The sequence below is a fragment of the Marmota monax genome, unplaced genomic scaffold (assembly GCF_021218885.2).
Source record: "Marmota monax isolate L192 unplaced genomic scaffold, Marmota_monax_Labrador192_F-V1.1 WCK01_AAM20220418_F8-fsc00047, whole genome shotgun sequence".
Taxonomy (NCBI): Eukaryota; Metazoa; Chordata; class Mammalia; order Rodentia; family Sciuridae; genus Marmota; species Marmota monax.
In genome coordinates this window covers 3,890,919-3,963,007 of record NW_026692072.1, presented here as the reverse complement: position 1 = coordinate 3,963,007, position 72,089 = coordinate 3,890,919, and the positions used below count along the sequence as shown (strand labels likewise).

Sequence of the window (72,089 nt, the reverse complement as noted above, 5' to 3'; positions counted from 1 at the left end):
GGTAATGTTTTAAAACTGTATACCATTTGACAAGAAATAAACAACAAGAAAAGGACTTTTAACTTGCAAGGATATTTGGTTCAATCTACACATATGTATGATCCTCACAGGAAAACAAAACAAAACAAAACCTTTAGTGGGAACAAGATGGAGACTGGGAAACTTCCTTTCTAGATCTCTAAACCATCTCCATATACTGGTGAAATTATTTTATTTTTATCTTTAGCCTTTTAAAAATCAGAAACCTCAGGCTGGTGTTGTGGCTCAGTGGTAGAGAGCCCTCTTATCATGCATGAGGCCCTGGGTTCGATCCTTAGCACCTCATAAACATAAAACAAAAATATTGTGTCCACCTAAAACTAAAAAATAAATATTAAAAAAATAGAACTCTCATATTACAAAATGTTCCTTGTTGCCTAAGATCTTTAATGTGTCATGGCTACATCCACTGATATTTGTTCTGCCCCGCACTCCCCCAAATGACCTTGAATTATTCATTTCAGTCACTGCATCATGATTTTATGAAGTATAAGAACTTTTTTTCTATATGCTAAGGTGGTAATGAAAACAAGATTTTGTGTCACAAAGACTTGAGTTTCTATCCTCCATAGAAGTTTGACCTTAGGCAAGTCACATGCTCAATCTCTATTTCCTCACTGCTAAAATGTAGATAATAGTGCCTGTATTTCATGGCTGTTTTACAGTTAAATGAAGTGCTTGACAACTATTAGTCTCCTCCTCTTCTTCCTTCCTCAGTATCTTCATCAAGGTTATTTTATGTCATACTACAGAAACTCGCCGCAAACAAGTTTAAGCATAAAAGGAAAGTTATTGGAAAGTCATTCGGCAAACTCAGAAATCCAAGTAAAGATGATCAGACAAGCCTGAAGACAGTCAAGAGAGTCCCAGTTAGCCATCAGGAACTCAAGCAAAGAATTTTCCACTTATTCCCTCCACCAAGTAGGTTCCCAACAGGCTTTTATCTAACTCCTGAATTTTTCTTTTATTTGTAGATTTGACTTATCATTAATGTGCATGTGTCTGGTTCAAATTTTATAATTAATTTCCTTATAAATCTATACATTGACTCCAATTTCACATTCTTAGGGAGAGAACCTGATTGGACCCCATTGGATCAGTTGCCTGGCATTGATCCTGTCGGCCACCACAGGAATGTAATTTCACTTGAAGCATTTGAAATACTACAAGTCTATCCCAGTGTTCATCAATGCAAAATGATGAGTCGAAAGAAGAAACTGTGTTTGATACTACATTTTATAAACAAGTGGTCACCATCTTTTATTTTTATATTCTCTATTTCACTGAATATAGAACTAGAAACATAATGAACATGTTTTTCTAGTCCTATTAGACAAAACTAGAAGTCAATGAATATTGATTGAGTACCTATAGTTCATGCATTGCCATTTAATCTGTAGAAAATGCTCATGTAGTATGAACATTCTAATATTTTTGCATATGTAAATATTGCAATACAGAATGACTAAGTGACTTACTCACAGTCAGGGTACTCTAAAAATTGATATTATACAGGCCTCCTATCTCACCCGCAAAATATATGTAACCATCTCCTAACACGGGTCCTGACAAAAGAGGGATAGATTTAAGAAATCCTAGTTTTCTTTAGCTCTACATTCACTGTAGTAGTTAAGTATATTAAAAAGTGAAGTAGCCTGGATTGGGTGATTTTAAACTAGTGAATTAACCTCTCTGTTTTTCAATTTCAACATTTGTGAAAAGGAAATAGTAATTTCTCATGGAAATGTGATAATTCAATGACATTATCAAGCAGATGACACAAAGCCAACAATTATGGAACATCTGCTCTGTGACAGATATGGCTTAATTGTTTTACTGGTTAACACTCTGAACACTCACAGTGACTATATGTTACCAATTCTACATACACAAGGAAAATAAAGCAATTCTCACAGAGTTAGAAAGTTATGGGGCCAGAATGCAAATCTAGATAATCTTTTTCTCGAAAACTGGGAGCTCTTAATTATAGCACTATACAGACAGCCAATAAACAGGCAGCAGTAAGGCCTCAATAACATTAGATGATCTGAGTTGTTCATTTCATCCACACCATTAATGATCTTTCACCAGATAATTCTACAATGCAGAATATAGCACTACAATGTGAATTGTTATTTTACAACTATATTTTATAAAGTGTACCTTGGTCACCATTACTTTTTTTTAGGGGGGTTACTGAGAATTGAACCCAGGAGTACATGCTATCACCACTGAACTACATCCCCAGCTCTCTTTATTTTTTATTTTGAGACAGGGTGTCACTAAGATGCTGAGGCTGGCCTTAAACTTGCAATCCTCATGCTCGGTCTTCCCAGTCATTGGAATTACCGACATGTATGAGTGTGCAAGGTTCTTTTCATTTGTTTTTAATCACAGATGCCTGTCCCAACTGTCTTATGATGATACAAGAGTGTGAGTGCAAACAGCCATGATTTCTGGATGCACCATGGTTGATTTCATATTTAAGAACTTGGTCAGTGTTCACTGCAGACGGACCCACTTACTGTCTCCATGGGACTCAACTTTGACGTCTATTAATTGGAATACCCAGGGGTAGGAGCTGGGAAATTCAACAAATTCCCCAGAATAATTTTGTCCACAACAAAATTCGACACTCATTATCCTAGAGTTAAGAATTATAAGGTCAGAAAAATTACCTCCCCAATGAGATGGCAGGAAAATTAGACCAGAGATGCTGATAATGGTCTCCCCCATTCATTAGCCCACCATGAGGTGGAGCTACCTGGCCTTCCTATTATCCATGTAGCAAAGTCAGTCACTCTGGATCAGGCAGCTTAGAAGAAAGACAGCCCAGGCACAATAATTACGCATTTCGATTGTCTTTTAGGGTGACAGCCCCTTCATTGTTTCCTCAATCAAATAATAGAAAACTTAGGCTAGGGAGTATTAACGAGTGCTTCTAAGTCAGTCACAAGATTTGCAGATTTAATTTGATGTGATTTATAAATTGCTACTGATATTGATTCCGTTGTTGCTGACGAACCCTGCTGCTATCGAGAGCAGCTGCCTTCTGTAGTTGAGGTGTTCCTGCATCCATTAATGGATGTCTTGGGCACTGACACAATTTCATAACAGATGTCATTTACCTAGACTGACACTGCATATGGAAATCCCTGCTGTTTTCCCCTTTGCACACCATGGAGAGGAAGCTGTTTCCTTTCTTCACTCAAAGTTGTATTTCTGTCAGGTAATGATTCAGAACGCAATAGTTACCTTTTTAAAAAATTCCACCAGGAGACATTTCTCAGTATGGCAAAAATAACCGTCTTTGTATCACATTTCTTAGGAAGCAAAGAAACTTGGTATACTAACAAGAAGCGGGAGAGGGTTTGAACACAAATACTTAGAATCTTGAGGTGCTAATCCTATACAGGTTTATCATTTCATTGCATGGGAGTCATTGTGAGGAAAGCTGTTCCACTTCGTTTAGTGTAGTATCTATTTTAACTCTTTCTCTTAATTATAACACCAAAACTTTTAGGATATGCCAGCCATCTATCAGCATTTTTCTGAGACAATTTTTAAGTGAAAAAAAAAGGTGTATCATATTTATATGTGATGATAATAAAGTACTTGTAAAAGACTTTGTTATTTTAAAATGTTAAAATTAGTGTCTTTAGTCAAGCAAATATAATATACATATTCTGATATTCCTCAGGCCTTTTTAAAAACTTTGTCCTCAGGTGCCAAGAATTGATTTATAATGTTGTTAGTTCACCTGGGAATAATTCCTCCAATCTAATATTAAATTTGATCTAGATGGGCTCCAACTTGACATGCTGGGTGGAATGTGTTCTATTATATATTTTTAAGGAAAAAAAAAAACATTGTGAGAAAATAAGACAGCTTATTATTATCGTTAATAGGTAACACTCACTCCGCGATGGGTGCTTTCTATGGAACAGATATTATCATTATCCCCTGAGGTAGTGATTAGTGCTATTAACAAAATGTTACCTGCTATTCACTTCCTGGGCAATCGGCATGATTACACTCCCCAGGTCCAAGGTCCTTTGAAATTAGGTGTGTCTGTCAGTCTGAATCCTGAGTGGCTACAATGAGCAGAGCTCCCTGGAGACCCACCTTGGACCTGACAGGAAACTTTTGCTTTGTTCAGCCCCTGAGTTGTGGGCATTGTGTTACCAGCACACAACCTGCACATCCTCATGGACATATCCCAATTCTCTATTAAAAGGACAACCAACATTTTAGGACAGTAAAAGTCTCTGAACCTAGAGAGCTTCCTCCAGTTTTCATTTCAGGCCTCTATTTTCCATTTCTTTTCAGAACACAGTTTCATACTGCCCTCTTTATTTAAAATATGCAAAAATTCCTACTCACCTCCTTAATTTCAAGGCATAATTTTCTCAACTCCTCCAAATACCTCCTTTGGCTTAAGTCTTTCATGTTGCAGGGGAATTATCACCTTAAAATGGGGACAGGTTGGGAGGAAGGTAAAAGTTTCAAAGGAACTCTACTGAGAGACAAATTGCAATGACCAATGACAGGACCTATCTTCAATCCTGTGAAGCCTCTTCATTTTACTACCTGGCTGGGGAGACTGAGTAGGCTCACTGCCCTCAGATACTACAGTCAATTTTTTATTATTTATCAAAGTTTTAACTTCAAGCGAAATCACTTTAAATGCCCCTCAAGGACTCCTTAACTAACAACTCAGTCATTATAGTCATCGAAATTTAAAAGAGAACACAATAAGTTGTCCCTGGCATTTTGCTTAGAATTAAAAACCTAAATTTTACCAATTTTTATGCTTCTTGATCTTGGGCAATTTAGATAATCACTGTGTATCAGATTCGTCATATGCAAAATGGGGATAATAATAAAGCACACCTTTTAGGATCATTTAAATATTAAATCATTTAATACATCTAAACAGCTTAGTACCGTTAGTTCCTGAGAATATCCTAAAAGCACAATAAAAGTTTTATGGCTAATTGCCCAACGTGTAGTATACTGTGCAGGTGGTCATGGAGCAGTAAAGAATAGCCTGTGCTCTCAGGATGCTCACAGAGGAGGACAATGGTACAGATCATTGTAATTCAGTAATTTTTATAACAGCTATGGATACAAATGTATGAGTATAAAGGGAAAATTATCTAATTTTGGCTGAAGGAGCCACAGGAGGAAAGACTAGCAGAATCAGAAAACTGAACAAAGTTTAATAGGTGGACAAGAAAATTCCCATCAGGAGGAACAAGCCAAGGCATGGAGATGTGAGAATGGGCTTCAAGTGAAAGGAAAGGGAAATAGGAGAAGAAGCTGAGAAATTAGCCACCAGGAGTCTAACTTGTGTCCAAATGCTTCTGTACTATGTTTTTCTTTTTTGGTTTTCATTACATACTAAAGTATTTTTGCAAGAATGCAAAGAATAAAACCAGGTACTTTTAGACAATAATGCTTACTTGCCCACTGAGATGCTCAGAGGTTAGGACTCAAGAAAAGAGGAAAAATGAAGATAGGTCAAAACCTTAAGTTATGCTTTTACCATATTTTAATTTTAGCTTATGACGCCTGCATGTGTTTTGCAATGTTTTTGTGCTATTTGTACAAATATTACTTAAGAATTCTCTTCATCCTTTTTTAAATCGTATTTTCTCCTGTCTTAAGTAATAACATCAGTGAACTTGAAGAGCATATGCTGGTTATAGTTTCCTAACATATAGCAAAACAAATACAAGTAATAACTTTAAAATTATTCCATTGCCACTAAAATTACATGTGCCACATTTCAAAGAAAGGTGTTCTTAACTTGTACTGTGTGAAGACACTGTTTAGAGGATAATAATGTGTCGACCAGCCTAGCAGAGTCTATTTAGAATGCTTTTCAGAATCAGTAGATTTTTTTTTTCCTTTGTGGTGTCAGTGACTGAACCCAGGGCCTGAGCATGCCAGGTAAGTGTTCTACCATGGAGCCACTTTCCCAGCCCCTAGAACCAATAGATTCTAAAACATCACTAAGCACACTGAAGAAATCAGAGCAAAGAAAGGAAGGAAGAGGGAGGGAGGGAGGGAAAGTCCAATTGACTTGTACTTCATCTAAACTTGTGCTTATTGACGTGAGGAACTGGGGGATTTACCTGCAATTTGGTAGAGTGAGAGGGGAGAAAGAGACAGGGCATGTGCCAGTTCAGAGAGTGTTGAACTGGATTAATAGGGGAGAAAATCATACCTAGTTGGGGATGTCAGAGAACCAGTGCCTTAGGGCACTGCCATTTCAGTTGGATGTTAAAGGGCAGTGTGGATTTAAATAAAAAATTAGGAAGACTCCATTTATCACCGCAGGAAGCTGAATTTCTGTTTGTCTATGCAAGAAATGTCTTGGCATTAGACAAACCCAACTTCCAAAACATTAGATATCTTTTATTTGCACTTCCCCGGTGCATGTTCTCTCTTTCTGTACCCACTATGCCCTGTGCCCTGTACAGCTGACCTATATGGCTGCCAAATGGGCTAGCTTGGCCTTTGATATCCATTTGGGCTTGGCCATTGGTTGCATCTGTTAAGTGATTAGGAAGTGGGAAGAGGCTAATTCCTGATTCCTACTCTGTCCTGCATTCTTCTATGGAGGTCTGAGCTCATGAAAGGCAGCCTTCTTCATATGATTACCCTCTCCTGAGAACTAATTTTTCTTTCTCTGGTTCTTTCAGGTAGGTGAGGTAACTATTGATAGCCTCAAGATTTCGCTAAGCTCCTCTAGTTTATTTTCAAATTATCCTCATTGACTCTCTGGAAGAACACACTTCTTTTATTCTGGGACTGTGACCAACACAATAAACACTCCCAAATTTGATATTATAAATTTATATAAAGTATCATGTACCCAGAAAGAAATACATTATTTGAATGACATAGGTTTTAGAGGAGGGGAGGAAATACTTATTTCATTTTGGAGCTGATCTATCTCAAATCTCTACACACGCTTTTCTTTCAGCACATGGGAGGTACTATAACGTGGAGATTACAAGCATAATCTCTTGCAGCTACTGCCTACATACAAATTCTTTCCCTGCTACTTGCTAACCCTATGCTTTGAACAGAATTTCTTAAATTCCTTGTGCCTCTGTTTTGCCATCTTTAAAATTGGGCCAATTATTAGTTCCATGGGGTTTTTGAGAGGATGATTGCACCGTGTCAGAAATGATACCAAATAACTATGTAAACATTAATCAACATTATTAGCGTTAGATAAAATACTGCCTTGATACATTTTTTTTTTAATATAGGGATGTCTTAACCTTTGTTAACTACTCAACTCTATAATACAAAACCAAGTGTGCAGTTTGGTCTATGCATGAATGTATCCCAAACTGAGCTACAATGCAAAAGAGTTCAGGTATAATCTTGCAGTCAGGAAAGTGAAAGGAAAACTCTGTCCTTTGAAATCCTCTTCTTCCCAGTACTGATTATCTCCATGTCCCATCCCAGGACACTTACACATGGACAATGGTCCTAGACCATAATTGTCCTATGGTATTAGTGTTACATTTGATCACTTTCTTATTTCAGAGGAATATTCTATTTGCAAAAAATTTAATCTTCACACTTGCGTTGTCTCAAAGTTAACTTTAAGTACTACTTTAATTAATTTGTTTAAGATGTCTGCAGTCTTCTCTCAGCCTCTCTCATTTTGTGATTAACAGTCAGTACATTTAATTTATCTGGACTTAAAAGTTCTAGACAAGATTTACACTTTGCATCTGGTCCCTCTTCTCCACCACAATTAGCATTTTAGATTCTTGACCTTTTTTAATATGGAACTTTTCTTTTAGCATATTCATCTCACTTTGGAGAATCAACTCCTATAATTGAAACCCCACCAACAAAAAGATATTCATATTGAAGAAAAGCATGGGAGCCATTACAAGCCTGAGTCAGACAGCCCATCTGTGCTTTAGCCTCTGCCTAGGAATTTCTACTTATCCCTATTATGTCCTAGATGATGGAACTAAGAGAACTTTCTACTTTAAACTTTTTTTTTTTTTGACACCATATGAAATATGGCAGAAGGGGGTCCAAGATTCTGGTCCACAGTTTAAGCAGCAGACCACCATCCACAATAACCAGAAGAAAAATTTTAGATGACTCAAGAAAGGCCCAAGAAAGACCCTTCATCGCATGTGTGAACACAGTTAAAATGGGTCCCTTGTGAAACAGAAAGCAGCCCTTGCCAGACACAGGATCTGAGAGTGCCTTCATCTTGGACTGCCAGGGCTCCAGAACTGTGAGAAAGAAAGGTCTGCTGTTCATAAGCTACTCAGTTTAGGGAATGTTTTATTGCAGCCTAAATGGACTAAAATGATGGTACTTCATAAGCCAGCAGCCATCCTGAAAATGGAATGTCATCCCGTATAGACTCAAGGATGGCATTTTACTAAGTAGTCAGAGAATGTCAAGGAAACAAAACAATTCAAGATGACAGGGCCAATATGTAATCATTGGCCAATATAGATAATATTTAAGTTAAGAACAACTTTACTAAGCTCAGAGGAATTACATAGTAAAGTTAATCACGAATCCTCATTCCAGGGGTTGTAAATTCTCCACTTTAAACCTCTTATTGTGTTTTGCTCTGGGTCAGTAATTCAGGTTGTTTTTTTGGCATTAACTCTTCTATCTTCAGATTCTGAGAGACAGAATAAACTTCCCACCAAATAGAATAAATATTTTCTTTTTCAAATCCAGTAAGAATACATTTCCCATGAAAGGGAAAAATATAAAACTACAAATCCCTTTTTAAGGAAAGACCTACAGAAATGTCACCCCATCTTTCCAAAATGAATGTGCTCCGTACCATTGCTTTTAATAAACTCAAGGAGAAATTTCACACTGTATATCTATTAGAGAGCACATCCTTCTCAATTTTTTCAACATGGGTGCTGCCGTTTTTCTATGACCCACATCAAAACAGCTCTATTTTCCATATCTGCTTTCTGTCTTTTCTCGTCTTTATTCTGTGGTAGACTCACTCACTGACAATTTTGATGAGGGTTCTTACTGCACAGAAATGTCTTTGTACCATTGTTTTCAAAGGCTTTTATAACTCAAACCATCTGCTCTTTTCCCTCCCTCTTCCTGTTGTGTAAAACAATTTTGAAATACAGTGAGGGAAAGAAATGCAATCCGAAACTGCTGTCCTGTGTCGTGCCACGCATTAATTTTCAAGCTGCTTTGCTAGGCAGCATTCATATCTCCAGTAAAATGGCAAAGTGTTGGTGCCTTTAGGGCCTGACTTTGCTTTTTTCTTAATCATAAGTAATTAGAGAAACTGCCACATGTTGTTTTGGATACGGTTTAAGTTCAGAAATGCTTTGAAAGGGTATATATACAGCCAGATTAAAGATATCCGAAGGCAAATTAGTATCTTCAAAAGCTCAAATGGGTTGATTTGTTACTTCAATCCACTTTACAACACCTGGCTCTGCATAAAATTGAAGACTCAGCCTAAGAAAAAAAATATGCAATGAGGCACCAAAAAGGAAATCATGGTTCGGTCTCAGTCTCTGCTGTGCAATTAACCTGTTCCACAGGGAGAGAGCTGCCTGTGGAATGAGGTACACCATCAAGGACCCTTTGGAAAATCTCCCTCCCCTTTCCACCTCACCCAAAGGGCCCCTGTAGAAATTATTCCTCGGGGTCTTGAAAATATTGCCGTCACTGACACTCCACTTTGACATTATAAACATCTTCCCGAGATGATACTTTTGCAGGGTTAACTTCCATTTAATTGCCTAAACATGTCTGGTATCCAAGAGGGAAACTGTGCTGAGAAACAGACTAAACAGGTTTCTAGGTTGAAGGATCAGGGATTGGAAGATAAAGGACAGCAGAGTGAGCTGAAGGGCTTACTGTGAGTCACCAAAACCCTAAGGTAGATGCTTAGGATCTCAGTGAGGGATGGGAATTTAAAATGACCCAGTTACCACCTCCATTCTTTATCCATAAACCTCCTCGCTTACAATGTTTTCCAAATGCAATTTACGATGGTGAACCTACTGACAGCGCTTCTTTTCCCCCCTCCCTACCTAGCACTAATCACTGCTACATTCCACGTACCTATCAAGAGAAGACTTTTGGGACTTTTCAGGATTGAAAGATGCCTTTGCTGCCCTCCCGAGTAAGCACAGAACACTGCCCAGGGGCTCCAGTCACCATCCTATCTGGGTCAAGAAGATATTTATAAATGGCTAGAGGGAGGAGAACCAAGGAGCAAAAAGGGGGTTGAGGTGATAGGTGGAAAATTAGGGGCACCAAAAAGGAAATCTTGTATTCTTGGCTATACCAGCCCTTGACAAATGTTCCTGACCCAGACCAAGGTAGGATCCCACAACTGTGCTACCAGGACTACAGAAGCTGTGACATTATAGATTATTCCTGGTGAGGCATTAATGAAGGAAACTGTGTGCCTCTGGTCTTCAAGAAGAGGATTCTTGATAACTGCCACTCTGACTGCAGTGAGATGAAATCTTAGAGTAGTTTTGTTTGGGGCGAGGATGTGGGAGAAAGGGCACACTCCTACATTGCTGGTGGGACTGCAAATCGGTGCGACCAATCTGGAAAGCAGTGTGGAGATTCCTGAGAAAACTTGGAATGGAACCACCATTTGACCCAGCTATCCCACTCCTCAGTCTAAAGGGCTTAGAAACAGGGAAACAGTCACTTCAATGTTTATAGCAGCACAATCCACAATTGCTAAACTGTGGAACCAACCTAGATGCCCTTCAATAGGTGAATGGATTAAAGTAACTGCAATACATATACACAATGGAATATTATTCAACATTAAAAGAGAATAAAATTATGGCATTTGCAGGTAAACGGATGGAGTTGGATAACATCCTGCTAAGCGAAATATGCCGATCCCCAAAAAACAGGGGCCGAATATTTTTTTCTGATAAGTGGATACTAATCCACACGGGTGTGGGGAGGATACTATGGGATGAGTGGAAGAACTTTGGATGGGGCAAAAGGGAGGTGGGGAGGTGAAAAAGGGAGTAGGAAAGATGGTGGAATGAGACGGACATCATGACCCTAGATACATGTATGATTGTATGAATGGTATGACTCGACTTCATGTACAACCAGAGTAAACCTCTGCTTCATTTGTGTACAATGAATGGAAGAGCTTGCTACTATGATGTATAACTGATTAGAACTAATAAAATGATGTATAACTGATTAGAACTAATAAAAGAAAAAAAAGAGAATTCAACATGTCTACAAAGCTACATTGTGATGTAATTTGTCATTCATCTTTGAAATAAATAGGATAATACCATGGGCTTCATTCTAAAAACAGTTGTTAAAAACCAAATGTTTCCTCAACTATACAATTCCAATCTCTGAATCATAAAAAGAATCAAATGTCAAGACACTTTGTGATTCTAAAATTGCACAGAACTTCCATGACCCCACTAACAATAATAGTACATGTGGTAATGATCCAGGATATATGCACGCTGCCACAGAAAATCTGCCAGTGTCCATGCTGGTGAATTCTGAGTTTCCTAAGTAACCAGTAATTTCATGAAAAAATAAGAATATTCCCATCAAAAGCAGATCACTCAAGTGTGAAGTAAACTAAGAGAAAATGTCTTGAAGCAACTTCCAGCCACCAACCTATAGCTCAGGGCTAGGGAGCAAAAAGAGCAGGAGTGGAGGGTTGCACCATCTTTCTAAAGTTATTCATGAACGTCAACCCTCAGCTTTTCCATTTGTGAAATGTGGGAGATGAACTCTACAAAGGGCTTTTAATCCTATCTGTGACTCCTCTGGTTTCTGTAAAGTCACTCCAAGAGTCACGGCAGAGTGGTGAGGAGAAAGCAGCAAGGTGAGATGGCAATCTCACACCCCATGGCCACTCCTGTTCTGCTGCCCTCTCAGGGAAAGGTCTCTCCAGCCACTGAGCAACCTCCCTGAGACCCAGCACTCACTGCCGGTGTCCTTCCCAAATTGGACCTACGCTGTCTTTACAACAAAGGGAACTTTAAGCCTATAGTACTATGGCCCTGAGTTCCTTTCCAAAATATTCTCATATTTTTAAGATGCTGTCTTCTCTCATAGTATTCTCATGCCAGGAATGACTTCTTCTGCAATTTCTAATTTGAAGTATTTTCCCTATCTCTAGTTCCCCACCCCTTCCCATGCTTTCCCACACTTTTCCTCTACTCATGTAATCCATGGAGTACTGTGGTGTGTGTGTGTGTGGAAAAAGAGAATCTTTATTTCATAAATTCATTTCTGAGACAAACACTATTTTATTGTCTATATTTACACATGCATATATGCTCAAATAAATATGTATTGGATAGGAAAGCACTTTTACAAAATGTTTTAGAGCCAAAAACTGTGTTCTGTTGAGAAATCACCTCGATTGGGTTTTTCTGAAGATTCTTTCTATCTGTCAGTCTTTGGAATGCACGTGAAAGCTAGCTCCCTATGAACTCAAGGACACACCAGAATGACAGTCGCCTCGAAGAGATGAACTGACGTGGCACTTGTTGGTGATGATTTTTGATGGTGGTCCTTGGGTAAAAACAAGCAACAGAAAATTTGCTCTCATCCCTGGAGGTACTTCTAAGGGGTCATATAGCTAGAAGATCATCGTAAATTATCCTGGCTCTACTCAGGCCCACCACTTCTCACCTGAAATGCCTAACCGCAAAAGCATTCCCTGCTCTCAATGATCTCGTGGAGTCCCCAGGGGATGCTGCAGATGTGGTCATGATGAATCTGTGCCATCTGGGCACTGTGCTGTTTTGCTAGCTCCACTGGAAGTCTGCTGTGTGCACTGGGCCCCTCGGAGCAAAGAGCTGTGGCTTTCTTGTTGGTCCTGCTGAGTTAGCAGAGGCAGCTAATTGCTTGGGAAAGCAAAGCTGTACCTAGGGGGATTCCTGGGGCTACCCAGGTCTAAATGGCACTCTCTTTCTTTCACTTCTCACAAAATCCTTTATGACACCAATGTCTTTGATTTCTACTTTTATATTTTTCCTTAGAAAGACTGAACATTAATTTCTAGGACCAAGTAAGGAGAACAAGGTAGGTCGGTCCTTCCATCCTCTTCGTCACTAAACAACAATCGACAAAACACAACAACAACAACAACTCAAAGGAACATCTTCCCTTAAACCAATTTTAAAAAGTTATGAAGTAAATAACTACACAATACAAAAATGTATGCTTATCTACCCATGCTAACAGATAAACATAACAGAATGTCAACAATATAATAGGAAATCCTAATTCTGAATTCCAGATTTGACAAGTGGGGACTCCCATCTACAGACTTTACCTCCATCTGTATGATTTACACACATTCTCAATTTTTGTGGTTGGATTTGTTTTACTCTTTCTGTTGAAAAATCATTTTATTTCAGATACCCTCATGTAACACCCAAAATGATCCTGTAAGGTTGGTAATATTTTCCTGATACAGTTTTCTTTTGAAATTGACTCTGAGAGTAAACTTAACTTGATTTTGCCAATTTCAGTAGTAAACAAAGAGTAGATCTCTCCAATGAGCATGCAGGGGAGTCTGACACTTCCACAGAAGTAAATTCTCTTGTCTTTATACCATCTCTGCACTGTAACTTCCAAATCCAAAATAAGAAGGAAGAGGACATGAGCTATGAATTTTTTCCCACTCTGCTTGACCTGATTTTGACTCTGGCAAGAGGAAGGGGAAAAACTGTTATTTGTATGTGTGATGAATAATGTAAGTGACAAGAACAGAATTAGAAATAGAGAGACTGATGAAACTATTGATTACCTCCTCTGCTTAAACTAACACGTGAGATAGTTGAAACCACATTCAGATAATTAAGTCGAAAATCTGATCCACACCCAAAGGGATACAGATGGATAAAGAAAGTGATAGAATGCACTGCAGTAACCTGTTCAGCAGAGGTTACCCAATCTGTCGAAATTCTCCTAGGAGGTAGCTGAAGAACTGGCCACCAACAAGGCCAAGTGCATTTATATTATGAGAATCTTTTTCTGAATTAGTTCCTGAGTTCAGGTAAGTATGTTTTATTAGAATAAATTATAGGGGTAGACATATTCTATTACAACCACCTCAGAAACTAGAGTCACCAAATCAAATAATCCTAGATAAGAAAAGATTAAAAAAAAAAAAAAACTGATTCCATCCAAAGGAGCAATTAAAAAAAAAATCTGCTGAAGACAGGAATACTACTAGCAGACTAGCTGGGATGAAAAATAAAGCCAGGTTGTCTCTAGAGCAGGGTAGAGCTCCAGATAAGGAAATGACTGCTAGAGGAGAGAGACTGGACCAAACTGGCTGCCAAGGTAGGAAGTATTCTGAGACAGTGGGAGGGAAGAAATCTGGGTTTGCACATCTGAGGTGTCCTGCATTACATCTACCCTTTTCTCCTTCCCACGTCCTCTGCATTTATCACACTGTCAGTAAGTTCATCTCTTCAAAACAACAACTTTAACTTTCTCCTCATGTCTCTGAAATTCGTCCTCACCCTCTCTCCTGTGAGTTCTCTGTTGGTAATTTCCCCATTCAAAGTTAAATGTCAAGAGCCAGGTGCTTTGGTGCACACCTATAATCCCAGAGGCTCTGGAGGCTGAGACAGAAGGATCACGAGTTCAAAGCCAGCCTCAGCTATAAGCAGAGAATTAAGCAACTCAGTGAGACCATTTCTCTAAATAAAATACAAAACAGGGCTGGATATGTGGCTCAGTGGCTGAGTACCCCTGAGTTCAATCCCCAGTACCCATGCCCTTCCAAAAAACAAAGTTAAATGTCAAATCAAATAGTTTGTGAACTCTCTTGTCCTTCCTTAACTCTAACCCCACCTTACACCCCCACCAGTTAGATACCCCTGCATGTATCATGTTGAAAATAAATCTATATCTGATTTCCTACTTATCAACGACTCAGGGCACTTTTCCCTGCTAATTAAATTTGTTCCAATGTCTTTGGTTTAAAAATAAGTAAGAGAAAAGGACAACCGGTAGCTCAGATTTCTTCTCCATTCTAGACAATTTATCCTCATGTTAACTCCAGTTTATGACAAAAAGGGAAAATGTAATAAATTCCATCTTCCCTCAGAAATCTTCTTCATTCCTTATGGCATATCTTATTTAGCATAAATTCTTTCAAATCATTCCATCCTCTTACTTTCAGTGACAAAATTAAATTTTATTGCAAAACATTAGATACCCAAAACATTTAGTATTGCTATGATTGAGTAGCACTCATTCATGTAACAAATATTCATAGAACAGTGTTAGGCAGTATTTGCAGTGTCCAAAACTAGGACCTTTCCCTGTAGGAGCTTAATTTTTTCTTTAGTTACCCCAACTGTGGTAACTAAAGAATAAAGTCCAGAGAAGTGAAAGTTTGAAAATAAATAGCAAAACAATTTTGCATACTCTTGATGTCTTAATTTACTTACATTTCTCTGATTTTTTTATTCTGCAAATGTTGTTTTAAGAATTGGAAAATATATTAATGTATTTAATTTAAAAATGCTACATTTGTCTGTATGCCTGAAAAAGCCCAAACATCCAAGGCCGACTGTAGTCCTACTAGTGGTGGTTGTCGTGATAACAATACCGCTTATACTGTCTCTATTTGCTGTGTTCTGAAAGTTTGTATCCCTGTAAAATTTGTATCCCTGTAAAATCTAATCTCCAAGTAATAGTGCAGCTTTGGGAAGTGATTAGGTTAAGAGGGCAGAGCCCATATGAATGAGATTAGTGCCCTTAAAAGCAGGCCTGAGGGAGCTTGAGTGCCCCTTTCACCATGTGAGGGTGCAGGAAGAAAGCATCACTTATGAACCAGACAGAGAGCCCTGAAGAGACACCTGCCAGCCTTGATCTTGGCCTGCACAGCACCAGAACAATGAGAAATAGATTTCTATTGTTTACAAACCACTCAGTGAATAGTACTGTGTTGTACCAGCCTGAATGGACTAAGACATTATTATTCTAGTCATGCACTGAAACTCATTTTCTGGATAATGAAGTTAAATTGAATCAAGCAACTAGTAAGAGTGCTTGTCATCCTGGATTATGTTTTTAGGCACAGTTTACTGTGAAAAGTGGTTTTTCAGGTAATCACTGACAACACGAACGAGGAATTGTCAAGCTCTGAATAGGACACACTTGCACACTGTCACTTGGCCCACACAACCGGACTTTGTCATCAAATAGCCTCATCCATAGAAAAAAGCAAGTGCACATTTCACTCTGCCTGACCCTGCCCCATGCCTTCTTGTTATAGAGAGCAGGAATGAGTTTTCCTCAGGTTTGTAAAAGGGACATTAACTTTTAGATCTCTACAACATTTACCATCAGGCTCCTTCTGCTTCTCTGTTTCTACTTCTAGTTGATCCTCTATTTCAATTCCTCTTAAAATCTAGAGCCTCTGCTAAATTGTGCTGGAATTTATACTGCCTTTTCACCGTGACTCAAGTTTTCTCAATTTCACTTTTGGATTATTATACTTGTTTCCCAAATAGTCTCTCTCCGTGTCCGTATTCATCACCTACTCCGAAACTAAAATGGTCCATTTTAAATTGCAAAATGAGTTTTGTCACTATCTGCTTGAAACTTTGAAGTCCACATGATGAAGTGGAAGACCTTACCATAATGTATAAAACTGACCAGGGTATTGTCCTGACCCCCCTCGTAAGGCACGTTCTTTTCCACATCTATATAAAGTCAGCTGTAGATGGGTCAGAATCACTGCTCTTCTGCTTGCCTGGAGATCTCTGCACAGTTGAGCTGTCTGCCTGGAACTTTAGCTGTTCTTTTACTCACCCGAGGTCTATATGGTGAACAACTTACACACCTCATCTCATCTAAAGTGCAACTCTACCACTGAAGAAACTATACCTTTATAATCAGTGCATTATATGCATAACAGTGGAGTTTATTGTGATATATTCATATGTATAAATAACATAATTTGCTCTGATCTATTACCCCATATTTCTGGTTTTCTTCCTCGACTCCCTCCTTTTTTTTTTTTTTTTACCATCATCTTCTCTTCTGGTCTTCCTTCTATTTATTGACATATATTTTTTTCATTAGTGCATTGTAATTATAATCAAAGTCTGATTCATTGTGGTCCTCTTACACATACATAAATGCATATAGTATGATTGCCCATTCTTTTCTCTTTTCTCCTCTCCCCATCGATTGCCTAAATCTCCTTCCTGATCTCCGTCTAATTTCATGAGATTCCCTTTTTTAGTCTTTATTTTCCCTCTGTAGCTTTCACATATGAGAGAAAACATTTGAGCCTTGACTTTCTGAGTCTGGCTTAATTATATTGATGTTCTTCAGTTCCATCTTTTCCCTACAAATAACATGATTTCCTTCTCCTTTCTAACTTTGTAGAACTTCATTGTGTTTATATACCATTGTAGAAGCTTCTTGTGTCCTCTTAGGCTATGCAGGTCTTGGTACCAAATGACACCAAGTCACAGACACTTAGCACAAAACTATTTTGTGCTCATGTCTGTGTCTTTCACAGATCAATCATGGGTGAGCTATAGCTCAGATTCTGTGTCTAAAGGAGCACCCCTGTTTCACTGATACTAGTCTCATGCAAGAGTGAGCCTAGAGACAGTGGGACCATATGATGACCTATAAAGCTTCTGCTGAGAAGTGGAACATGTCACCATCACTCATATTTTTTAATATAAAGCCAATCACATAGCATAGCAGGACATGGTGGGGAGTATGATTCTCCTGCAAGGAAGGGCTGGTAGGGAGGAACCTGGCAAGATGAAAGAGCAAATATTCTGCCAATACCTCTCTAACTCATGTTTTTCATTCAATATCATTATATACAATATATATTATATATAATATATAATATATATATGAAAATACTTTCACATTGAAATTGTGTAAGTATATATACGCACACATATATGCACAACGGCTATCATATCACTAAACATTTACATATCACTTCTAGAGAATATGATGTGTGTGTGTGTGTATACACACACACACACACACACACACACACACACACACACATATATATATATATATAGAGAGAGAGAGAGAGAGAGAGAGAGAGAGAGAGAATATCTCCCAGAATATATGCTGTACATATGAAAGTATTTACTGCAATTGCCATTTTTATGAGGAGGCGTTCAATAAGTGTTTCTTGAATTGATGTAACGCTAAAGAACGTTAGATTCAGAGATGCTTATTAACTTGCTTAAGGGCACAGGATTTCCTATATTCAGGGCCAGGATTATAATTCAAATGTTTTACCATATAGTTCATTGCTCTGTATGAGGGATAAGAAGAATGATTTTTTAAAAAATTTTACCAAAAATTCATGCCACATCAAAAGTTGATATTATAACGTTAAAATTTTGAAACATTATGCTTCTTATTAGTACATAATAGCAAAATTACAGAATATAAAATAGTAACAATACAATTTATATAATAAAAAATAGAAAAACACAAATACAAAATTCCATATATTTCAGAAACAGGTTGCATGAAGCCTTTGTATCTAGTATTATTCCTTGATTTTATTAGCAGAAAGTAAAACATAATCTGCATAGAAAGAAGGAATTTGTCTTTCCTGCATATACAGTGCTCCGAGTAGATGTTAAATAAATACTGTCTGTTAAATGAATGAATCAATTAGGAAGGGGGGTGATTTGTGATATCACTGACTCTTATGTACCTCACTTAATTCTAGAAGGGAACAATACAGGATTCTTGCTAGTGGAATTATATAAGCTATTATATCTTAGAGTACTTAATGGGATTCCATAAATAGCTTTATGAAAGCATGTTATATATTCAAACAAGTTTGTAAAATAGTACATAAGGCAAAATCATACCTCTTAAAAATTTGCAATGCAAATTTTAATTTTAAAGGATTTTTTTTAAAGCCTTTCTTTCAATGGAGAAACCTATCTAAATATCTGTGCAACAGCAGTTCTCAAGCTTATGTAACTGTGGAATCCCTCACTCATGCCTGGTAAACATTTTTCAAATGTAATACTCTTTGGGAAATACTGACGATCCAAAGCTAGTTTGTTAAAAGAAGGACTGTTTTTTTCTTTTAGTGGCTTCCGTGCTTTCAAAACTCTCCACGAGACTGTATTTATGTCTACTATTTTGGGTTTCTAGGTGACATTATCAAGAGAGATGATTCCTCTTCTCCAGATGTCTTCCTGCTTCTTTCACCTGCCAATGCCTGTACTGTCATTGGTAGACCCAAAAGGAATCTTGAACTGATTATAGCATCATATTTTATGTATCTGTATCTTATTGATTTAATAAATAACAAAAATATTCCATGTGTTAAGTATTGTTTTAGATGCTTGGGATATAATAGTTAAAGAAATAAAAAAAAAAACAGGGATACATGACTTATGAATTATAAATTTTAATAAAAGGGAGACCAATATTAAAAAAAAAATACTTGTTGTTACGGGCCAGGCTATATGGGCAATGACCAAGCAAACTCTATTTTACCTTGAGACTCCATATCATGTAAGAAATGCTTCTTCCATGGGAAAGCCCCGCCTCTTTACCCATTAATAATTGCCTAGCATAATATACTTAGCAACACAAAATAACAATTCTTATACAATGTAAAATTATTGTCTTTGGTTTCCATTTTTCTTGGGCAATGTACCCTGTCAGAGATTGTCTAGATGTTAGGAAACATTCTCTAACTTGTACTCAACTAGGGTCATTTTGACCCACTTCCCTCTGCTTGCCTGCCGCGGGCGATGCCTACCTGGAAAGTCCTGTGGGAAATACGAATGTACCCATTGCATTGTTTCACTAACTGCTAGATTCAGCTTCTGTATCCCTGTTTGCTTGCAGCTACATCAACCCAGTTGTGGCTTTTGCAGTTTTTTCCTTTAAATATACTAAAATGTTGAGACTCGAGGCTATTTCTTGCACAGACAGTTATGGGACCTGCGGGCAGCAGTCACGAGCCAGCTGGCTAAATAAATACTCTTCAATTTGGACAAAACTGGGACTTGGTGTGTTTTCTGAGCGACGTGCCCAACAATATTGTCAGATGGTAAATTGGAAAAGTGGAATAAGGGAAATAAAACATAGAAAGGGGGACAGAAAATGTCGTGGTGATGCAATTACAATTTTAAATATAGCACAAGGAAGAACTTCACTAGCGTGAAGATATCTAAGCAAAAAAACTTAAACAAGGTAAGAAATAATGGTCCTGAGACCATCTGGGGAAAATTTTTTTTCAAGTCCCGAGAACAGTACTGCAAGCCTCTTGCCTACTTGAAGACCACAAAGGATGCCTGTGTGGCTAGAGTGGACCATCCAGGAGGAACATGGAACAAGGGGAGGTCAGAGAGGTAGCACAGGTCCAGGGCATGCAGTCCCTGTAGGCCAGGGAAGAACTATTTACTGTTTAAAATAAGAAACCAAGAGAGATTTTGAGCATAGAGACAGATGAACTGACTTGAAGTTTACAAAAATCATCCCTAATGCTGTGTTGACTGCAAAAGCAAATGGCAGAGTTAGGAAAACCAATTGTTCCTATTAATATTAAACCATTTGAGAGATGGAAGTAACCCAGACAGGAATTGTCATGGTTAAGAAGGTAAGGAAGGTGCTTTCATTGTGGATATTAAGGTAGACCCAGAGGATTGATTTTTAGACTTATTATGGGGCACAAGAGAAAGATATTTTAACGGATGCTTCAAAGATTTTGGCCTGAGAAACTAGACAGTTGCTATTTACTGACATGAGTGGGCAATCAAGAACCTGGTTTTGAACATATTAAGTATGAGATGGCAATTAGATACTAAATGGAGCCATTGAGTGGAAATCTAATTACTATTCAAACCTGGAGTTTAATTTAGGTGTTCAACTGAAAATACCGATTTTAGAATTGAAAGCAAACAGATGCTATTTAAAGATGTAATACAGTGGGAAATGGAATAACATGGAGAGCACAGAATCATAATGAAGATCTGGCAACAGATACAAAAAGCAGGAGTACTGAGGAAGAAGGAAAAAGGTAATGGGGCAGCCCAAATCCCGGGAAGAAGGTGTGTGAAGAGGAAATGGAAGGATTGACCTTGTGGAATGCTGCTGAGAGATCTGGGATGTGTTGTCAGACTCAGTAACTGAGAATCCACTGGCTCTGTTGACAACAGAAGTTGCAATGAAATGCTAGTGGTACAAACTTGATTGGAGTGGATCCAAGAGAGGAAAGAAGACTAGGAATTGGAAACATTAACCACATTGTTTTATTCTAAAAGACAACAGGTAAGTGGAGCAGTACCTGGAAGGCTATGTATATTCAAGGAAATTTGTGTGTGTGTGTGTGTGTGTGTTTATTGAGAAGGGACAGAGGGAGGAGATATCATGACATCATTCTAATAGACTATTTCTTGTTAGTACCACAAATGTAAAAAGAAACTGGTCAATATATTTCCAAGGTTTCCCTCTTTGACAAGCTGCTTCGTTAATACAGGTGCAGGCACAGTCCTACTTGCCTATTATACATTATAGTGGGATTCATTATGCTATATCCATACCATATCCACAATGAAAGTAGGACTTTCATTAGGGCTGGAATTTTCCAGGTAAACATGAAGAAAGATGAGAGTGATGGGCTGTAATGGTGACAATTAACCACAGAGTGTAAACTAGTTTAAAAAGAAGGATGTTTGGGGAGAGGGAAGTGAAAGTTGATAGCAATAATGGATTGTAAATCCTTGCTCAGTTAAAGAAATGTTGGAATTAGGGCTTTTGAGGGAGTGGAGAGACAGGAAATGGTGGTCGGTGGTGTTTGATGTATGTTTGAAATTAAAATAGCAAGGGAAGTGAAGTTTTATCAAGGATAAATGAATGGATATAGTTGGGTTAACACAAGATAATTATAGTAAAGAAAGTTAAAGAACCAATGAGCCACAGCATGGAAAGATAATCTACCAAACTGTTGAAATAATGTGAATTCGTACTGGAACACTATTGGAGGGAGTATTAGCAAGCTTGGAATTGAATTCTCTAAGAAATGAACATGAGTACTCCAAGATCTACAGACAATTACAGCAAACAACATAGTTGTTAGCCATATTTAAGGATACAAGACTATGAGATTCAAAACTAGAGGACTTGAGGAGGAGGAAGAGTAACAGACACGAAAGAACAATGAAGACCCAAGGGTCATACATTGATTGCAGATATGGGGACTGTGTCAGACTAATCATCACATCATGAAAGAGCTACAAGAGAAATGGTATCCAGGACCAACAGATTCCAGTTAGAGCAAGAAAGCACAGGAAGCAGTCACCAGAGAGTTCCATGATATAAAAGGGGTAAATTCTATGGAATGAAATTTACCAAATTGCTGTGTCCATATATTAATATCACCCAATGACTCCCACTTATACATGAATATTATTATAATGAACCAAATAAAATATTAATCATAAAAATAATTAGGATGGAAATAAGAGCCCAAGTGACTCAGGGAGACGGAAGAGCAAACAGAAAGAGAAGGTACTAAAGAATGAGATTGATCAAATTATGTAATGTGCATGTTTGGATATGGCATAATGAATCCTACTATAACATATAATGACTGTTACTGTTAGATTTTAAGTGTGCCCCCCAAACTCAAGTGTGAAACAATGCAGGAAGGTTGGGAGGTGAAATGATTAGATTATGAAGCCTTAAAACTAATCAATGTGTTGATCACCTGATAAAGATTAGCTGGGTAGTAAATATGAGCAGGTATGGTATGGCTAGAGGAGATGGGTCACTGAGAGCATGACTTTTAGTTATATAGTTTATCAATCATAAGGGCTCTCTCTCTCTCTCTCTCTCTCTCTCTCTCTCTCTCTCTCTCCCTCTCTCTCTCCTTCTTGTGCCATGTTCTCGGATACTTTCCTCTGATACATTCTTCTGCCATGATGTTCTGCCTCATCTCAGGCCCTGAGGAATGAAGTCAGCTAACTATGAACTGAGACCTCTGAAACCATGAGACCCCAGATAAAAATTTCCTCCTCTAAAATTGTTCTTGTCAGGTCTTTTTGTTGTTGCAATGAGAAAGCTGACCAAAACAATCATAATGCACATTGATTTGCCCTCGGAGTCATGCAATATGTATAAAATTTTATTTAAACGTATTGTTCTTTTATTATTATACCCTTAGAAATAAATACCTATAAAGTAGCATTTAGGTTGAATTTCTGGAGTCACAAGAAGGTAAAATAGAATGTCCTGGGAAAGGAATGTAAAAAATGTGGAACTATTCTACCAATCAAATGTAAAAGCTCATCTGGGATTTACAGACATGTTTTCTAAAAATATACAAAAAAGTCAACAAAAAAAATCTGAGTTTGAACATTTCCCCTTTCATTTAGGACTCTGAATCTTTCTTCTTTGCCTTTATTCTTAACTTCTAGTCCCAGGGCAACTTGGTTACCACCTCTACACTAATATTCCTACATTGTGCTACTATCATGAGACACATTGTATTAAATGACAAAAAGGTCTGGTCTTTTGTGAAATGTTAATTAGCTGAAACCCTCCATCAGAACTCCAAAGGCAGGTAGAAACTTTCCAAGTGAAAATGATCTCATTGAATATGCTTTTTAATTAATGTTCCATTAACTGTCTGACAATAACTTGAAAGCTAAGTGAACGGATCTAAATGTAATTAAACATTTATTAAGTGGCCTGCATCCTTATTACAATTATAGCCTATTTCTCCTTCACAATGGTTGAGGCAGAAAAGGGAGACGGAAAAAAGAATATAAAGCTGCAGTTGTCTCCATCATCTCCCTCTCATCTCCCTCGAACGGCACTTCTTTAATTAACAGAGAGTTAAAATAGTGCAAGGTCAGTTTATTGGATTTTTAAAGCACAGAGCCTGGAGAATGCTTGTTCATTATAATGGCACTTATTAAACTGCCTTAACTACTTTCACTTTGGTAGCAAAGACTCAGAGGGAGACTGACTTAGGCACAGCCCCAGTGAGCCAAGGAGCAGCTCTGCATTTCCAAATGGAAAATCTGCTCAGGAAATCAACCTGGTAACAGTTTCTTACTAAGACCATGCAGCCTCGTCATAATTCAAATCTACAGTTTTGAACTGCTCAGTTTTTGCTTTACTGATCCCGACTTCCTGAATGGTGATAATACCTTGTGACAGAAACACAGAGGGGTCTGGAGTTTGAGGCATGATACTATTATGGGATATTTCAAGAGTTAGAATGAGAGTCATGCTCAACTGCATGGTACCAGATGTGTTTCACCCTCAGATATTAGCATTTCTTTCTCTTTGGGCACAAACTTTCATTTTCTGATTATTCATTCTCTCTTTTTTTTAATTTTTTTGGGGGAGGGCTACTGCAAGTGTCAGATATACTTACATGCAACTATGGAGCTCCATGTTATTTTGGCTCATCCACTGAGAATATGATTACACTCATAACTATGGATTTGAAATCGTACATTCCAAAATTGCTCTATTTCTAGGGTTATAAGCATAATCTACATCTTAAATATTGCTGTGAAAATTGACCTGCCATCTGATTCAAGGAATTTTGGCAGTTTTCACTAATGAGGATCAGAATATAAGAGAAACAAAATGACATATCTTATTTTGAGTCCTCTTATAGACTAAGCCCTTTTTATTTTATTTGTTTTCACAATTTAAGTCACTGATTACATTATTAAGAATGCGGCTGTTGATATTTATGATGGGTTTGTTGCTGTCAAGGCTTTAAATTGTGAAAGAAGGGTCTGTATAAATCTTGACTTTCCATTTAAAAGGGGAAAAAAATGCACATAAAATGAAAACTCAAATGCTGTTAGAAAAATCCTAAGAAATGAGACAGAAGTTTCAGCCTTACATTATCGTGGCAACCCCTCGCTCTGCTCCATCTCTCTCTCTTAATGACCACTCAACCAGTGTTCTCTGGACTTAGTTATGAGCTACTCTTGCTTCTTTTAGTGTTAGCAATTCGCTAAGTAAAGGAAAACTCAGGAAGCATGTGACATGGAAGAGGTGGTTGCATTATGAGACCTGTATACCAAGGTTGAAAGCTTAGCTATTGTGATCAGCACTAATAAGCAGGGTGCTGAGAGTGAAAGCTTAACAGACCAGAGCAGAAAAGTACCAGTCAATGAGGATGACTTGCTATTCATAGGCTCCTAACTCTTAAGTTTGTCCCTACTTTAGGTTTTTCTACTGAATTTCTCAAGTATTTAACAATCTGCTTGATAGACCACTCATATGTCCCACAAATACTTTTGACCTTAACATGTTCAGAAGTATAGTGAATCATAAATACCTAAAAGTTAATCTTCTAACATCTCCTACTTGAATAAATAAAAAAAAATCTACCCAGTTGCTCACATAGAAGACTGGGAGATATTTTTTAAACTCCTAGGCACCTTCCTATCCATATTCAATTTTGTAAAATTGATGCAAATATATATATCTCAAACTGATATGGTTCTCTCCACTGCCACCACTGTAGTCTAAACCACCTTCATCTCTCCTCTGGACCACTGCTTCAATTCTAAGCCGTGGAACTGACAATTGGGGAGGAATTACAATAGGAATTAACTGCAAGACACCCTGCTTTTCCAAACAGAGATAAATAAGTAAATAATATACAAATAATTTTAAAGGACATGCATGGACAAAAACACACAACATTTACATAGATCATGTGGATCAATAGAAATACCAAGTGGGAGCAAGCCGTGAGCCATGTACATACTGGCCTCTACACTCAAAATCAGGCAGAGGCACCTGGGAGTTTAATTCATAAGACAGAAGATATTAGGTACTCCATATGAGACAGGGAACCTGTTAAATATATACAAATAACTACAACAGGCATCACATTAATGACAGAACATGGCCTTCCTCATAGACAATGATGTTTACTAACAACACGTTAACATTAATTTTAGCTTTAGTAGTGAAATTAAAGAAGTAGAGACAAAAAATAAAAAGCATAAAGATTAAAAGGGAGAACTAAAGCTTCCACCAGTTATCATAGATGATATGAATATGTGCATAGAAAAAGAAAATGCAAATTGTTTAGAGAAAACATACTGGAATTGAAAATAAATTAAGCAAGGCTACTGAATCTATGGTCAATATGAAACTTTTCATTTTGTTCTCATATACTAATGACAAACAATTAGAAAACTCAAACTGGCATAGGATATAATTAAAACAACACTAATACCATAAACTCCATGGGAATAAATTGAATTAATAGTAACCAAACAGCACCACAAAACATTGCTAAAAGCAGTTAAAAAGATCTAAATAAATGGACACATGTACAATATCCATGAACTAAAGTACTAAACATGTTAAAGTTACCAACTTCCCAAAATCAATTTATGAGATAATAGCAATCCAAATTAAAAATTGCCAAATTTCTGTGGAAAACGTTGAAATGATTCTAAAACCTATTTGGAATGAAAAAGTCTATGAACAGTCAAGATATTATTGAAACAGAGAACAAATTGAAGATTATGCATTGCCCAGTATAAATTATTCTGCAAATTAAAATCAAAACAGCATATTTATTCAAATATGGATAAAAAAACAAATAGACATTTAAGAAACAGACCTGTGTATCTATATGAAAATGTAAAGAAAAAGGATCTTATTGTATGAGTTGGAATACTACTAATCAATGAAAATACATAATCAACTACATACAAAATATCGATCAAAAGAATCAATTGCACAAAAATAACATATAAATCATGATACTATTTATACAACATATGAAACAAATAAAATTTTAAACACTAGGCAGTGGTACATAAATACATTATAAAAATATAAAGAAAAAAGGCATATAATTACCTCTAGAAAGGATTGAGAGGGTTTTGCTCAAGAAGAGGTCTTATGTTTTGAAAAAGACACAAAATGTTGAACATAAAGGGAAAGATAAATATATTTGCCTTAAAATAATTTTTATATTAATAATAAAAGATAATTCACAAGGAGGTACATTTAAGAAAATAATTTGTATCCTAAGAATGTAAAGTAAGTCCCACAAATCAATAATAAAATGACAGAAAACTCAAAAAAGCTGAACAGGAATTTGATGAGAGGATTCCCAAATACCTTAAAGGCACAGAAAAATATGGTGAGCCTTTTTAGATATCAGTGAAGGGAAACTAAATCCAAAATGAGATTCATATATGTGTTGATTAGATAATCTAACAATAGAAACTATGATTATACTATTAGAATGCAGGCGAGCAGGACTCTCATCTATTCCTCTTGGCTATGGAAGTTGAAACAGCTGCTTGGAACACTGTCATTTTTTACTTTGGTTCCACATAACCAAAGCTTTTGATCAATTACACATCTAGGTGTATTCACTTTAGAAATGCACGTGTGTGCGCGCACACACACACACATACACACACCAAAAGTCATATAGAATAATGTTCAAAACACTCTTTTTTTGGGGGGTTGGGGGTGGGAAGATACTGGGGATTGAACTCAGGGGCACTCAACCATTGAGCCACATCCCAGCCTTGTTTTGCATTTTATTTAGAGACAGGGTCTCACTGAGTTGATTAGCACCTGAGGCTGGCTTTGAACTCACAATTTTTCTGTCTCAGCCTCCCAAGCTGCTGGGATTACAGGCATTTGCCAACATACCCGGTGACATTCTTAATCATAGTAGTCCCCAAACTAGTAACAATATAAATGTTCTTTGACTAGTAAGAGAAAAGTAAATCATGTGTGTGGTCACAGGATAGAATAGAATACCACAACAACATCGAGTGAACTGCAGTTACATGCTATGTCATGTATAATTCCTCCTAAATACAAAGGGCCTTGAGATGGTCAGTTATTGGTCATCCATTCCATTTATGGATCAGAAACATGATTTTTAAAAATGTAAAATAAAATAGGAGGCAATTGCCGCAGTCTGGCTGGGCACACATGCCGCAGTCTGGCTGGGCACACAGTCACGAGCCACCACACAGCTTGTAGATTCAAACAGCAACTCTTTATTCCAGAACTCACACCGGCACTCTACAAACACGTTCTGGGGAAATCCACGTTCTCTGCCCAAATCCAGGTTCTCTGCCCAAATCCACCTCCACTGGGCTTCTATCTCCAAAATATACTGTCTAAATCCCGTGAGAACTCAAGGGGAACTCAGGCAGCAGGATACGCCCTATTCCCAGCAGGAATAATCTTAAACCTTAAACCTGGAACCTAAACAGGGAACACCCTAATCCGCCTTGGTCCTTGAGCAAGGTCACCTACATTCAATGTCACTGCAACATGGGGTACGCTGGCAAGGAAATTGTCATACCTACTTGGCTAATGGCTCCCAGCAGGCAATGAATAAAACAAAAGTGAGTCTATTCCCAAGCTGTTTTAATTCTTTATATATACCTGTGTACACATATACATGAGCAGAGTAACAAGGGACTCTGTACTTTTCAACATACGTGGGGAAAAAAGGAGCACTACAAATTGAGCTCATATTTCTATTGAATAGTATCTTTAATTCAGTTTCTAGAGAAATAGGAAGTATAAACCTTCCTGAAACTGTCTACATATGGAAATATAAATATATACTTAAAATACCTATATATGTTAAAATAACATAATGATAATTTGAATTATTTTAACAAATAATATGAAACCCAGGAAAGGAGAAAAAGTAAGTATAACTGAGTGTGAAAGCATGAAATATGCAAGATATATGCTTATGATTAATTATCCTTTATATCCTTTAAGTCTAGGCCTGAAAATTTTTCAAGAAACACATGAATGGGTGCTGACAATTTTGTAACAAGCAAAGGTGAACAAGAAACTCAAAGGCGATGCAGAAATAGCAGCATTTCTGTCAATTGATTTGAAAATAGCAACAGCTTGAAAATGAGTTCACAGGTTATCAGAAGTTATCACTTCTAACACGAATTCTGAGCTAAAGGTTTCAGTGAGCTTTCAAACATTCTCTACAAAACTGAATGCTGGAGTTAAGTTATGAAAAATAAAGTGAGTTAGACAACTCATTTCACTGGTAACGATAACCTTGGCGTAGCACAATGGTTCATGACATTACAGGCCATGTACAATCCAGTTAGTGTTTTCACTAGCTGGAAATCATGCCAGCATCTGCAAAGGAAATGTAAATGAAGGCTGGAAAGTTTTCCTTACCATGCATGGTTCATTCAGATAGTGAATATTTTTCTTACAAATTAAGCTACCTTTACCTACCTTTCTTTTTATACAGGAAAAAACTCCCAATTCTCAGATTTCTAGGGAATGATAGTTAGTCTCTCCATTGCATTTGAGAATGCTCCCCAAATGACTCAATCCCATTCAGGAGATCAAGAGATCATCAGGATAGGGAGAGATCAGAGCCTGCCTATCATTCATTAGAGAATGTCTGGAGGTATTTGCTCGATGACATGGATTACAGACCAAGGTTTGTCATTTATTAGCTATACGTGGTTGCACAGGACTCCACCTAAGCTCAATGAGTTCAAGCCTAACAAATATGACACACAGAAATGAGACATGATGCACATGATAATGTCTATTGAGCTAGACAAAACTCTTTAATGGATCATATTCTGGTCATCTTCATTTTCCCTTCATTTTTTTTAAAAAAAGTGTGCTACATAGGAACATTGTACTGAAATATGTAACTCAATTGTTTATAATTACCAAATACTTTCAGATACATTGTATCTTTGGATTAATTCTCAAACAATGAAGGCATGAAAGTATGAGAAGTTCATTTTAAATGCATCGTATGTAAGAGAAAAGAGTAAATTTAAAACGCAAAATGATTTATTGAAACAAAACACCTGGAACCTCTACAACAAAGTAGATTAAGAATATATGTTACTTCTATTCCTGCTAAACACTCAAAATGAAGATAAAGAGTGCTAACAATAGAATTACTCAGTCTATAGCAATATTAGGAATGAGAAAGGGGAGTTTGTCAGGCCAAGGATTCCAGATTGTTCCTGGGAGGTCTAAAGTATACAGCAGAGGAGTTTCAGTCTACAGCAAAGGAAAACCTTCCATTAAACTCGGGAGTCACTCATTCTATTATCAGAAAAAGGATTCTCAAATCTCAAAGTTACAGGTTGACAGAATGTGAATAGGGGTTATGTAGAAATCAAGAAGGGGAACTGGTTCTGGTTCTTTTTTTTTTTTTTTTTTTTTAACAAGAGAGATGCTTAAATTACTGTCGCACCTCTTCTGAATTTTGAGGATAGCAGAATGTTTATCCTCAGGTCAAACTTGAGGACAGATCTCTAAAGAAATGGAAAGAAAAACTAAAATCTGCCTTGGAAGAACTAAAGCTACTGGTGTGGATATTGTCACGGAATAATGCTCTTCTTAATTATGAGTGAGTGTTATTGAAATGTAGTCTTATTTCCAAGTTCCCACTAATAAGCTGACTGAGAAGTGCAGCAATCACACTAAAAATGTCCACTGCTAAAGCAGGTCTAGACCAGCAGTCACCCCAACGGCCACCCACATACACTATAGTATTGTTTCAAAGTACAAACCTGATTCTTGAAATAAAAATGAACCAAAAGACAATGATGATTAAAAAAGAAGAAGAAGAAGAAGAACAGTTATGCTTAACAAATGATAATTTGGAGTTCATAATGGAACATAAAATTAGTATTTTGAGAAAGAATTTCAATAAGAATACACGCTTTTTATGTAAATAAGTAGTTTATATAATTCTACTTCTGGGAAGAATGTGGGGGGTTTGAACTTTCACTATAAATGGCTAGAAACTAAATAAAATATATGAAATTATATTTTACAGATTTTTGGATATCATGCACAGCAAAACAGTGATCACTGCAAAAAGGAAAATGAATGGAAACTTAACCTTGCCTGAGTGTTGTACCTGGAGATAACTTCTTGACCAAGACACCAGTAGGTTGCACAGCAGAGTATGGTGAGCTCCCTTAGAAAAGGTCCAGACAGAACACAGTTCAGAGTGGATCAGTTTTCTAGGGTTTGAAGAATGAAGCTGCAAAGAAAAATAGAAATAGACTGATAATGAACTCCATAAATCTGCAGACAATCACACTGAAACTTTATCTGAATACTTAGTTCTATAGAGCAAAAGCAAAAGCTGTAAATTGAACAAATTTCATAGAGGTCTAGGAGACAGTCAGAATCTTAACCAAAAAATGTGTTAGGAATTAAAATCTATTTAAATATTAACACTAAAAGAGATTGTGGAGTCCCAGAAGTATGAGGGTTGGATGTGTCCTACAGTAAAGACCACATTCAGCTTGCCCTAACAAATTTTATAAACAAGCTTTTAGGCACAACCAGAACCAAACTATAGCTCTCACAAACTTCTTTTAAAAGAAGAAAAGAGAGTCCAAACATTCAAAAATGTTACAGTCGAAACATCCCATGCACAACAAAAATTTACTAAATCTGTGAAATTCATAAGCAGGAAAAAAATAAGTGAACATAAAAAGAACCATAAATGACAGATGAAGTAAAAATATTTGACAATCACTTCAAGAAACAGGCTTCAGGATTTCAATAAATACATGAAGGTAAAATCATAGACATGGAAGATACAAATAAAGTAACAAATGAGAATAGTAACTGAAAAAAAATAGTGTCTAAAGTGAAAAAAATACAATGAATACAATTAAACAGCAGATTAGACACCATCAAGGAAAATATTAGTAAGATTTAAAATGGCAGTAGGAATCTAAGATGAAGCACACAAAATTTTTTTTAAATTTTAACAGAGAATTAGTCAATTGTATTACAATACAGTGTGATTAAATATCAGGTAGCAGAAACTTATTTGAAGACATACGATCCACCTTATTCCAAATGTGATAAAAAACTATAAATTCCATTATGTGAGAACATCAACAACGTCGGGGCAGGGGGGACTCCAAAGAATACAGAATTAAACTGTTGAAAAATAACAATTTTCAAAAGACCAAAGCAAACAGGAAAAAGAAAAAGAAGACAATTCAGAGCCAATAAAAGAAAAGAACAATGAAAACAGACTTGTCATCATAAAAGAAAACATTTGCCAGAAGGCATTGGAACAAAACCTTTAACCAGTGAAAATATCTTTCAAAAAACAGGTCAAGAGAAAAAAGCATTCAGAAAAACAGTCTAAGAAGATGTATCACCAGCAGACCCACACTTCAACTTGTAAGGAAAAATTTTCAAGCATAAGAAACTGATACAGATGGGGAAAGGCATCTATAGAAAGGAATGGATAATGCCATAAATGTTGACTATGTCAGTAAGCATTAAAGACCATTTCATTAAAAAAAATTCTTTAAAAGTGAATTATTGAAAGTGAAAACAATAACATTATAATTAGGCATTTAACACATTTTTGGACATAAAATTCATAATGTAAAAAGACGAAAGGTGGGAGGAAGGATGTGGCAATAAGTGGCAGAGTTCTTACATTACACAGGAAGCCCTACTAACTGAAATAAGATAAAGTTAAAAATGCACATACAACTAAAAATCCTTGGAAATGTAGATAAGACACAGAGGACAGCTAAAAGTGAGAAGACACACTAGCTTTTAATAGGGAATAACAGGGCAGTGAGTCCCCTGGGTTTTTATTTTTGCCTTTTTTAAGGAAGAGTTCTAAAACCCCCTCTGAGTGACGTCAGACAAGGCTGTGGGAAGCCAGAAGGTTCAACCCTGCTGGATTGACACAATCTCCAGAAGAGTCAGCATCTCTGCTCTCCCCCAGTGGCAACTAGGAGTCCTCCTAAAGTTATTGACCTTCGTTTTGTCCCGTAGCACACATTTAAAAGCATCAATTATATTGCCCCCTGTATGAATCCAACTGCCATCTATAGCATTATGTCTTAAAAACATTATATAACCAAATATATACTGGTAAATAGTGTTTAATTTTTGTAATCAAATTTTCTTTTTGATTGACATATTTGTACTTCTAATACATATATAGAATGTGTAATGACTAAATCAAAGTGATTAGCATTTCTAGCTCCCCCAGTACTAGTATATCTATGTATTGGGAGCTTTCAAATTCTTCTTCTGTAGTTATTTTGAAACATATAATTAATTGCAATAGACTATATATAGTTCACCTATTATGCTATGGAACATTACAATTAAGCTTTGGTATCCATTATTTGGCATCTTAAGCTTGCTCTCCCCTAGCTTCCTAGACTCTAAAAACCCCTATTCAACTCTCTGTTACTGTGATCATTTTCCCTAGCTTCCACAAATTATTGAGAACCTGCAGTATGTATCTCTGTGCCTGGCTAATTTCATCTAGTACAAAACCCTCCAGTTTCAGTCATGTTGCTACAAATGACAGGATTCCATCATTTTATATGGGTGAATAATATTCCACTTGGCATGTATACATTTTTATCTACTCATTAATTGACAGACATCTCAGTTGATTCTATACCATTTCTATTTTAACTAATGCTGCAATAAACATGAACATGCAAGTATCTCTTTGATATAATAATTTAATTTCAGGTACTATGAGGTCTCAAGCTTCATTCATTTTGATCAGGATTGCTTTAGTTTTCTGAGTCTTTGGTTCTTCGTAAGAATTTTGTGATTTTTTTCATAGTTCTTTGAAGAATGTTTATTCATATTTTGATGAGGATTACATTGGGTAAGGCATAAAATACCTCTTCTTATTTATATTTCACAAGGTTAGCATTTTAAATTTTGACATATTGTGAAAGTTGAAGGTAAGATGGTAGAAGATGGAGAAACAAAAGTGGAAGAAAATTGGTGGAAAAGTGGAATAAATTTTTTGCTATTAAAATTGTCAAAGTATCTGATAAAACAAAACTAAATAAGAGGAATAACTATATGGAAATTTGGCAAAGAAAGAATAGAAAAGATATAAAGAAGTCTATACTAACTTATCTTTCCCCAAGTCATAAATAAATAAATAACTACTTACAAATATATTACCTAGAGCTGTGGAAGTACCAACAGAACAAATAATTGCTTTAAATTACCTCTGGAAACACACCCTAGATTTGAGATAGAGAAAAAAATTTTTTTTGTTATGCTTCTATGGTATAGGGAGTAATCTACCTCTCTATCTGTGGAAGACCACAACTTAGCAGTTAATAGAGGCTACTCCTTAGACTAAGATAAGGTTTTTCCTTAAACAAAAGAAAGGAGCATGGTTTTCCAGTATCTAATAGTAGTAAGGCAAGATTAAAACCAAAACTTGCAACAGATTATGCAACTCTAGTACTTTTCTTTAAGTTTATATTATTGCTGATTTTCTCCTTATTTGATTGATAGTCTATGACACTGATTTTTTTTTTTTGGGGGGGGGGAAATCAGTAGCAACTTACTACTTTCAAATGACAGATAAATGAATGGAAAGCCCTATAAAATTCACATTCATGTGTCAAAAGAAGCAGCCTTCACATTGCAGACTATTTCTACATAGAGATGTGTATATGTGCATGTAGGAACAGGTATTTACACAGTTCTAGAAATAGTCTGGTTACACATTTAGAAACTTGAAGTCTGCATTTACTTTTCAAGACTTGATTCAATTATAAGTGATGCCAATTTAATTTTATAAAGAGTGAAAAATGTAATAAATATTATCAGATACTTAGTTGTTGGATGTTGCAGAGGAAAAAAAACAATATCCATATGGTTCATGGCATATTTTATGTTTCTTGCTGTTGGTTTTCAACTATATAACCAAAGTTTTTTGCATATAGACTTGGTAATCAATTAAACTCAGATATATTCCAGTCGGGCTTGCTTTGTGTCAATACAATTAATTTTTTTTCTGTTTCCTAACTGAGCATTTTTCCTTGAGCCAAATCACCATCATCAATAGTGTCCATGAGGCTTTCATTATATTGACATAAGAAAGAGAAATCAAGCAGCAGAGTGGGCAGCGGGCACACAGAAGCTGTGATTCAACTCTTCCATTGTCCAATTTAAATGCAGCACTTTCTGAGTAAATAGCATGTTGTCTGGGGCTTCCATTACTGTACGTTTGAGAGTGACGGATGATTTAACAAGCTGGTTTGTGTTCAACAGCTCACAGAGTGAAATGTGCTATGTTTTGCGGTGAGTGGTCGAAGGGTTTAGAATTCATCTCACTTGAAAATACTTTGTGACCAGTTGTCCGGTTAGTTTTCTTGTAGGCACTTTTTGTTGAACTAATCTCCTATATTTTGTTCACACCATGCATAATCAGTCATGCTGATTCCTACAGCTGCTGTAACAAAACCCCACTAACTTGGAAGCTTAAAATGACAGGAATCTATTAATCTATACTTTCACAGTTCTGGAGACTAGAAATCAAAAAAACAGGGTTTCATCAGGGCCCTATTCTCTATGCAGGGTCTAGGGGAAAATCTGTTTCATGTACCTCCCTTGGCTTTGATATTTCCAAAAATCCTTGAAAATCCTTGGCCTTCAACTGCTTCATTCCAATTTCTGCCTCTGTCATTTCATAGCCAACTTCTCTCTCTAGCTTTCTGTCTTTGTGTCTCTTTTATTCTTCAAAGGGCAGCAATCCTATTGGATTAAGGGTCTACCCTATTCCTGTATGATTCAAATTTAATTAAATGTATCTTTATCAATCCTGTTATAATTAAAGCCACATTCTGAGAGACTGAGAGATGACTTTAACATGTCTTTTGAGGAACAATATGTAGCCTATAACAGATATCCAGGAAGAGTATATCTGATAATATCCCACCAAGACCACCATAAAATAATTCCAGCTTGTCTACATTTTCCTCAAAGTCATCCAGATAAGCTACACTTTACATATCCATGAGATGATTTAGAAAAACATATGTATGTGTGGCTATATGAAAATACATGTACCATCAGTGTTCGAGGATTATTACCGATAATTGTATTATTACTGATAATTATATTATATTATTACCGATAATTATATTTGCTGTTCTACGTATGATATAGTTCCATCATCTTCTAGGAAAATATGGGTCACCCTGTTTTGTGGTTATAATGAGGGTACAAATATTATTGCCTAGACTTTGATTTATTATTTTTTCCTTCTTTCCTAGCTCATGGTCCCTACCACCAAAGTCTCTCTATTAAGAGGTCCTCAAGGGGGTTCAATCATACTTAGCTGCCGCTTCAAAGTCAGCCATTTGCAAACCATGTGGGAAGAAGCCCTTTCCCTTCCATCACTACCACTTACTTCCATGAGAATGTTGCTCTTCTCTGTGAGGCTGTCACTCCTATGGCACTGACTGTCATGGCATATTGACAAAGCTGGTCATACTGAGCCTTCTGGGTGAAACGTGGCAGAGTGAGCAGTTTGCAGTACTTCTCCACTCACAACCTGTGACCCCCACAGTAAATGCCTCTGACAGTTCTGCTTAGTCCACGATGATTCTCCTTCCTTTGTGAATGCCCTCTTATTAGGGAGAAGAACAAAGAATTAAAAAGAGTAAAGACAGACTAAAGTGCTTAGGACACATAATCAAACAGACCTGTATACACAGTGTAGAAATCCCAGCAGGAGAAAGGAGAGAAAACAGAGTTTTAAAGTTTATTGAAAGAATTAATTGAAAATTTCTTAATTGTCAGTAAGAAAGTAGGCTTACAGTTTCCAGAAGTTCAATGAAAGATTCCATTTGACAGTAAAATGCACATTCTTCTTAAGCACATGCAGAATATTCTCTATGAGAGATTATGTTAGGTCACAAAAGAAGTCTTAAAATTTTAAGATGATTGGAAACATGCCATATATTTTTGTAGGTCACAAATGAAAAGAAGTCATTAACAAAATGAAAACTAAAATTCACAAATATTTGGAAATTAAATAGCACAGTCTTTAACAACTAATGTATCGAAGAAGAAATCAAGAGGAAAATTGGAAAATATCTTAAGACAAATTAAAATAAAAAGAGTACACTAAAACATAAGGGATGAAGGAAAGGCAGTACTCGGAGGTTATTTATACTTTTAAATTCTTAGAAGAAAGAAGGAGAGAGGGAGAGAGAGAAAGAGACAGAGAGAGATTGATTTTCAATCAACAATTTTTACACCTCAAGGAACTAGAAAAAGAACAAGCTAATGCCAAAGAGCAGAAAGAAATAAATACTAAAGATCAGAGAAGAAGTAAATGAAATAGAAAACAGGAAAGCAAATTAGAAAAAAAAATCAATGAAACTCAGATCTGTTTTTCTGAAAAAAAAATCAACAAAACAGCAAAATTTGGCAAGACTAAGAAAAAAGAGATATGATCCAAATAAAACAGAAATGAAAGAAGAGGTGTTTTTTTTTTTATAAGAAGCCACAGAAATAAGAATTCTAAGACACTATCATGAACAATTATACTCCAATAATTTGTTACCACCTAGAAGTTATTGATATATTCTTAGAATGAAACTGATCAGGTCTGAATCATGAAAATAAATAAATGAATAAACATAAAACTAGTAAAATGATGGTATAAAGAATCAAAAAATTCCCAGAAAAGGCTATGACCTTATGGTTTCAATGGTGCACTCTACCAAACATTTGAAGAATTAATACTAATTCTTAAACTCTTTGAAAGAACTGAAGAGGAAGGCATACTTCCACACTCATTTTGAATCAGCATTACCCTGATGCCAAAGCCAGACAAAGACATCATGAGTAAAGTAACTGCTGGGTGATATTAGTGATAAATACATATGCAAAAAAAAAAAATTGTCAACAAAATATTAGCAAACCAAATTCAATAGGACATTGAAAGATTTTACATCATGACCAAGTGAAATTTATTCCTGGAATGTAAGGATGATTTTACATATAAAAATCAATTCACAGGATACCCTCATGTGATGTTTAATTTTATATGACAATTTGATTGGGCTAAGGGATGTCCAGAGAGCTAATGAAATATCATTGCTGGAGGTATCTGTGAAGGTGTTCCTGGAGGGGATTAGCTTTTGAATTCGTAGACCGAATAAAGAAGGTTACCCTCACCAATTCAGGTAAGCATCATCCAATCCACAGAGGACCTTAATGGAACAAAAAGTTGTAGGACCGGTCAATTTTCACCTATTCGAGTTGGGATATTCCTCTGCTCTGTCCTTAGACGCTGGCACTCCAGATCCTCAAACTCTCAGACTGGAAGCAGGACTTACATCATTCTTGCTATGGCTATGCTCTCTAGTTCTTAGGCTTTCAGACTCTGACTGAATTAAACCACAGGCTTTCCTGGTTCTCCAATATGCAGATAGATCATAGACTTCTTGACCTCCATAATCACATGAGTGTGTGTGTGTGTGTGTGTGTTTGACCCATCCCTTATTTCTACCTTTCTATACCATTATACTTCTCTTTGAAATGGGAATGGTTACTCTGTGCCCTTGGAAGTTGGAAGTTTGTAACCTTCTTTTTAACTTTTTACAGCGTCTCATAGCTAAGAGTTTACTTCCCATCTTAGAGGAGACTTTAAATTTGAACTTTTGAAAGATGCTGGAACTGTTAAGACTGTGGGGATTCTTAGGACTGAATGCGTTTTGCATTGTGAGATGGATGTGAAACTTTCATGGGGGGAAGGGGTTGAATGGTATGGATCGGATAGGAAGTATCCACCAAAGACGTGTGTGTCGAAGGCTTGATCCCCAATGCAGCGGTGTGCAGAGGTGTGGCTTTCAGGAAGTGACTGGATCTTGAGGGCTGTGATGTCATCAGTGGGTCAATCCATTGATGGCTGAATGGACAACCAGGAGGTAACGGAAACTATAAGCCCATGTGGGACTGTCACTGAGGGTGTGGCCTTGGGGAATAGTTTGTCCCTTAACCCTTCTTTCTTTTCTCTCTCTTCCTCTGTCCCTTCTCCTCAACCTCCTCATTCTCCTATTCTCCTCCTCCTCTTCCTCCTCCTCTTCCTCCTCTTCCTCCTCCTCTTCCTCCTCTTCCTCCTCCTCCTCCTCCTCTTCCTCCTCCTCCTCCCTTTCCTCCTCCCTTTCCTCCTCCTCCTCCTTCTCTTTCTCCTTTCTTTTCTTCTCTGCTTCTTAATTGCCACAGCATCACCTTTCTTGTGCTTATCCTTCTGAAATGACGTTCTCCCTCACCTCAGGCTCAGAACAATGGAGTCAGCACACCTTCTACTGAAACTTCTGAAAACATTAAGCCAAAATAAATCTTTCCTCGTTTAAGGTGTTTGTGTTGTGTAATTTGGTCACAGCCATAAAAACATGCCTATAACACAAAGCATCAGTAATCAAAACAGCTGGTTCCAATAATAAAAGCATACATATAGACCAATGGAACAGGAAGAGAGCCCAGAAATAAGCCAGTATATATAAAGTTAAATGGACTTTGATAAGGAGCCCTGACTACCTAATTGAAAAAGAATTGTCTCTTCAACAAACAGCTTTAGGAAAACTGTATATCTGCTGGTAAGGATATTTGCATCCTTATCTTACACCATAGGCAAAATTCAAACCAAGATTGAATAAAGATATAAACCTGAGACATGATAATGTGAAACTCCTAGAAGAAAATATAGAAGAAAAATTTCATAATATTCATTGTGGTAATAATTTCTTGGGTATTAAAAGACACAGGTAACCAAAACAAAGATAGAAAAGTGGGACTACATCAAATTAAGAAGCTATTGCAGTAGAAAAGGAAGCAATCTAAAGAGTGACATGTAACCTGTGGAATGGTCAGAAATATGTGCAATGGATATGTCTGATTATAATGTCCAAAATATGTAAGAAACTGCAAATCAAAAGCAAATCTCTAAATAAACTGATTTTAAAAATGAACAAAGACTTGAATACATATTTCTCCAAGAAATAGATGTTTCTACAGTTAGCCAACAGTGTATGAAAATATGTTCAACATTATTGATTATCAGGGAAATGCAAATCAAAACCGCAATGATGAATGTCTTTGAGCCTGTTAGGATGATCTTTATCAATTAAAAAAAATGCACCAAATATTGGAGAGGATATGGAAAAATTCAAACCTTTATTCACTGTTGGTAGGAATGTAAAATAATATAGCCATTCCTAAAATTAATATGAATGTTTCTCAAAAAATATTAGAATTACCATATGCTCTAGCAATCCCTCTTCAGAGTATTTATCCAAGAACCATGAAGAGATTTTTTGCTCCCATGTTAATTGTGACATTATTCATAACAGCCAAGAGATAGAAACAACATAAATATCTATTGACATAAGCAATAAAGAAAGTGTGTACCTACAATGGAATATTATTTAGCCTTGAAAAAGAAGAACAATATGTCAGATGCTACAGCAGGTGAGCCTAGTGGACATTATGCTAAGTGAAGTATACAGAAAACAAACACTGCATGACTTTACTTATAAGAGGCATTTAAAGTTGTCACACTCATAGTAGCTGAAAGCAGGGTGGTGATTGCCATAGAGGGAGAAGGAAAAATGGGCAGTTGCTTGGAATGAATACAGAGTCTCCATCATGTAAAATGAAAATATCAAGAGACTTGTTCAATTTCATATAATTAACAATACTGTATTCTACAGTTCAAAATCTGTTAAGAGGAGAGAGTTCATATTGGATGTACTACCAAAATAAAAACAAATATGCTTCACTTTATTTATTTTTAAATTTGTCTGTTGCCTTTAACACAAGAACTTATTTATTTATTTATTTGTTTATTTTTATGTGGTGCTGAGGCTCAAACCTAGGGCCTCACATATGCTAGTGAAGCACTCTACCACTGAGCTACAGCCCCAGTGCAATATGCTTCACTTTAGTATGACTAGTGATACACACAAATCTCGAACATCAGCTGACATACCCTGAGCACTTAAAATTCTGCTTGTACTCTTTTTACTTGGCATTTGATTCTTGGCTATACCTCAAGAATTCTGGCTCAAGTTTTCTACTTACAACACACTTTGTAATCACCCAGAATCCCACAGTTTCTTGACAGACCCTGGCTGTATTCACCTTGAGAGAAATATTCTATCACCTTTAGGTTTAGTGTATCTATATTTATTGAATCACCAAAGTTGACCGAATAACATACCAGTCAAGGGAGATGTAAGAAGACAAACATGGATCCTTTCCAAAGGTAATTTACCCTCCTGTGAAACTTGACATCAGTTCCTAGTCTCAGGAAATAACAGGGTTAGAAGACAGCAGAGAGAGGGGGGAGGGGGCAGAGGAAAGAGCAGAGTTGGAATAGGAAACACTTGACTTCAAGTAATGAAATTCCATTCAATTGCCTCTAAACAGTTTTTAACACACATTATGATGAAGCTGAGCCGATAGCTTTAGGGAAAGCAAGAGGCAGGATGGTCCCAGAGTTTAAGCAGGAGTTTCCAGACCTGGAACTTAACATTTGGCCAAAAAAAAAATATGACTCAGCTTGATGCTTCTGGGCTTATTCCCACCCACTTTTCTTGGTGTTCTCATTTTAAAACTTGAAAGTGCAAACATGTTGACTCACTTTGAGTTTGGTGTCTACCCTTAGGCCAAATAATCTAAGACTTGAGCTGGGAGATGAAGCCATTACAGCATTGACTTCTTGGGCTGGAAGTGCAGGGACATTCATCAAAGAGTGTCGTTCAGAGATTAGAAGCAAACCTTGCCTGCTATCTACTGTGAGTCAGTTCCCCACCATGGCTGTTAAGCTTGAAGATTGTTTATCTGATTGCATTATTTGTCATCTATTTATTCAGTCGAGCATTGACTTGGGCACCTCCTTTATGCCCCTCACTGAACTTTATGCCCCTCTTTTTTGAGGGATAAATACATGAAAAAATGTGCCAGTTAGTGGAAAGAACATTCTTTATTTATAAAGCTAAGCTAAACGTGGAAGTTTTAAAATAATGTGTTCTGGCAATTCAAAAAGAGGGTGGAGGAAGACATCAGGAAAAATAGTATTTAAACTGAATTATGAAATTAGATAAAGACTTCCTGAAGCACAGAGGAGACTGGCAGGAAGGGCATGTTCTAAGCAGACATGATGGGAACAAAACTGCAAAGGCAGATAGAACGGTAGCCGGTGAAGTTAACTTCGAGAAGTCTCCGCTAGAAGACCATTTTGCCAATGACACAGAAAAAGCAGCAGTGAAAATAAGAACTAAGGATGCACCAAAGAGATAGTCCAGAACAAAATGCCCAGAATTAAGCAGGTAACAAATATCATGTAAGAAGTAACTAAGAAAATAAAATCTGAGTTTGAATGCACCAAGGAATCCTAGAAATTTAAGGAAACACTTGCATCTAATGTTAGCTCCTTAATTTTTGTAGGTAAATAGTTTGATGTTCCAAAAGGATGAGGTCTAACCCCATTGCCCACAAGTAGTCAAAGTAGATCTGCATCAAGACGAGGGATCTAAATTCACTAATTCCAAGCTTCCTAAAAAAACTGAAGCCCAAGTATCTAAACAGCAATGTAATTCATTATTCATCGCAGCCTTTCTTTCTGCAAGTATTTTTTTTTTCTAATTTTGTGGTGCTAGTGATGGAACTCAGAGCCTGACACACTGTGAGGCCTCTGTTCCACACTGAGCTACATCCCCTGCCTCATCTCCTGCCTTCTTCTTCCTATGTTCTATGGTCTGTCCAAACAGAACACTTACATCACTCTGTATGTGTGCAATGACTTTGGCTTCACATCCATGGATATATTATTTCCATCAGTCACTCTGTGCTCCCACAAAAATACGACTGCTTGTCTATAATATTGTCCAGTCCTGAAAGCCCAGCCACAGTGCTGCCTTTTTAAAGAACTCACCTAAAATTTCCCTACCACTCCACTCCAGTTAGAAATCATCTTTTTCCATGTTGCCACTGGACTCTGTGACTCCCTTGATATCTATCAGGTTGCATATTATGCTGAAGTTATACAAGTATGTAATATCATGTAATAACCTAAGATCTTCTCAAGTACAGAGACCTAGTATATTCACACCCAGTATTTCCCATAGCATCAGCTCCAAACTTGTCAAAAGGTAGATGCTAAACCAATATCTCTCAGGTACACAAATAAATACTTTCCCATAAAATGGTGGGGGTTGGGGAGCTGGGAGAACTTTCTTTGCTTTTCTTAACGCTTGTTTAGTTGGGGCCTAATTAACATTTAAATATCTCAATTTTCTCTACTCTGCTACTAGGATCAGAGTGGGAGCTTTCATATCTAGCGTAACCATCCTTTTTGCAACGCAACTTCTCGTTTCAGAAAGACATTGCAAAGGTAGATTTATCTTAAAAGGTTTACTACATCAGTCATCGTGTTTTTCAACTTTTTATCGCTAAGCAATTTCTTTTCTTGACATGCCTACAGAGGAAAGGATAATATATCTCCCAGGCAACCAGTCATTTACATAGCTCAGATTATTAAAATAAACCTAGGGTTTATCCTGTGTATAAAAAAGTAGGTTTAAATTGCCCTGCAGATTGATATAAACTCATGGATAGTGTCTGGGTCTTTATTCCAACAATGATTTTACTTACTTGCTTGCTTGTCCTGGCTTCAAATTCTTGGGGTTGGGCATCCATTTGGCAACTAGAAATGAGGAGAAAAAAATGTTTTAGCGACTCATCTCTCTGACGTTGATGAGAACAAACCTAGAATTTATCTTATGTATTTAAAAACAGGTTTAAATTGTTATTTGACACATCTACAGTCGTACATAACAGGTGCGCTTCTCTTCCTATGATGATCTTACCTCTGGGCTTACTCTTTCTCAAAATCTCTTTGGATGGGAAGAGAGGTGAAGACTTTCATTACACCATCACCAATGAGGCTGAAATGTTTCATTCCTTTAAATTCACATGGTGGGGGAACTGATCCATTGGTTTTAGTTCCTTTCTCATAGCAGACTTTGAAAGAGGAAAGGGCCTGAATAAGATAGAAGAAGAAAAATAGGTCCTATGAGTGGAGATAAGGAGGATACTCAGAGTTGTTCATACTTTCATTAAAATATATATATATATATATATATATATATATATATATATATATATATATATATATATATATATATCTTGGAGACAAAATTAGTGATTTTTCCCTTAAAACATCTTCCACATCTATTCAATTTTCTTAGGAATGGCATCATTAGAATAATACCATCATGAAGCTCCTATAAAAGCCAGAAATCTGGGTGGTATTCTCAACAGGATACTTCCTGGCTACCCACATTCTTTCTATTGTGTTACAAATACCTCTGAGCACTCATACTTTCTTCCCTCTAATACCATATCCACCACTGAAGTGACAATCAGTCACTTCCCATCTAAGTTAAAACCTACAGGGATCCAGAAGAATGAATGGTCCAGGGACAGGGAAGAGTAAATGCAAAAGCCCTAAAGACGGGTGTTCTACTAAGGAGCAGCAATTAGTTTGTGTGTCTAGAATATCACAAGTGATGGAGAGGGCTACAACCTTAAATCAGGGAGGCCATCATGGCAAAGGGCAGATGATGAAGAACTTGATAGGCCAAGATAAGGCCTTTGGAATGTAGTTTAAATAAGATGAGAATCCCCTAAAGGAATTTGATGACAAAAATCACTGAACATCTATACATGTTGGGAAGACCACTCTGTCTGCTATGTAGGGTTCTGTAGGAGGTATTAAGGGTGATAGAGGAAAGACCAGTTATGAGTCCATTGAGATATGTCAGGGAGAAGATAAGTGTGGCCTGGACTATAGTGGTCACAGTGGAGAGTTCAAAGAGAGATCAGACCTTGGATCTATCTTGAAGGTGCAGTAGACAGGCTAGGTTGATGTACGGCATGTACGCTGAGAGGGGGAAAGAGCATCCAGAAGTGACCAAGAGTATTCAACCTCAGAAACTAGGAGGTTGACATTACCAGTCACTGGGACTGTTAAGAAATCAGGGGAAGATCAGAGTTGGGTCTGGGGTACTGTTACTCTCATTGCTTATATTTAGGACAATGGAGTGCAGTGGGAATCTAAAGATCTCTTTGGGTTTTGTCAAGTTTTAAATCCCAACTAATCTGCTTTGAATAATGTTCTGTTATGAAAAATTTAATGTGGCCAATAAAATACAGCAGCCCAGAATTTGGAGACTTCTATGGAACTGAAGATACACACATTATCAGTCCACAGACCATATTTATCATGAGGACATTGGAGAAGACACCCTCCAGGATCAGTAGACAGACACACAGAAGAAAAGAGCTCTGGGGTCTAAGCTTTAGGGCAAACCACTATTTGAATGTCAGAACAATGTGGAGAAACTAGCAGGGAGAACTCAGGAGAAAGAATGAAGTAAAAAGAAAATCAAGAGTGGTGATCGCTACTAAATTAAAATGAGCCCACAATAGCAATGCCCTATAGTGCTCCTTGATTTCAATTTTTTATTCTCCCTTTTATATGCTTTTGTGTCACCTGGGCTAAAGGCCTGTTCTCTCCTATCTGGGTGTCTCTACACACCAGACACCCAGGCTCTCTGAATTTTTGTTGAATCCTTCCAACGGGAAGCAATAAAAGGAGAATAGAGGGTGATAGAAAGGAAGGAGACAGCTGGACACGATGGTGCACACCCATAATCCTAGTGGCTCAGGAGGCTGAGGCAGGAGGATCATGAATTCAAAGTCAGCCTCAGCAACAGTGAGGTGTTAAGCAACTCAGTGAGACCCTGTCACTAAATAAAATACAAAATAGGGCTGGGGATGTGGCTCAGCAGTTGAATGCCCCCGAGTTCAATCCCTGATGCACCACCACCACTCCAAAAATGGAAAAGACACATTCTATTCTGATTGTGGAAACAATTTAAGCAGGAGTTGCAGTATCAGAAGGGAAATTATGTACAACGTCACATGAGAGCTGACCGTGGCCTTGTAAGTGCAGGTTTCAGAAATTCAATAGTAGGAGAGTCATTGCATCCCAGGGCCTGCAACATAGTAGTCATAAATACTTACTTTGTAAATAAGCAAATGTGTACAGGAGAAAAGACCAAATCTTTCTTCTTCATTGCTTCTTAGATCCAATTAAGGATCATTAAGCTCTATCATTCTGACATGTTAGTTCTCTCACATCTGGCCTCTCTCCATTGCCAACATCATCACCCAGGTTTTTATACCAAGGACCTAAATGTTCTCTGCTTATTGTGTATTGTACCTATAGCAATCTTATCATCACAGCTTCTCCTCAAAGACCTCCAAAAGCCAATGAAAATCCGCCAAAGCTAATGTTTTATCACCTACAATCAACTTCCTGTTTTATATTTTAATTAACTACTAATAATAGCCAATATTTTCATGTCGGAACTCCACAGAGCTACTCTTCACAACAACAGATGATCTTAAGCCCATGGAATTAGAATCCTAAACAAAACTATCTGCAGAACCCACTAGGCCCTACCTGACATTCATGAAACATCTGCATTTTCGGTTCCCTGCTCAGAAAGCAGTCCTCTTTCTCAAGTGGCAGGAATGAAAAGACTGCTCAATATTTCCCTAAGGTGGATTAACCCTAAACCAATCCAGAACAAACTTTTTCTTCGTGTAGATTTACATTGCTTCTTAATCACTTGATTCCATTGAGATGCTGTCGATTTTTTCTCTCCCAAACAAATAGCTCTGTTTAGTTAGCCTCTGAGGTATGTGTGGCCTACTTGAATGCCAAAGAAGAACAGGCTGAAAGAATCTGAGATCCTGCAGATCTCCTCCCAGCACTCCCTAAAGCCAGGAAATGATTTCTTTGCTTTGTTAGTTATGCTAGTAGAGTGTATTTCTAATGCCTCTTCTCTTCATTCATGAGTGTTTAAACATTTTAATGAATATGTTATTTACTGTAATAAAGTCAGAGTCTGCTCTTAAATTAATAGAGCAGTGTAACCAGAAATCCCATCACACCAATTTATCCATGCTCTGTATTGCTGAGTTTCAAACACGTGATCCCCGGCCATACAAATTCTCTGCTACTCTGTAGACAGTGCATAATTTCTCTTTAGCTGCATAGGAGCATCAAATCCAAGTTAATATGTGTCTATGTGTTTGCATGTTTGCGTGTATTTAGCTGCAGCGTGGTGATTTAATAACTCTTGGAGATAAAAAGCTAAGCTTCCAATCCTGATTTCACTACTTTAGCCAATTACACTCTCTTTAAGTTAGTTTTGTCCTCTGAAGCATGAGGGTAATAATAGTGGCCCCCCACTACATTAGGATGTTCAACACAAAGCACGGGAGATTATACACAAAACATTATGCTTGAAGCATTGAGGCTCTGTAAATATTAGCTATGAATATTATCAAATATAAGAGCTGACCATGGTCCTCACTAGCCAACAACAAACTTTTTGAAATGTAGAAAAAGAAGCACCTATATCTGGAGGGGAAGCAACTCTGTGGCTAGAATAGAGTGTAAACTGGATTTTGTCCCATAGTTACCCACTTGGCTACAAATGCCTGTGCAGAACAAAACATGCCCAGTCAGATGTGCTGGCTCTGGGGTTTATGTTGTCTTCCTACCAACCTCAATCATTCATGTTCCTTATTGTTCCCTTTCCTTCACCAGTTTAATGATTTGGGGAATGAATCTGGATTCACATGACCAATGGACAATAATCTCAAGAAGAGAAAGATTTCTATTTTAAGTTAGGGGGTCTCCAAAGGCAGGACTTTTCTTTACAATCTCTAATTCTTGAACACCTGGGCCTGAATCTCCCCTATAAACCAAACTCAAAAAAAAAAAAAAAAAAGCCACTAAGTGACTGAACAAATTAATTGATTAAAGAAAGTGAAGGCTACTTTATTGATTTAAAATTCAAGTGAGGCTAGAATTGATACAATCTGTCAGCAAGAACTTGAAACATTTCTTAATACCATGGCAACACAGATATTTAAAATAGATCCATAGAATCATGCAGTATCATAAAAGTCACCATCTGATAAGCACATGTAATTGAGGAGGAGGAACCAAATCATATGGAAAATTACGTTCTTAAGCAGACATTCACTTCAACCCAGGAATTGATCCTAACTTAGGGAACAATTTCTAGATTACATTTTTTTTTTTCAGAGCAGTCTTGCTGTTTCTTAGTCAAGCCTGATTTCATAACTACATGGCAAATCTAGGACAATCGAGGATATAAAAATGTCCAAAACATTGACATCTTCCTGCTGCTTTGTCACAAAATTTGCTATTGGTTTGAAATGTTAATTGTCGGGTAACTCTGGTAATCCATTGAGGAAATAAACAAAACATCTTCCCCACCATTCCATTATTAAAGCATATATTTCTAAGCCTCTTTACCGCTCACAAAAAGTGTTGCAAGAACCAAACATAAATTCAGAACCATAGTATTGGCAAAGTCAACCAAACACAGCGGTACAAAACACAGCAGTATAAGATGCTTAGTGTTAGTAACACTATGTTCAGTCACACACAGTCATGCTTACACACGATCTGAGCGTAAAGGCACAGTTGGTCTCGTATAAAGGTAGCAAACGGCAGGTCCATTAGCTTGTGTCACAACCTGAAGAATACCCAAATACCCACAGCAATCTCATTTTTATAAAGCACAATCTAACCAACCCTGACTGTTCTATTAGAAACTGTAAGTTATCTCCACATCCCACGCCTGGCATTCCTGACCTTCCTTATCTGGTCTACATTTTATTTTAGCAAAACATCCATTACTTTCTGTCACATGATAAGATTTAATGTGCATTATGCCACCTATCTGTGGTGTGTCCCCACTCTTACACAAACTGGGTTGGAATAGAAGCCCATGTACACAGGGACAGAATGTGTGTATTTTGTTTCACTGATATAGGCCAAAAACTTAGAACTGTTCCAAAGACATATGAAGACTCTCAATAAATATGACTGGACTTATTATTATCTCTTTTCAATTAAATATTTTACTGGCTTCCATTGCATATAAGTTAAAGTCTTTAGTCTTGACCCAGGCCTGCAATAGCTGTCTGTACTCTAAACTCTTCCCCTGTCTTCATTTGATTTTGTAGCTCTCTCCTTATTCCTGCTTCACTAAACACCCAACGGGTTCCTTTTATATGACAACTCTGCAGAGTTTTTTCCTCCCACCCATATCCCGGGTGCGGTGGAAATGGGGTTCCCCTGGTGGAATGGGTTGGCAGCACAATAAAAGCTAAGAAAAATAGAGCTATGAAAAAAACCACAGGACATGGAAAATATTTTCAGAAAGCTGGGGCAGGAAGGGCTAGCTGATCATATGGATCAAGCTTCCACACTAAAAAAAAAAAAAGCAAAATGGTGCCCATGCTTGCTTTATTTATGTTGGGGAACAACAAAGACCTTCAATAGAATGTTCTTTACCAAAAAAGGTAGTAGGTGGGCTGTTCAGATCCCAAGGGGTTATGCGCATCTCCTGAGCAAGTAGAGCAGAGGTAAAGGTCACATGCATTGGGCAATCTACTGAGTGGGAGGAGCCACGGATATGCCAAACCTAAATCTCCCTGGCTGCCATACTGAGTGGATGGCTTCTGCCCTTTCTTGTATTAGGGCCATCTTACAAGCTGTTCCCTCTGTCTGGAACACCCACCTCCCAACTCCTCCTCTCTCCAGTCCTTGGTTTGCCATTGGCCAAATTCTTAAAGTGTCTGTTGAAAGGTACAATAAGCTTTATCCTTTAGAGTGGGGAGGGGGGAGTGAAGCTATCCTGGAACCGCACACCTGATAACAACCCCACTGGGGCATTCCCCTCATCATTTTTGGTAGGCACCTTCCCTCCAGCACACACAAGCTTCATTTTTTTCTCTGCCCTAGTTCCAAACACAGTCTATGACTGAACATTTACTTACTAGTATTTTTTTCTCTCTTCCTTCATGAGATTTTATGTCCCGTGACGCTAAGAACATATTTCATGAGTGTTTTTTCTCAACTCGATTCTCATAAAACACACCTCTTCATTCCAATTTGCAAAGGATGTCTTCAAACAATTGACAATAAATATCCCCCATCAGCTTTAACTTTCACTTTTTAGGATTTAGACTTCTAATTCAAAGTCAGAATGAATTAAGTAACATGTTCATTCTTTGTTAAATTGAGCATCGACATATGATGTTACACCTGCAGCTGCTAGAGAGTGGCCAGATGTCTGGTGTCATGACAGAAACTGAGGAGACGCTCAGGTATCTTTTGACTATATTCTTTGTCAAGATGGGTTTTGTGAGAAAAGACTCATTGAAAATGATTTACACCAGTTAATTACTCATGTGTCCATACACATGCACTTTACTATCATCTGAATCGATATGCAATTCAGATAGGCCCTAAATCCTCTCTGCTTTTATTTCATATAAATTTATTACTCATCACTCAGTGCTATAAAGTTTAATTAAAGTCAGCGGCTGCATTTTGATTCCTCTAATTACTTGACACACAGCATGTGAGCACTCACAATACTAAATAATAAGCAGAGATCAGTTCCTTCTATTTTATTTCATTATTCTTTTCTGATCATCACTCATAGAAAAGACATTTCATTGTACACAGAAGAGTGAGTGTTGACCTACAATCACTGTCTTCAGTTGTGTTGTAATGAGACATCCAAAACCCTTAATTTAGTTGTGATGTTGGTTATTGCTGCTGTTTTGTTAGTGGTGGTTTGGGTACCAAAGATTGAACCTAGGGGTGAATAACCCCTAATCCACCCCCCCAACCTTTTCTACATTTTGGTTTTGAGACAGGATCTCACTAAGTTGGTGAGGCCAGCTTTGAACTTACAATCCTCCTGTCTCCACCTCCTGAGCTGCTGGGATGACAGGCATGTGCCACCATACCAGGTGCTGTTTTGTTTCTTTGCCTGTCTCTTTGTCTCAAGGAACTTAGTATATCCCCACCGATATATACTTATCATTAAAATTGCACAGTAAGACCAAACACAGTGGCACACGCCTGCAATCCCAGTGGCTTGGGAGGCTGAGGCAGGAGGATCACGAGTTCAAAGCCAGCCTCACCAAAAGTGAGGCACTAAGCAACTGAGTGAGACCCAGTCTCTAAATAAAATAAAAACTTGGGCTGGGGATATGGCTCAGTGGTTAAGTTCAAACCCTGAAGTCAATGCCGGGTTACTGCACCACCACTACCCCCAAAAAAGGTGCACAGTAAAACTGTGCTGCTCTCAGTAGCTATTCCACAGGTCATTCTTGTTCCTTATTCATGTTACCTGCTAACCTAGACTATCCATCTACACTGTCTCCTCTTAAAGGCCTGTCTTAAGTCTTACCTGTCATTGAAGTGATACTGATTACCACAAATTCTTTATATTTCAACTTTCCTTCTGTTCTTTATATTTCATCTTTTGCTTTTGTACATATCACCTAACAATGCTTTTACCAGTTTCACTGATGAACATCTTGTTTTCCTAAGTCTTCATCACATCTTCACAAAAAGGACTGTTTGCAATCATCTTCCTCACAGAGTGTTACAGTGCTAAAAAAATCATTTATATTTGAAAACAATGGAAATAACAAATCAGACAAAAATCGACTATAATTTTATTTGTTTAGAATAAAATATTATAATTGCTTTGAACCTCATTCCTATTCCCTCGGTCACTTTTAACTTCAGTATTGCTCTTTGGAAGCATTGAGTGCCAGGATTTCCTTACTTTTTTCTCCACTCTGAACCAAGTCCTTCAACACTGTGGAAACATTACACTCAATTCTCCTCAGTCAAGGTGAGTAAAGATGCACATCAGAAAGTCCACTCAGGTGGTTCCTTCAGTGATTTTAGAGGGACAGTATTGTCCTCAGCTTGGGATCCATAAGCGTGACCAGCTGCCTGAGCTACATATTCATCCATCATGAACAATCTCAGGTATAGACTGTTGAATTTGTCTCATCTGTCTATCTATGATCACTTATGTGTATGTGTATATGTGTGTGTGTGTGTGTGTGCAAGAAATCATAGGAATACACAGTCACAAAGACAAAAACAAACAGAAAGGGAGAGGTGAAGCTACAGAACAGAAGAGGTATCCTGAGATTTCTTTATTCCTGGAAGGGCCCTCTTAAAACAAAATGAGGCCCTTAAACTCCTTGTCTTCATCAGTTTGCCTGCCAAGTCCTTAACTGTAGAGAAAGGTTAAAGAATTAAAATGGCAATAAAATCCTTACCTGAAGTTCAGCCTTCTAAAGTTTACCCATCTTGTACATTAAATGTTTTAAGTTTCATTTTTTTTATGTCCATGATTTACCATCTTTCCAATAAGAACTTCTTTACATGAAGTTTCTAGTAGTTGATTCTTTGCAAAATTTCTTAAGAGTGTTTTTGTTATTACATTTCACCAAGGGGAAGAGAGCATGTTAGACAATTTCGTTAGTTTCCTCCAGACACAAGGGTATGGCCTGAGGAAAGAATTGTGAGCAACCGTTTCATTCACATTGTGAATACATTGGAGGAATTCTTCCAAGGGGTCTCAAGGAATCAAGGTTAAAAGGCACACCGAGTAGTTATATTCAGCTTATATCCCGCTTTGAGTTTCAGTGGGGTTTGAGTATCCTCCAAATGTCCATCTTGATCAGAGTCTTGGTCCCTAGAGTGGCATGACTGGGAGGTGCCAAGAGACCTTTAAGAGGGAGGTCTAGGTGGGAGCCCTCAGGTCATGAGGAGCATGCATTCCAAAGTAGTTCTCTTGGGTCCCCTTGGTAGTTCTCAATACAGAATTATTATATATAAAACCACATTTTTTTATCCATTCATTCATTGATATACACTTAGGCTGGTTCCATAGCTTGGCTATTGTGAATTGCACTGCTATAAACATGGGTGTGCATGTAATACTGTAGTAAGATGACCTTAATTTTTCAAGCTAAATGCTGAGAAGTTTATAGCTGGGTCACATGGTGGTGTCATGCCTAGTCTTTTGAGGAACCTGTATAGTGATTGTACTAATTTACAATGTCACCGACAGTTCCTTTTCCTCTACACAGAAGATTATTATGGAAGCCTGAGCCTGGCTCCATCCAGTGTATCTCAGATTAGATATAAAATCACTTGCATGCTCCCAGAGTAATATGCAGTCCTACCCTTTCTTCTATCACCTGAGAACTCAGTGGATGCCAGCACTATGCCCTTGAACCTTGAAAACTGTGACATAAACTTTTTCTTCTTTATAAGTATTCTGTCTCCTGAACCCATATTAAACATGAAGCGAAGATGACTTTTAAAAAAGAGATTGGGGTAAAAAGAAAGAAGATAAACCAATCAAATATGGAAGCCAGAAAGAGGATGGATAGATGGCAAATAATTTTGCAAGCTGAGAACCAAACTCAAGATCTTTGGTATGAAATGTTGACAAAAGCACTAATTTTTATCAAAGAAGGCTCAAAGCCACAAAGCACTGTCAGCAGCAGGGATTCTGGGAATTGTGGTGAAGCAGGTGGGGGAATAACACAAACAGCACCGAACACATGCTCTTTAGGAGACAGTTACTAGATTCTCCAGCATTCCCCATGTTTGGGAGGTGGCCCCTCCCCTGGATTTCCGGTCTAACAGAAAAGAAACTTGTAAGTCCCTATGTCATCCTAAAAAGTAAAAATTTAAACAAAGCCAACAACATTTCTAAGATCTGAAGGAGAACTGAGGTCACAGGGAAGAAGCCTCTAAAATTGGAGAGACAGTCAAGGTCATAACAATATATAGTTGCAGAAATCTGAAAGCAGAAGCCTCTGCTGGAAAAATTCCTGGGTTAGGAAATGCTAAATTGAAACTAATAAACTCCTGGATGTTCAGTATCAATGAGTTTGAGAGTTAAAAACCGCTGGGGTCCAAATTGTGAGTTTGGACTTCCCACACTTTTTGAGCTTTATGTCTAGGTAGTCAACCAGATTCTCACAGTGAATAGTGGAGAAAAAATTCTCTTGTCCTTCCAGCAGGAGAGGGGGAAAGTAAACAATTTGAAATAGGCCAAGACATTTTTTTCTTCAGAAGCCCTGCCCTCAAGATAAATTGTTTTATCAGAGCCTATACTAGTTGAATTTTTCAGAGTTTGACCTTGGTAGAAAAAAAAATGCCCCATTCCAGCCCACTGTAGATATCCTACTCTACATTAAGATGGCAAAATGTGTTTGAGAAGCCACTGCAATACCCACAGCCTGGGGCACAGGCTCACTAAGACAGTCAGACACAATAGGGATCACAGTACGCTTTCCCTCCCTCCCACCTCTCTAGCACCTTAACTAGCCGTCTATTTGGCAGTTCCTGTAACCCACTACATCAGGTCTTGCTATCAGGGAAAAAATTACAGGCAGTGATGGGCGAACACAGTTTGAAGGGAGAAAGCATCAAGACCAAACTCAGACATGAAAAGAATGTTGGAATTATCAGACTGGAAAACAAGTGTGATCAATATGATAAGGGTTCTAATTGATGAAAGAGAAAGCATGTGAGAACCATTGGATCCTGTCTGTAGAAAGAAGTAAATGCAAACACAGAATAAAAAGAAACAGGAGAATTCAAAAACCTTGTAATGAGCCTAAAACAGTAACAATCTGAGAGAGAAGATGAAAACCACACAGAAATTAAGAATCCCATCCACAGGCTCAGTAGTCAAGTGCACATGGCTAAGGAGTGAGTCACCAAGCTTGAGGATAGCCCCATAAAAATTTCCCAAACTGAGAGGCAGAGCAAAAATAACTAAAAAGAGCAAAACAGAATATTCAAATACTGTGAAACAAATAATAGAACATACATATAGTAAGGATGCAATAAGGAGAAGAAATAAAGGAAGCCAAGTAGTAATTAAAGACAATAATGACTACTATCTTTCTCCAGATTAATTAGGACATGGAATCATAGAAATAGGACACTCAGAGAACATCAAGCAGGAAAAACAAAAATAAAAAATGAACAACAACCAAAGTCACACCTAAACACATCTATATTCAAATGACAGAACCTGAAAAACAAATCCTCAATGACAGCAGAGGATAAAAACACCCCCTCTGTAACAGGGGAGCAAAGGTAGGCGTTGTATTTAATTTCACCTCAGAACCCATGCAGGCAAGAAGAAAGTCAAATGAAATATTTAGTGCTAAGAGAAAAGAACACCGACCTGGGCTGTTGTGCCCTATGGGAGTATCCTTCACAAAAGAGAAGGAGAAATAAAGACTTTACTGAGACAAACAAATTGAAGCAGTTTGTTGCCAGTAAACTTGCCTTGTCAGAAGTGCTAAAAGAAGTTCTTTGGTGATAAGACAAATGGTGTAAGTTAGAAACTCAGACTCTATGTATGAAAAAGGAAGAGCATTGGAGAAGGAAAGAGTGAAGATAAAATGAAAATATTTTTCCTCAACTTACTTAGCCAATAATATTTTGATCAGAATAATATCAGCAGTGTTGTGCCCTATTTGTCTACATATTAATGTGCACACATTCATGTGTACTTATCTATAAGTGAAATCAAGGCTAGCAATGTCATAGGGAGAAGGAAGGATGGATTAGAATTATTTTTTATCATGTGATACTTGTGTTGCCTATGACAGGGGATGGTGTTATTTGCAAATCGACTTAGATTAGTTATAAATGCATAGAGTAAACTCTAGGGCAACGACGGAAAAAGAGAAATAAACAAATATACTAAGAAATGAGGGGAAATGGGATCACATAAAATGCTTAATTAAAACCACACATAGAAAAGTTGTGAGAGGCAAAAATAAAAACAAAGACAATGAGTCTAAAACAGTGACAATCTGAGAGAAAAGAAGAAAACCACACACTATTCCTTCTACTCTCATGAACTCTCCACAGAATGCTTCACTTCTGGTCACAAAAGCATGTGGGGATTCTCCACCAGCAACCATTGGCTGGGTGTCCTCTAATGCAATTCACTCCGACCCCTCTCTCTAGGAAGATGGTGTCTTATTCCATAGGTCAAGGGGTGAGTCCCACAAGACTTCCCCCATTTCAGATGACAATTGCCAACCCCAAGTTGTTACCTATGACCAATGGACTGTATATTGGTGTTTCCATAATTCCCCTTTGATTTTGATTAATTTGCTAAAGCTGCTCAAAGAACTCAAGAAAACCCTTACTTGAGTTTAACCCAATTATTAAAAAGATATTTCAAAGTAAGAGCGAGGCCGAAGAGATACATAGGCAAGCTATGGGCTGGAAGGCACGTCTGGGTAGTTCACCTTCCAGGAACCTTCCTGTGGTTAGCTCTCAAGAACCACTTCAAACCCTATCCTGGATTTTATGGAAGCTTTATTACACAAAAATAATTTATTAACATTGACCATGGGTAATCAACTCAATCTTCAGCCCCTCTCCCCTCCCTGGAGGTTGAGAGTGGGTCAGAAATTTCCAACATTCCAATCACATGTTTGGTTCTCTTGACAACCTGCCCCACATCCTTAGGCTGTCCAGAAGCCCCTCTTCTCATTAGCTCCTCTTATGGAGTCATTCACTCGCATACCAAAACATACTTCTCACTGAAGAGGTTCTTAAAATTTTAGAAGTTGTATGCCAAAAAATGAGGATAAAGTCCAAATACATATTTCACATTATTAAAGGAAGATATTAATGTAACTCTCTCAATAATTACTTTAAGTATCAATTTAAATGTACAATAAAATATATTGAAATATACAGCAAAAAGAGATCATCAGAGTTGATCAAAAAGCAAGACCTAAGCCTGGTGTGGTGGTTCACGCCTATAGACCCAGTGGCTCTGGAGGCTGAGGCAGGAGGATTGCAAGTTCAAAGGCAGCCTCAGCAAAAGCTAGGCACTAAGCAACTTAGTGAGACCCTGTGTCTAAATGAAATACAAAACAGGGTGGGGGTGTGGCCCATGAGTTCAATTCCCAGTGCCAAAAAAAAAAAAAAAACAAGAACTAGGGAAAAACACTTCAAATACAAAGATACATGCCGCAGTCTGGCCAGGCAAAGTAACAAAGTAACGGGGGGGGGGGGGGGGGGGGGGGGGGGTGACAAGCAACTTGTGAGGATTGATACAGCGGGAGCCACTTTATTGCAGGACAGCAGAGGTATATATACTTAACTAATTACACACAGCTTATCTTAATTAACACAAACTTGATGCAGCAGTCAACCAATAAGGAATCCTCATCATCTTAATGATTACACACAGCTTAACTTAATTGACATAATCTAGTCACAGCAGTCAGTCATTAAGGAATCTCTATCATCTTAATGGCTCCCTGGCATTACTTCTCAAACCACTCCTCTTGGCAAAGTGCCAGGCGCCATCTTGACCTGTCTGTGGCTCTCAACAGATACATATAGTTTAAAAGTAAAAGGATGGGAAAGGATCTGCCAAGCCAGAACTAATTAAAAAGGGGAACAAGGTTACATTAATTTCAGCCTATATTAATTAATTTGCTTCAGAGCAAGCAAGTTATTAGTAATAAAGAGGGGCATAGCACAATAATAAAAGGTATCAATTTTCAAAGATATAACAATCTTTAATGTGTGCATACCTAAAAACACTATCAACATAAATGAGGCAAAATCTGACAGAAATGTAGGGAGAAATGTAAGAATCCACTAAGATAATTGGAAATTGTCAACATCCTTCTATCAGAAATAGACCATCTTCCCAGACAGAAAGAAGATAAGTAAGGGCATAGTTTAACTCAACAGCACCATCAAACAACTGAAAATAATTGACATCTATTGAGTATTTCATCAAACATCAGCAGAATATCCATTACCTTCAGGTTCCCAAGATATATACACCAAGTCGATCAACGATCTGGGATACTGCTTTACAAATTCAAAAGAATAAAAATTATACCATGGCTTCTCTCAGTCCACAGAGGAATTAAACTACAAATCAGTAATAGAACGATAGCTGGAGATGCCCAAAATATCTGGAGCTAAGCAACATACTTCTAAAACAAACAGCAAAGAAGGAATCTCAATAAAAATTTAAAGATATTTTGGACTACATGAAAATGAAAACACATATAAGATTTGCAGGAAGAGTAAAAGCAATGCTTCAGAAGATGTCTATAACTTTGAATACATACTTTAGAAAAGAAAAAAGGCCTACACATTAAAAATCTAAGACTCCACAATAATAAAATAGAAAACAAAGGGAAAATTACATTCAAAGTAAAATGTAAAAAAGAAATCACAAAAATTAGAACAGAAGAAAATAAAATGTGAAACAGGAAGCCAAAAGTAAAAACCAATGAAATCAAAAGCTGGTTCTTTAAAAAGATCGATAAAATGGATAAACCTCTAGCCAGGATAATAGAGACAGACAGAGAGACAAAGGGACACAGAGATCACAAATTACTAATATCACAAATTAAAGGGAGAACATTAAAACCGATCCCATCAACACTAACAGGATAATAAAAGATTATGAACAACTCTGTGCCCATAAATATGATAAACTAGATGAAATGGACCAAATCCTTGGAAGACAAAATCTGCCAAATTGCACAAGAAATAGATAATCTGAATATGCTATATGTTTAAAAGAAATAATAAGGGTTAGGATTGTGGCTCAGTGATAGAGCACTTGCCTAGCAAGTGTGAGGCACTGGGTTCAATCCTCAGCACCACGTAAAAACAAATAAATAAAATAAAAGCATTGTGAAGAAAAATTATTTTCAAAATTAAAAAAAAAAAGGAAGAAGAAAGAAAGATAGAAATAATAAGTAGCCAGACACAGCAGTACATGCCTGGAATCCCAGGCTCTTGAGAGGTAGAGACAAGAGGATCACAAGTTCATGGTCAGCCTGGGCAAACTAAAAAGACACAGTTTCAAAACAAAATAAAAAGGGTCAGGGGTGTATCTGAGTGGCAGACACCCCTGGGTTCGATCCCCAGTACTGTAAAACAAACAAGCAAACAAAATCAATAACTCGGAATCTTTCAAAGCAGAAACCATGAGGCCCCAGTAGGGTTCCTTGGTGAATTCTACAAAGCATTTAAGGGAGAAATCATTCCAATTGCTACTCTCTCTTTGTTTTACTCAGCATTTTTGCAGATGTGACTAAAAGACCTGACAAGAACATTTAGAGGAGGAAATGTTTTTTGGAGCTCAGTTTCAGAGGTCTCAGTTCCCAGAAAACCAGGCTCCATCCCTCAGGGACTGGAATGAGGCAGAATATCCTGGCAGAATTGTGTGGCAGAGGAAAGTATAAATGCAAAAATCTCCAACAAGATGTTAGACACCAAACCCCACAATGGGAAAAACAAAAGAAAGAAAAATTCTATAATGCAACCAAATAGGACTTAGTCTAGGTTTACAAATGTGGCTAAAAATTTCAAAATTAATTAATATAGTTGATCATATCAAAAAGTTAAAGTAAACAATGACAATCATATTAACAGATACAGAAAGAAATTGAAAAAAATCAAACATCCATTCATGATTAAAAAAAAATCTTCACAAGTCTCCTCAACCTGATAACATTCTACATTTGGTAGATTTCTGGCCGGATCACTGTAGTGGATCCTATGATCTCTTGTTGATTCCCTTTCTTCAGTACCAAGGAAGCCATTCCACCATACCTAGGGTATTGGTGCCCAAAGCTGAGTGTCATCTCAGGGTTCACCCTCAGAGAAAAAGAGCTAACTCACCTAAATTTTCACCCCTGTGGGAAATGCACATCTAATGACCAGTCAGTGTGAGAGCCTAAACATCATTTACTTCCTATCAGTTGAGGTCAACTTTGAAAGGCAATCACAGCTCTAGCACTTCCCCAGGGCTTCAACAGAAGCCAGGGCCACCTGTATCTTGCTTCAAACTTCTTGTCTTGTCCACTTAATCTCTCATAGGTATTATTGCTGGAGGCACTTCTCAATAACTTCCATTTAAGAGACTCTTTCCTGACAAAATGGGCCTATGGAAGCGCTTTAACCATATGTGTTCTTCTGGACTAAGCTCTTAGAAGAATCTATAAGTTCAGGAATCCTCACCAGATAGTTTATCATAGTGATGTGAATATGATAGTGATGATAATTACAGAGAACCCTCTTTTACCATTTGCTCTGAACCTATGCCATGTTATTTATTCCTCACTGCAACCCTACAAAATATGTTGAATGTTGTTATTATTCCCATTTTTCAAATAAAGAAGCTAAGATTAAAAGAGTTTCAATAACTTTCATGAGAAACTATAGCAAGAAAGTGGCTAAAAGTAAGATATAAAACCATAATTCACTTATAATGTGATAATTTCATTTATTTGAAATATTTTATTGCTCTTGGGGAGAGCTGTCATTCTGAACAGGTTGACCACTAAAAGAAACAGAAAGCCAGATGCAGTGGCTCACACCTGTAAACCTCACTTACTGAAGAGAATGAGGAGGGAGGATCACAAGTTCAAGGCCAGCCTCAGCAACTCAGCAAGACCTTGTCTAGAATAATTAAAAAAAAAGAAAAAGAAAAAAAATTGGCTGGGGATGTAGCTTAGACCCTGAAAGCTTCTGGATTTAAATTTGAATACCAAAGAAGGAAAAAAAAGAAGAAAGAAAGGGAGCAAGGGAAAGAGACTGCAGTAAGAAGCCTCCTTTGAAGAGAATCACACCCTCTGGGAAAAGGTACTAGAGAAAAATTTGAATCCTCCTAGTAGAGTTGATAATACCAACTGACACAGGTAACTTCAGGTAGTATTTCTTTGGTTTCCCAGGTTTTCTTTGCAAAAGGCTCGTATCACAGGATCATGATCAAAAGGTAAAGAAAAGTCAACTAAGCACAACTACAAGCTCCTAGTAGCATGAAATTCAATTACATCAAGATTCTGGTATGCAAAGACAGAAGGCTTAGCATTTCTGAAGAATACAGGTTCTTTATGAGGAATTATTATTTATTTCTTCAGTGGCAATAAGGGTGAAAGCAGGGGGAAAAGAAATCAATAGGATGGGGAAGAAGTAAGGAATAGCAGGGAAGTTTTAAGTAGCGAGTACTATTCCTACTACAAAAATTATATCTACATTGATCATAATTACAAACTCCATTATAAGGTTAATAACTGGTTGACATACATAATGCATTATAATGTTATTGATTGTGGAGTTTGATATAAATTTTCTCTATTGCTCTAATAAAGGCCATAATTTATTGAGATGAGAAAAAATTTGCCTTGTTTGACTTTTTAAATTTTTCCTTCACATTTAGTGTTCTGTAAGAAAGTCTTTTAAAGGAGTGAGGGAAAATGTCATAAATGTTCCTGGAGCCTAATATTTAAAAATAGAATCAACAAGAAGGTCTTCCAAACATTCTTGTAATCAAGAGAGGTCTACATGTTGAAAGGTATCTGACACCTGTTACAGTGGCTCTTATCAAAAAGAAAACAAGTGCTGGTGAGAAGGTAAAGAAAAGAAAGCCCTCTTACACTGTGGGTGAGAATGCAAAATAGTACAGTCACTATGGAAAACTGTATTGAGATTCCTCAAAAAGCTAAAAGTAGAATTACCATATGATCCATCAATCCAACCCATGGGCATTTACCTGAAAGATTAGAAATCATTATGCTTAAGAGATTACTGCATTGCAGCACCATCCACAATGAACCTCAGTATCGATCAATTATGACTAGATTAAGAAAATATGATGTGCATGTACAATGTAATACTTAAAAAATTGTTATTTGGGATAACATTGATGGGACTGGAGAACATGGTCATTCTATATTGTATTAAAAATCATTATATCACTTTGTGCCCATAATTACATACAGCTATAATATGTCAGTATATATTTTTTAATACTGAATAGATGAATGGGACCTCTCCTTCACATTATAATTCAGAGAACTACACTCATTCTGTAGTCTACATTTGCCTATTTATGTGATTTCCACAACACTTGAAAACCTCTCTGTATCTTTGATTTTGAAAATACAGTGAAAAGAAAAGATAATGGTTCTTAAGGATCTTTGAATCTGGGTTTCAAGGCTTTGTCTATATAGTAGGTGAAGAGATAATAAAAGAAAGCTGATTAGTACCCATGCAAATAAAATTATAACATTTTAGAGTTGGAATCACCTTTACGAAAACTTTTCAAGAAACAAAGCCATTCTTGTGCCCATGTTGAAAGGTGAGTGTACTTACCTATTAGTCTTTTCTTCAGTCATTATCATATGTCTAAAGGAAAGAAGGTTCATGCTGTGATACAAAGCATAAGTCAGGATATTAATAATGCAGCAAACCCTGGCTTCTCATCAATAAACAAACCAATCACATCAGAAATTTATGAGAAGAAAGTGAAATGCACTAACTTCTAATGGCCCCCTGCCTGACTAATTACCACTTGCTTATAGATTCTGAAAATTAGCACAGACATAGGTCATACCTCAAAGCAGAAATATTACACTCCATCAAATATTCTTCATGCAGAAGTAAATATCAAAGTGAATTTACCATGCTGGGCTGTCTTTAAGCTTTGAATATTATATAAGGAGTCTTAGACTTTATGTATGCCCCCAAAGCATAGTTTATTTCATCAGCTGATCATTTCTTTGCGATGGGTCACAGACATTTGTCCCAATTCACTAATTAATGAAATATACTGAATGCAATGTACAAAGCACTGTAATAGGTATTATGGAGAATGCAAAAAATGAATAACCTTTCATTCTGTGTTTAACAAGCTTAGAGTGCAGTTTGATGATTTATCAAATTTACTCAATACTGTTCTGAAGTTTTCATTAAAAAGGCAGAATCTTCTGGTTGGTCACAGTAGGAGACTGGCGAACAAGCTGAAGGAACCTATGTTTTCATGAATTAGCCTCCTTTTATCTATATCCATATTTCCTTTTTCACCTGTTTAAAAGTTTATGAGAAAATTTTATGTCTGATCAAAAGTTTTGGAAGTTGTTTTTTTTTTTTCATTTTCTTTAAAATGTTTTAAAATCATTAGATAATTTAGAAAGGACTTGGGAGAATTTCTGTGTTTTGTTCCTTTATTCAATTGTCAACAAATATTTATTGAGTTTCTCCTGATCCTACAGGCATAAAAAAGAAACACAAGAGAATGCTACAAGCATTCTCAGTAGATATAGCAAAAGCTTAGAAATTATACAATATCTCTAATACTGCCTGATACTCACTGATAATGCCTGAATCTTATACCAACATATGCCAATAAACTTGAAAACTTACATGAAGATGTAGAAAACCTTTAGAAAACACAAAGTTACCAAAGCTGACACAAGAAGAAATAGAAAATCTAAATGTCTCTATATTTATTTTAAAAATTGGATTGTAAAGTTTTCACACAAAAAGAAATATTTAGGCTTGAATATCTTTAGTAATGAATGGTTAGGGAAGAAATAACACCCATCAAGTAAAAAAAAACCTCAGAAAATAGTCTAGCTTCCTGAATCTACCTGAATCTTATATCAAAACATGGCAAATACATAACAAAATTAAAGACAGTATTCCTCATGAATAGAAATACAAAATTCTTAACAAAATATATCAAGTAAGCCAGTAATTTGCACCAAATAAACAACATCATAACATCATAACATAGCACTCATTTCAGCAATACAATGTTTATCTATTAATTGAAAGTCAATTCTCATTTTCATATTAATAGAATAAGGCAGAAAAACCATATGATGACCTCAGTAGATATAGCAAAAGCTTAGAAATTGTACAATATCTCTTCATGAAAGTAATTCTTAGCAAACTAGTGATAGAAGGAAATGCCCTTAAGTAGACAGAGGACATCTGTGAAAATCCGAAAGCTAACACTATTCCTAAGAGTAAAGTACCAAAAGCATTCATTCAAAGACTGGAAACAAGGCAAATATTCCTTGTCCTCCATTGGTCAACGGTGTACTAGGTACTGGGAAAAGCAATGAAAAACACAGAAAACACTCTCCTCTCAGAAAGTTTATATGCTGTAATAAGCCTAAAAATAATATTTAGTAGAAGTTCTACAATATATCTAGACATTTTAATGAAGGCATTGCTATGGACTAAATGTTTGTGGCCCCCTAAAATTAACATGTTGAAATCTTAATTCAAAAACTGATGGTAATAGGATGTAGGGTCTCTGGGACTTGAGTAAGTTGTGAGGGTAGAATATGAGTAGGGCCATTGCCCTCACAAAAGTGGCTCAAGAGAGAACGAGCACTCCTTCCACTACATGAAGACACAGCAAAAAGGCACCGTTTGTGAATCACAAAATTGGTCCTTTCCACTCATGGAGTGTGCCTCCATCTTTGAATTACCAGCCTCCAGAATTGAAAGAAATAAATTTCTGCTGTTCAAAAGACACCTTATTCAAAGTATTTTTCTAGAGTTCCATATAGACTAAGACAGGTACCACTTAGATTACGACCGTTTGTCCCAAACTAATATAACATAGCCAATTCCCTGGTTACATCATTACACATAACAATATTCAACAGTAACAGTGTAGAACAACAGCCTTCTGGATCACCATTTTTTTTCCTCCATATGCTACTGAATATCAGTAATAAAAAAATAATATCATCTTCTATTTCTCAACTTCTCTTTGAAAGCACATATTTCATATTTGAGAATAATCAAGTGCATGTCTACACTACCTCTGTTTCAGAACAGGAAGCCTATTCAAAATTCAAGCTTTTTAGAAAATATGCACACCCATGACAAGGCCTTTATAAGACGCAAAGCTCCAATTACCAAATAGAACAATCAAGCCCGCGTTTAATTCCTTTATACCTCTCCAAGGCTGCACATGAAGCATTTTTGGAACCTAATTGACATGGAAGGGAGGATAAACTATGCACAACAAATTGGGTGTGAAATAATGTTCATTTAGATCATCCTCATTCCACAAAAGTGCTGCTTGGAAGTTTTTTGAAAGCACCAAGGGGTTGGGAGTCTCTTTAACTGATTTTGGCACAGCGTCTTGGCTGCCATCTCTGGGAGTGGTTTGGTTATACTGTGATGTTTTTCCTTAAATGTTACTCTTTGAATATGTCTCTCTCATATCCTAGAAGCATCGCATTACATTCATGGCTGCCCAAGAAGACGACAAATTTGACTTTTGCAAACTGAGGACATTCAGCTAAGATCATCTCATGAAACTTGGATAGAAATCACAATAAGGGATCAGCAGATGCTTTAAAGCAAAATCTAGATTAGCTATGTTATATTTGCAGAAAACAATGCAGAAAGAAGACTGGTTTGACAAATGATCAATAGAAATTCCCATCTAGCAATACAATATTATTATTTAAAAAATAATATCTTCTAAGGAAAAAAATATGTGGTCCCTGTGTTCTGAATGAACTTATTCTTCCTCCTCTGTCAGAGCACTAATTATTTATCTCAATTACTTATTTCCTTTTTTTTTGCTTGAATATTAAAGAGTTTTCAGTTCCTTAAGGAGCTGTTATGGTTATTCATTCACATATTAATCCTCAGTGCAATTTCTTCCTCATTGTATGCACTCAAATGTTATTATAAAAGGGAGGAAGGATAGAATGAAAGAAGGAAGGAAGGAAGGCAGGATGGAAAAAGGAAAACATTAAGCTTTTGAGCAGCCTGATTTGATAATAAAAGATAATTAATTCATAAAAGATTATTTTTTTGTGTAAACTTGCCTCCTCATGGCAATCATTTTGGGATACTTATTAAAATAAATAATAATTTTCACCACTATAAAGTAATTTCCATCAGTATATAAACCTGTTATTATATTTTAAAAAGGAAGAGGTAAACTCTCTACTTCTTCCTCTCTTCTACAGTGTAGGGTCAATATGGTTACATGGTTTTCACAAAGTCACATGTCGCAAGCCATCCATGAGCTGTGTGTGAGCCATGCGCATTCGGGCATATGAGGAGACTGGTCTGGTGTTGCGTGCTTATTGGGCTGTGCGACACAAGTGTGCCTTTTCTCTCGCTCTGCCTATGATCCCACACAGCACCTGAAATGGCATGACTTGCCGAGATGTCAATCTGCTGACCACACAACATTACCAAGCAAGATTCCACCCTTCAAAACCCGATCCCTTGCCTTATTTGGGTGGTACATTCTATCGATTATCCTTTCCCCAATAAATAGAGGGGTTCAAGGTGTGCTTGCTCTCTTGCCTCTTGCCTCCCTTGCTCCTCTTGCTCTCCAGCATGGGAGCTGACACCTGAGGCCTCAGAACCTTCCCTGACCCCAGAAAGAAGGTATTTTCATGTTTGTGTGGTGTCTTCTCTGTTTTCTTAATCATTGATACAGCCAGCTCCTTGAGCCCAGCTCATCTCGTCAGCCTGGCCAGGTGGCGACAGTCACATGCACAAGGAACAAAATGAAGACCAAACACTAGAACTGAGCCTTCTGTTTTCAAAACCCTCTCATTACTCTAAATGCAGGTAGAACCACACCATAAGACCACCTCCTGCACACACTCCTGACAACTTGCTCGGAGCTCCCTTCCTTCCCAGACTATAGATGGCAAAGTATTCTGTTTTGCAATTTTCTTCCTTCACTCCTGGCTTCCATGCATTCAGCTTTCCTGATTCAACGAATAAAATTCTCGAAGGAAAAGGCCAGCCTTTCTCTCTGCCAGGGTGTGTCAGTAAGCAGATTTGGAGGTAAAGGGCTGGGCTCCTCTGCTGCAGAACAGAGCACCTGTCCTGAGCTTAGCATTGTGCACTCACTGTTATCTGGTCCCAAGCTCAGTACTGCTTTCTTAAGCTCTCAAACCAATGTTTTTTGCGTGACCTTCCTTCCAACCAATGACAGCCTCGTCCACTTCTCTCTTGACTCCCTCTCATGCAATCAGATCTCAGTCCTCATTACCCCAACACTGACAGATATCCAGGGTATTCTTCAACCTTTATAGGAATCGAAGGTATGCCCATGCCTCCATTCCCAATAACATTCCATCCCTCCCCTCCCAGGAACCCAGAGAAACTGCACAAAGTACCCTCAATGGGCTTGCAACACTTTACCACCACTTCAGGAAGATTGGGGTCTCCTCAGGTCCTCTGTGTTCTAGAAAATATCTGGCACTGGGACTTTAACTTAATTCATTTTTTGTTCATCCATACTTTTGCCAAATAGTTACTGAATGACAGCCAGGTAATGTAAATGCCTCATTCTAACACTGTCCACTCATAGCCCTATCTTTTTTTTCTCTCTCTTGTTTGCAGTCAACATTCTCAAATGAGATGACTTGCCTGCCTGCCTCTCTTTCTTTCTTCATCTGGTTACCTCCTTCCCTCTTGAGACAGGGGTCAATAGGTAGATATAGATTAGATAAACAGATAATCGTTGGGCCAATATTTTAAAAGGATAAACCTTTTTTTTAAGTTGAAATGATGAATTATTGGATAATCTATCTAGAAAGCTCAGAATCCAATATGAAATGATAGATTATCAAGGATGTCATATTTGAGGGAAAATTTGGCTCTTTCCCATATGCATGAAGGTTCATTTCTCTATTTAAATAGTAGAAATACATGAAATATTAAAGTGGTATCTAACATTTCCTTTTTCTTTTTTTTTTTTTTTCTCTTTTTGTTTTTGTTTTGCTCGGCGATGCTTTCAGGAAATAGTATAGTTTCAATTACTAGTAAAAAAAATGAAGATTCTATAATGAAATAGCATGTTGGATTAGTGAAAACCTAAAATATAGAGATCTATTAACATATTACATAGCTGGGCTTGGTGGTACACACCTGTAATCCCAGTGGCTCGGGAGGCAGGGGCAGGAAGATCTTAAATTCAAAGCCAGCATCATCAAAAGCAAGGCACTAAGCAACTCAGTGAGACCCTGTCTATAGATAAAATACAAAATAGGGCTGGGGATATGGCTCAGTGGTCAAGTACCCTTACATTCAATCCCCAGTAACCCATCCAAAAAGATATTATATTTTGTGTTATAGAAAAACAAAACAGTATGATATACTCAAATAATAATCAGTTTTGATAAATAAGCTGCAAAACTAGGTAGGTGATTATGTTTTGCGTTTTGAGTAATAATTGATGGCCCATTACCCCTCTTAGGTCTCTCTCTCTCTCTTTTTTTAAATAATAGGCTCATCTGTGGAAATCATCACTAGTCAATTTTCCAACTTCTCATCCAATCTCTGATTTTTCTCTACATGGCTATGGTTTCCACAAGTGTCCCCTAAAAGCCCATGTGTCAAAGGCTTGGTTCCCAACCCATGGTGGTATTAGAGATCTTCTGATCACACAGGGTATGCCCTTGAAGGGAACAATGGGATCCTGCTCCTTTCAGTTCCTCTCTTTGGTTTCCATCCACTATGAGGTGAGTAACTTGCTCAACCACATATTCCCCACCATGATGTGCTGTATCACCACGGACACAGGAGCAATCAGGCCAACTGACCATGAAACAAACCTCCAATTCTATGAGACAAAATAAACCTTTTCTGATTTTAAATTGATTGTCTTGAGTATTTGTTACAGTAATGGAAAACTGACTAACAGAACAAGGTTCCCAACAGTTGCAACCCTGGCCCTTTGAAACTACCACTAGTGACCCAAGGATATACCATTCTCAACAGCAGTAAGTGCTACTGGTGGGCTAAAGTAGATTTTAGATGACAGTGAAGAAACCAAAAATCCACCAAGCTAGCTGTAAAGGCAACCTCTTGAACCTTGCTTTGCTTAACCTAATACAAGGCAAATTGCTCCATGTAGGATATTAGGAAGAATGTAAGATATGTTATATGCTCTTGATCTACAGAGTATACCCAATAAATGTATAAAGGTATATATTATGATTACTCACTTCTGTATCTCTTTCATACCTTCACTTGTACAACTAAGAACATTTTCATTTCAAATATTTAATAAACCCTAGACCACTTTTTAGAAACACTTTTCTTTCAGAAAACCATTAGTTCTTCCTAAACAACTATGGAATTTGTGCTTACCATTTGCTATAGTTTGTTATAATTTTTGACTCTCCTGGAGTTACCAAAAACCTGTGAAGTTAAAACTACACAGGTTTTAACTTCCATGAGTAGCAATTAGGTAACTCCTGTGTTTACTACAATTATCTTTCTGTACTTACAGTGTAAAATCAACAATATTTTTGTTTCTGTTTTTAGCCAACCACTTCAAACTCATTTTTACAAGTGTTAGGATGTAACAAATGACATTAAAATACATATGGTTCCCCACAAAAGGAAGAATACTACTTAAATCCAAATGGATAATAGAGTTTTCAATTGTATGAGGCTAATCTTTGCATCCTCCTTAACAAAGTGTTTCACTAAGCAAAATAAATGGGCAGTGTTATGGTTTGGATGTGAGGTGTCTCCAAAAAACTCAGATGTAAGACAATGCAAGAAAGTTCAGAGGAGAAATGATTGGGTTGCTAGAGTCCCAACCCAATCAGCAAATTAATCCCTGGAAGGGATTAACTGAGTGGTAACTGAAGTGGCAGGGTGTGACTGGAGGAGGTGGGAATTGGAGGCGTGGTTTGGGGATATATATTTTGTATCTGGAGAGTGGAGACTCTCTTTCTGCTTCCTGGTCACCTCATGAGCTGCTTCCCTCTGCCACACTCTCCTTCATGATGTCCAGTCTCACCTTGAACCCGTAGGAATAGAGCCTGCTGTCTGTGAATTGAGACATCTGAAACTTGAGCCCTTAAATAAACTTTTCCTCCTCTACTATTGTTCTGGTCAGGTCTTTTAGTCACAGCAGTGAAAAGCCTGACTAAAAACAGGCAGATATGGTTATGAGACAGATTCTAAATTTTACTGACCTTCATGCCCTTTATTTCATATGCGAGCTACAGATGCTTCATTTAACTGAAGTGGGGTCTCTAAAAGACACAGAGTTGATAATATTTTGTTGACTATTTTGAGTTATAATGGTACTATGAGTGCTAAAAGATTGTTTTCTTAAAATATCATACAAATCTTTTTCACAAATATATGAAAATTAAGGAGATATTATTAGATCAGACATAATAAGTAAATTAAGAGGATTATTAAAATATATTCCTTCAGGGAAATGCTAGTTCTGCATAATTCAAAATATTCTATCCTCAAAGTTTCATCTCATAGAAGTTTAGGTTGTGTATCACTTATTAATAGCCTAAAGACTTGTTCTCCTGTCAGGTGAAAACTAAATTCCCTTCATCCATCATTAAGTATTGTTTATCAAGATGCTGCCAATGAATTAGTAAAAGCCTTATTATCCAATGTAGCACAGTTGGGTACCTTAGCTGGAATGAGTTCTTGAAATTAAGAAGCTTACTGATAAAAAAAAGAAAGAAATATTTATTCTCTTTTCCCCCAGATTCAAGAAAAAAAGAAAATTTAACAAACAAAATAAAGTCTTAAGAGACAAACATCAAGGAAGGCTATAATTACACTGCAATCAGCACCATACTTGTCAACTGTGGGAGCAGAAATTATCAGACATGACCCTAAATAACTTAACTTACTTATGTCTCAGCATACACAGAAATGGCACATACTCATTTCTTCTTCTTTAATTATTTGGAATGGTTGATGTTGAATAATTCTGAGAGTTACTAGTCCTGAAGATAACTTCAAAAAGAAATCTCTTTTCATATGTGTGGCTGCAATATTAGACTGCTATAAAATATATAAATTAGAAAACTTGATTTTTCCATGGTCCCAAACTAGAACTTATTTAATTTAGAGAGATGGAGGAATAAGTGTGCTTATCTGATGTGAAAAAGTCATTGATCATAGACTCATCTAAAGAACCATACCCCAAATGTGTGCTAGGAGATAAGACTCAATTTTGTTAAAATTAGGATAGGATGTATATTTCAGAAAGTAAATGAAGGAATTTTAGGACATAAATTGATGTCTATGAGTCATTTTTTGAGAACAAAGGAAGAACTAGGGGCTAATAATCAGATAATATAATTAATTCTATCAAGAAAAGAGCTAAAAGTATTACCCATTGCTTTACTGTTCTTCTCTTTACCAGAACAATAGTTGAGTCCCTTCTGATGTCCTGAGTTTTCTTCTTTGATACTAACATATACCTGTTGGTTGGTATAGTTTATAGTATCCCGATCCATCTATTCTAGCTCATTTCTTTTTTTCAGAAGGAAAGAAAGTTCCAAAATGCATTATAACATAGAAAGGTGTGGAATTCTGCAGTATTTTATCATAAGCATTTCTTTATAATAATACTGCACTCTTAATTGAATTTATAACATCCCAATTAAAAATACTTTAAACACTTTTTCTAAAATGTCCCCTTGCCATGCACAAAAGTTAACTCAAAGTGGATCAAGGAGCTAGATATCAAATCAGAGACTCTGCGTCTGATAGAAGAAAAAGTTGGCGCCGATCTACATATTGTGGGGTCGGGCTCCAAATTCCTTAATAGGACACCCATAGCACAAGAATTAATAACAAGAATCAACAAATGGGACTTACTTAAACTGAAAAGTTTTTTCTCAGCAAGAGAAACAATAAGAGAGGTAAATAGGGAGCCTACATCATGGGAACAAATTTTTACTCCTCACATTTCAGATAGAGCCCTCATATCCAGAGTATACAAAGAACTCAAAAAATTAGACAATAAGATAATAAATAACCCAATCAACAAATGGGCCAAGGACCTGAACAGACACTTCTCAAAGGAGGACATACAATCAATCAACAAGTACATGAAAAAATGCTCACCATCTCTAGCAGTCAGAGAAATGCAAATCAAAACCACCCTAAGATACCATCTCACTCCAGTAAGATTGGCAGCCATTATGAAGTCAAACAACAACAAGTGCTGGTGAGGATGTGGGGAAAAGGGTACTCTTGTATATTGCTGGTGGGACTGCAAACTGGTGTGGCCAATTTGGAAAGCAGTATGGAGATTCCTGGGAAAGCTGGGAATGGAACCACCATTTGACCCAGCTATTGCCCTTCTCGGACTATTCCCTGAAGACCTTAAAAGAGCGTACTACAGGGATACTGCTACATCGATGTTCATAGCAGCACAATTCACAATTGCTAGACTGTGGAACCAACCCAGATGCCCTTCATTAGATGAATGGATAAAAAAAATGTGGCATTTATACACCATGGAGTATTACGCAGCACTAAA

General features: G+C 37.1%; 1 long non-coding RNA gene across 1 annotated transcript; it reads right to left on the bottom strand.

Moving 5' to 3' along the window:
• Positions 1-31,009: 31,009 nt before the first annotated feature.
• On the bottom strand, positions 31,010-43,962 carry LOC131424605 (uncharacterized). The gene is made up of 3 exons (XR_009227925.1): positions 43,809-43,962; positions 43,594-43,645; positions 31,010-31,144 (listed from the first exon to the last, which is right to left on the bottom strand). It is a non-coding gene; the product is annotated as an uncharacterized LOC131424605 (long non-coding RNA).
• Positions 43,963-72,089: the final 28,127 nt, after the last annotated feature.